This window comes from Ambystoma mexicanum, chromosome 10, assembly GCF_040938575.1.
Source record: "Ambystoma mexicanum isolate Mex_15411 chromosome 10, UKY_AmexF1_1, whole genome shotgun sequence".
In the NCBI taxonomy this organism is placed as follows: domain Eukaryota; kingdom Metazoa; phylum Chordata; class Amphibia; order Caudata; family Ambystomatidae; genus Ambystoma; species Ambystoma mexicanum.
In genome coordinates this window covers 1,095,730,706-1,095,802,794 of record NC_090932.1, presented here as the reverse complement: position 1 = coordinate 1,095,802,794, position 72,089 = coordinate 1,095,730,706, and positions in this window count along the sequence as shown.

Here is a 72,089-nt window from a genome sequence, read left to right as displayed (position 1 = left end):
AGCAATTAATGAGGTTTGCAGGCCTATAAATCTCAGTGAGGCCTAACGGAGAAGTCTATAGAACTATTATGTTCTTACTAAAATTTAAAAAATGGGCTGCAAAGAGGGGATGGTGATTCTGCCTGCGATGGTTTTATGGAATTGGCTGAACTTGCTAGGAGCACATCGCTATGTGAGGAAGAGGCTTTCCGCATATACAGTACTGGGACACGTCTGAGTGTACTGTGCTGAGGGGCGCTGTATTGCCAGCATTCTGGAGGACTGTGGACCATTCATTCCTTTCCGTATTTTGAGGGTCCAATAGCTGTAAATTGTGGATTCAATATGGCGTCTGGTAACAGTCCTTATTCGTCTTGATTGGAGTCCAGTATTCACTAATATTTGTGTTGCTGGTACTCGCAGGCAGTGATTTGTGCATTTAGTACTCCCTTTTGATGACTTGCTGATGGTCTGCATCATCAAGCCTAGGGTGTTTTTCCCCAAGAGGCCTGGTGCTGTACCACATGGATTCAGTCTTGGTGTCTTATGTTGAGAGTAAAAATGAAGCAGCCTTCTTGGGCATTTATGCGCATAAAGGTGAAGTGAGGGGACGGAACACATTTCCTCCTCCAGCACCTCGTGCATGATTCCACGAGGGCCTCTCTCTGCTTTTGGCTGCCCTATTGATTGTGACACGTCGTTGCCCAAATGGTGAAGGCGTTTGGAGGCTGTGAGCGCCGGCCTTCTCTTCCTCGCTGTGCAAAGTGAAGATAGATGTCCTACCACTCTCCCAGTTGTAGTGTAAAGGGGTGATCTGGTATGACTATGCCACTGCTTTTAATCTTTTGTCGGCCAGGGTCTGAGTACTCGGCTTGTGAGTAGTTTTGATCATACCCTTCGCGTCTTAGCTTCTCTATCATAGGCGCACCCATGTTGTTGACATGCTGAAACTCTGTGTCATGCACCAGACTTAGCTTGCGGGATTGTTAATATGGTGGCTTGTGCCTGCAGAACTATTAAGCTCGTAGGTTGATCATGTGCTCGCTGGAATGGCCTACTTCAGCATATATGTTCCACAGATATCCATTTAATATATGAACAGGCAGAATTTCTCAAAGTTGGCAGGTATCTTGTTTTTTTAAATTATTTTTTATTTTTTTTATTTGAAACTTCAGCCCGAATAGGCCCAATGTAAACACTGGGACTTCAAGCTTTTGTTACAACTTGTAGTTCATCATTTCATTAATCACACGGGTCCTTATACATAAAAAAGGGTCTAGTGCCCACATAAGCTCACAGTTCTTTAGACAATCAGCACTTTTTCATCAAGCCTTAATGAATCCATAAAGTCTACTACTGCACAACTCAATTTAATGCAGTGCCCAGCACTCGCATAGGACCACCAGTCTCGATTGCTTGCTGCCGCAGGAATAAAGTCACCTAAGTGCTTCGTCCGTTTTGATACGATGTGCTTGCATTTTGTTAGGAGATGTTCAGTTGTTTCTGTTTCGCTGTTGCAAAAGCGACACATGTTATCATTTCCTTCGCTTATATGTCGATGCCACAGCATTTCTTTTGTTTTTAAGGCATTTAGGCGAAGTCTCAGAAATTGGTCCCGATGATGACGAGAGGGGCAGTTTGTTAGGTATAAACATGGCACATTTAGCTTGTGGGCTCCAATTCCTGAATCGAGAGTGGTCGACATTGGTAGACGATGGAAAATGTTCTGGGTCCAGCACCAAAGTTCAAATTTCTTTTTTGTCACTTGTGGACGCATAATTAGGTTGTTCAAATTTAGATTGATGGTAGCTAGAGTTGAAATCATCCTCTGCTTCGACTCCTCTAGGAGCGTCGATGATCCCAGACCTGGGCATGAATGAAAAATTTGAAATGCTGGTGCTACAGGGGTCAAACTCATCTTGCGTAGTGCCATTAATGATTTCCACAGGACGCAAATGTAGAGTGAGTTTAAAGACAGTTCGTATCTTAACTGGATCATCGAGATGTATGGAGGGAGCCTCAAAACTCGACGCCAAAAGATCCCTTCCAGCTTCTGCCAGAAAGAGATGTCAATGTTCCACCCGGATTCTGACCCAAAGGTGATTGCTGGGACAACCTTTAATGCGTAGAAGTTTAGAACAGGAACAAGAGTAAATTTGCCATAGTTTTTGTTTAACAGCTGAGCTTGAATAGTGAATTGTATCATTCGATTTTCTATTTCAAGTTTCCAGTGTTGTTCATGTAGGGACTTGGTGAACGTAATCCCCAAGTATCTGATGGAGTTGACCACCCGAGGTTTTTCCCATCAACTCTCCACGTAAAGGCTTTCCGTTTTTTGGATTCTCGGTGACCAATTATGACAATCTTTGTCTTCTCAATATTTAGGGCCAGGTCATGGATGTTCAGATACTCTTGTAGATTCGCTAACTGCCGTTGGAGACCTATTTGGGTACGATCGGGAAGAACAACGTCGTCGACATATATAATGCATCCGAGTTCGTTGTGATTTAATTTTGGTGGAAAACATTGTACATTTCTTCGATACTCTGGTAGGTCAGAAATGAATAATTTAAATAGTTCGGCTGCCAGCGGACACCCTTGTTTTACTCCTTTGCACGTAGGTACTTGCCCGGATAAAGCACCTTGGTCGTTTAGCCTAATGCGAACGACAGTTTGTGAATGTAAAGCTATTCTTGGTTCGATTAAATTGCGGGGACAATTCCAATTGCTTAATTTTTGCCACAATTTATCACGATTGATGCAAATCAATAAAAGCCAAGTAGAGATGAGTCTTTGCTTTGAGGGTTTCCAGTTTTAATATGTTTAGTAGTAGTACATTGACTTCCACGCCTACAACTCTGGTAAATCTGGTTTGTCTAATATCAAGAATGTTATTAGCCACAGACCATGCTGCTAACTTTTGGCGCAAAAAAGAGGCAAAGATATTTCCTGTAGTGTCCAACAGGGCTATCGGGCGATAGTTGGTTGGATCAGCCCGATTGCCTTTTTTATATATTGGCACAATGATTGCTTCTCACCAGGAGTCTGGAATCGACATCGATGTAGACCGTCGCCAGAAAAAGGATTCAATAAAAGTTGCCCATTGTGCCTCGTTTTCCTTGAGCATCATCTTCGATATTAAGTCCGGGCCTACAGCATGCGATCTTTTTAAGGCTCGGATTGCTATCTCTATGTCATCTTTGTTGATGCATAGATCCCATGAAGACAGGTCGAATTTCGGAGCTGTCAAGATGTCTGAAAATGAATCACTAAAGATGTTTGAGAAGTGTTGTTCCCATTTTCCAGCGTCAATTACATTCGACATCATAGAAGATTGACGAACATTGCCTGAATTTAGGATTACCCAGGTTTCACAGGTATTCTTTGTTATCAGCTCTTTCATTAAGGCCTCAGCTTTGTCTTGCTCGATTATTATTCCTTGAGATTTTAGCCAGTTACGATATACCTGACGACGCTGGCAAATTTTGTTTTGAATAATCAAGCTATTTTTGGTCTCGTGCCTTGTTTTTTTTAAGGCACGGATGTCACGTCTCATGGCCTTTTTTGCTTGCAGTAACATCATAGATGATATATGTTTATGCTTTATGCCTGATTTACAGTTCAAGGCTTTTGCTGTGACAAAGTCATATAGTAAAGGAGCATAGTTCACCGACAAGGCTGAGTCGTGAAGACATTTTTGACTCATTTGCTCGATCTTGGGTCCGTCAATCCTAAAATGGTTCCCTCCTGCATTGACAGAAATTGAAGTTGTGTGTTGTTTGCAGTTAGTGTGCCATTCCACAGAGCAAGTTAAACGAAGAAGATTGTGATCGCTTGAAGACGTGTCAGTTATTGCCAAGCTCATCTCTCCTTCAAATAGATTGTAAGAAACCCAAAAGTAATCGATTATTGAGTGTGCTTTATGGTTTGACCAGGTTAAATGAGGTGGTTGATCTCCTGGTACTTTTCCATTTACCATCTTATAGTTACGGTTTCCAAGAGCAAGACTCCACTGATGGCTCCGTGTAGATAGCTCATCATCTGGTAACAATTTGTAGTTTCCAGAACTATAGTCGTAGTTGAACCACGTACAATTTAGATCGCCAGCACATATAATTGATAAGTTCTTGTAGTTTAGGAGAGCCTTGTCAATGATTGAAGTGACCGTGTTTATGAAGGTCCTTGTACTTATTTTATTTGGGTTCCAATATCCATTCAAAACAAGCAAATGTTTTCTTGCGGAACAGCTTCCTTTGGCAGTTTGTAGCAAGGTTCCTTGAACAAATGGATTCGGGTTGAATGAATCCACAAGGCGCCACCACAGATTTATTTTAATCAATGTCAATAGGCCAGAAGATGGTCACCCCAAGGCATTTTTGATGGCTGGATTTAGTAGGGATACGTAGCCATCCCTGATAGGTGTGTTACTTAACCATGTCTCCTGGAGTCAGATGATGAATACTTTTTCCAATTGGAGGTCACAGTTGTTGAATAAATGGGTGAATCCCCTGGTGTTCCAAGATATGAATTCCCGTTTACATTCAGATGGAATAACTGATGGCTAGCGCTGAGACGCTGCATCATGGCGATTAACTCCTTTTGGAGCCTGCGTGGAATTTTCTCTTATATTTTTTGGAATTGACATTGCTTTACGCAGGTCTGCACATCTTTGTTCGTGACTTCCTTGGAAGCTACTCCTTGGACTTGATGGTGGCGTGTTGGACCCGGCGCTCAATGGTTTGACAGAAATGTCGAACCCAAAGACTAACAAGTCCTCTGCGGCATTCAGAATGGTGTTCCTCACTGAAGCTGAAGTTATATGTAGAAGGACTTGGTTGCAGCATTTCTCAGTGGCATACTCCACAATTCGAATGTTTTCTGATCTAATAGTACGGAGAGAAGGAATGCAAGTAAAAAGTTTAATCACGTTAAAGCGATTCAAATTTAGATCGCAGTCTTCGTGGTGTACATTTTGTAATCCCAGTTTACAATGTACGTTTCCTGAGCCAATATTTGCAGAGGATTGGGCTTGTGAAGTGAATCGAGGTTGTATGTGTGATTGAAGTCTCGTATGCTTAGGATTCAATAATGCAGGTATTCTAGATCCCTGATCGGGGCCCTTCGATCTGGAATCCGAATTCCTGTCTCGCCGTACTTCAGGTTTAGAATTCGGCAAGGGGTCAACACCAGAAGTTTTGGGAAACATATGAGATTGACCAATTGGTTTGTCGGTGAAAGAGTCATCTGAGTATGTTGAAAGGTCGCCAAGATCGATCTCAGACCCAGACAACTTGCTCGCAAAGCTTTCTTGATCTGATTCAAGGCGTTGTCTTTTTTTTGCAGGAACCACTATTTTTGGATGTTTTGGTTCCAATTTTTCATCAGAGGGAGCACCAATCTGGTCACGAGGAATTGGTAACTCTGATCGAGAGATTAGGCCTGCTTTAGTCGAGGGCATGATATTTCTGATGAATTTTCTTTGCTTTGTTTTCTGTTGGTGATTTTTTGGATCTTTTGTTCTTCCTGATGGTACATCGTGGGACGCCTTTTTAGATGGTATTTCATGAGCTGGCTTAGGGGCGACCTCAATTGATTTTTGCTAGACCATCAAAACTGCCAAAGTTCAATGAAGTAGCACATGGGGCTTTGCATTTTGTTTGTTGCTTTGGAGTAGGATTTGAGATAGCATCAGGAGGATCTACGTCCAGATTTATTGTTCCAATTTGGACAACTAAACCATGGGTGGCTTTATCTGGAGCCTCAATCGCAGAGGAAGTAGAGGATGCTTGTAATTTATTTGATCGATCATGTGGAGTCGTGGAATCTGTGGTGCATCCACTTTACAGCTTCAAGCAGGCCGTCTGATAAAGTGTCATTTTGGCAATGATGTCATGCGGCGAGATCACTCAGCCGCTCTTGCCAACGCATTGTCAGTTCTGTCTCATGAGATAGCTGAGTCTGTAAGAAATGTGTCACAGATTCAAATTTGTCCATCTTTTCTTTCAAGGTGACTATTATAGAGTTCTGATCTTTGAAGGCTTCATGCAGCGATTCATACATCTTTATGAATGGTAGCAGTGCAGTTGAAGAAGCAGCCAAAACGTTATTATAGATTTGCATCGCTGCAGCGGACGAAAGACTGGGTTTAGAATTAGAACCAGGTTTCTCTGCTGTGCTTGACTGTGAATGGTTTGCGGACTCAGAGTGGAAATCACTAAATCCCGAGGTATTCACAGCTGGCGGAGCTACAGTATCACACGATGGCTGAGCAACTTTCGTGCGTGAGCTCGCAATCCTCGGTGTGCTAGAGATGTCTTTAAGATTTAATTGCACACGTAGATTCATGTGAGTTCCATTCATGCTGTGAACAGCAGAGCCTCACTAGTTTTCACCATCAACTAAAGTCGCATCTGTTCGAAATCGATTCACTTTTGCGTTACGTAGGCTGTCACTTACATGAAGAGACAGATTTTCCGGGCCAGCATCATGCAGGTGATTGTTTCGCTGGTCAGTATCCATTAAGAAATTTGAATGAGTACATGACTGAAGAAGTTTTGGCATGCACAGCAAGTTGAGAGCCTCTATGGAAGTCGGCTTTGTTGGAATTGTGACGCTTCTCTGCTTCTGTAATGGCCTTTGACTTGCACAGTCTTCCGGGATTGTGGAGTTAATTGTTTCATTCCCGCCAGGTTGGGCTTTGTCGTGATTCAAATTGTCAATTACTGGAGCACAACTGACTGCAGCTTCGTTTTTGTATAGTTGACAGAAGGTGTGTTTTGACCTGGGGTGTCCACACTCTTGATATTGTCGTCTTCTTGAGAGGCTTCCATCAGCTCTGCATCCGTACATTCAAATGGAGAAAAAAATTAATCTGTTGTTTCTGAGGTAATCAGATTTTACTCTGTTTGTCGGCAGTTGATTAACGGAGACGATCCTAAAGGACTTAAGTTTACGCAGGGTAAGTCAGACAGTGTTAGTAAGCTTCGTGGAGGCGGATTTCAGTGTTCACAGTGGCGTCTTCAGGCAAGATAATCATTTCAAGCTCGGCGGACTCTTCTGAGATGATGTCAACCTCTGTGTGGGCGGGTTGGTTTGAATCTCCGTTTCCCGCTAGTTGAAGGCTGTGAGGTTCCGGGAGCGTAAATGCCTGAGCGAGCAAAGCGTCGTCACTGCCAGGTAAGGGAGCATTATTTCTTTCTCCCCTTTTCCCTTCAGGCAAACATAGTGTGGGTGCGTGTGTGAGTGGAGACGAGTTAACAGTGCTCGTTTCCAAAGATGGAGCAGGTAATGAAGCAGACGATAAGTCAAGCAAGGGTTCTGAAGAGATAGTTGATTCAATTAGCTGACGAGCACGTTTAGCAACGCTTACCTTAGAGGCTACTGGAGTAGAGTCGGCTTTTAGGGCAGTCCACGGATTTTGCATCCGACGTTGTTGGATGGTTTTTCTTCGTGTGTGCGGCCCTTTATTTCCTGTTTGCGCAATCATTGTAGCTAGGTCGCTGCCAGTCGCGGACTGACGCAGACTGACTCTGCGCACGACTCCGCGCGTGAGTCAAGGATTTATAGGCCCAGCCCACAAAGTGCCTTAAAGCAGCAGTTCAACAGTTAAAATCCTCAGGGAAAAACACGTCGCTGCAGCTCCTCTCAAGCTAAATTTTGCAATGGACTGACGCAGACTGACTCTGCGCACGACTCCGTAACTTGTTTTTTGCAAGCCAATTAAAGGTATCAGTCGCCCCTTTGATGGCAGCATGTGTGTTAGTTCCACATTTGTTGATTTCCAGCATGTTTAAGTCTCCTCATTAGTATTTTCGGAGCACTTTCCATGTTTAATCATTTCTGCAACAGTCATATGGGGGTGATTTACTAAGCTAACAAAAATGGCTGGAGTAAAAATAAATTAACTAATCTCAAAAAATATCATAATTAGAACTTGAGCCATTTTTGGTCGTACGTTTTATCCTATTTTATTTAGCTTAATACTTACTTCTCGTTTTTTTTTTAGCTTAGTAAATCAGCCCCATATGTCTTTTTGTTTGGTCTTGTATTTTACCAGAAGGTGGAGCTATTTCCATATTTTGAGGCCTTGTGGCAGTCTCTTCGCAAGTTAAATAGTCCTCTATGGTACAGTTTCCCCGGATATCAAAGTGCATCTTTTGAGGAAGACAAGACCAGAGTTGTAGGTCAGTGCTTAATGATTTTTTCCACCGTATGGGGCTTTTTTCCTCAACCCTGTGTGGGGCTGTGTGTTGGGGTGGTTTGTTTATGTGCTGGTGTCCTACTTGTCTGCTTGTCTTTGGTGTCCGCCGATGTGCGTTCACTTTTTCTTTTCAGTATTGTTTTGTGTACAGCCCAGTGCACTCTCCTTTCTTTTTCCAGACAAGTGCTTACTTTCACATCTGTTCACCAAGACCCACTCTGCTCTTCTTTCACCCGGTCCAACATGCAGGTTAATGTCAGCGGGCATCGCTATGACGCTTTGCAGAATCTGCAGACTAAAATGGTTCTTTTCACAAATTGGCCAATAGTCATAGTGAACTTTGCCTTATGGTGCACCAATTGGTAAAACCCGACTGAGAAAAGCAAACACACATGAAAAGCCGCACGACCAGCATCAAAAGGAAATCGTTTGCTTTTAAAACTCGACTTTATCCCGGTCTTCACAGCAATTGACCTGCAAGTCTTGACTGATGGCCGGTAGAGCTAATCCAGAGACCTGCCTTCCAATGTTTTCCTCATTCTTGTTACAAATAAATATAGGCGCCAACCCGATTTCATCCCTCATGTGGGAGCCAAAGTCCAGAATGTGGCAGTGACATGAGCCTGTTGATCGTTTTGCTTGTCCTGAATTGTTCTCCAACCATTTTTTATAGTGGGTCTGTGAGGACCCATGAGGACCCTCGTGCCATGAGATCTCGGGCTGCCGAGATCTCGTGAGACCACACGCACTAAGTGTGCAAAGGAACAGGAAAGCGATGAGACGCGGAGCGGACCGTGAGGGCTACGGTTGTGCCCCAGCGCTCCTCCTGAGGTGAGGCCTGAAGCCTCCATTGAGCAGCTAGACATCCTGATGCTGTTCATCTCATGGCAGAGCGTATTTCCATGGCTACCAGATGGAGCCTCGTGGGAGCTCTTGTAAATAGGTTAAGGCAGAGACTGATACATCAGTGAAGCCAACTGTGCAGACCCATCACAGACTTAACTGAGTACAGCCAGTTCTCTGCATGTTGAAAGGCGCCAAATAAAAAAACTCATCTTCATCCTGGTGTCCTGTCTTCATTGGGCACCACAGGGTACTTATGCCAAGACTCACTACGGGTGCACCTATGTGGACTGGGCTCGCGGAGAGACATTACGCATCTCAGGCTGGGTATTTGGATTTGTATTAACAACTAAAATGTAATTTGAAACAGACACTCTTACACATGCTACATTTTACAATCTCTTTGAGGGGTGCCTTTACAATATACAATGGTTTTTGGGCTGAGAGCCCCCCAGGTGATGGAGGGCTACACAATAGAGACAGAGACTGGTGGCAGGTACACAGGAACAGATATACATAGGATGCACATAAAGGTACAAATGTCATAATCTACATAGTTTGTTTATTTTATTTATTTGCATTTATAAAGCTCACAAACGGCCCTGGGGCATCGTGGCGCTGTTACAGATTGCTTAGCTTGCATAGGGAGTGCGACAGTAATGTATACAATAGAATAAACAGGTATCAGACGATGACAAAGAAGAACGTGTATACTATACTGTTGCTATGGTTACAGTGCAACAACATGAATATGCAGGCTAATTAGGTACATTTAGCAGAACAGTAAGGTTTTTAGCGTTTTGCGGAAGGTGGTGTAGGATTTTTCATTCCTTAGTATTTTTCCTTAGTATAGGAACAATATACATATTTACAATCATGAGTAGGCTCATTAGGAGAGGTGGGCTTTGCTCATTTTTGAAGTGGAAGAGAGGGGGTAGGTGACACCACCAAGCGAACTAGCAAGTAGAGTTTGAACAATTCCATGAATATCATGGTATTCATGACTAGGGCAAAGTTGCCAACATGACCCATTCCAACCCGTGGGTGGGTATACAGTCCTGTTTTTTTCTTGACCTTCTGGATTTGTAGTTCCACTTTTCCCATTTTAATACTCGTACTACAAGTCCCAAAATGCAAAGAAAAAAAACAGGACTGGATAAGCACCTCTCTAGATAAGATCTCACTCTATCAACCCTCGAGATATTTTCGCTTCTCTAATCAGTTTTTGTTGAAAGTGCCCTGCTTCTGTCGCTGTCATGCATGGGGCAGATCCTTCTCCATACTGGCCCCTTCTTTGTGGGCTGCTCTCCCCTTTCACATTAGGAGCACTTAAGCTTTGTCTGTTTTTTCGAAAGCAGCTGAAAACATTTGTTTTAAATGGTGGCTGCCCCTCTCTCCTCTCTGGTGATGTTCTCTCCGCTAGCGCCTTGATGCCTCCAGGTCTTTGTTTGCACTCTATAAATCCCATTACATTACATTGCATTACACCTACAGATTGAAATGGGTCATATTGGCACCTATGCTAGGGTGAGAGCATTCCAGTGGGGGCGGCAAGTAGAGCAAAGGAGGAGAAACCGTAGGAAGTATTTGGGGCATTGGACAGAAAGTTTGCCGCGAGGAGGATTGCAGCGATTGAAGGGCAAAGTAGAGGGAGATACAGTCAGCAAGGTATTGGGGGGGGGGACAAGACCTTGACGGATTTGAAGATGAAGAGTAGGAACTTAAAGAGAGAGTCATCTTGCATGGTGTCATAGTGCAGAGGTGAGGAAGGATCTGAGTAGGTTGTAGATGGTGTGTGTGGCAGTGTTGAAAGCTTGGTTCAGGCGACACGACCGAGGAGTAGTCCCTAACAGTGGTCCAGTTTTCCCAGCAGGAGGGTAGAGATCAGGGTTATAGCTGACCGGTGGGTGAGATAGGGGTGTTTGAACCTCTTGGTAGTTGACAATTTAACTAAGAAAAACTCCATTCAGGATTTTGGAGTGGTAAGGCACGAGCGATGAGTCTGTGGAAAGAGACCTTGTTAGAGTCGGCAGTGGGTTACTTCAATATGGTAATGACTGTGGCTATTTTACAGCGGGTAGGGGAGATGCCTGTGGAGAGGGATAGATTGAAGAGGGAGGACAAAGGTGCAAACTATTTAATTATGTGTCGTGTGGTCAATTGAAGCACACAGTGGATTAGCTGAGCAGAGGATGGGTATGAGTTCATTGAGGGAGGTGAGAGGGTAGCGTGATAGTGGTTGGAGGGTAGCGGTGTCAGGACATTGAGAGGAGGGTGGGGTGGGAGAAGGGTGCCAATTATTTTTGTGGTCTTGGTGGAGACATAAGAGGCAAAGTCAGCGCCAGAAATGCAGGAGGATGGGGTGTAGGAGGTTTTAGTGCAGGGAGCAAGGCCTGACATGTCATTGAGAGTGTGTGAGGGCGTGGGCCCAAAAGGTACCCTGTATGTCCCAAGTCAGTGAACTGGATTGGTGATCTTTGTGGGTTCCCCCGAATGGTGACGGAAGCAAGGAACCATGGCAAACGTTGGACCTGTAGGGTCAATATTTCTGAAGGTGTTTTCCGTGCCTAAAGTTGGTTTCCCTTTGTGCAAGGAAAGGGATGTTGAAAATAAATGGTTTCGGCTACCTTGGGCTTAGGAAGTCTGATGCCAAGCAGAAAGGGCAAGATCTGGCAGGCATTTGTAAAGGACGTGTGGGAATCAAGGCTGAATCCACATCTTCATTGTGTGTCCAGCAACAAGGCTGTGAAATGTTGAATATGGTGACATCTAATAATTAAGTGGCACCACATGTTTGAAGGGATGTTTGTGATTCAAAGCAATGTTTTCACTCATCTTCCCATATTCCTATCAGATAGGGGAAACGTCACTTAATTGTTGTAATTTATTGGGATGGGTCCGGAAGCACAGAGAAGCAAGTGGAGCCTGAAGGCAACCTGCCAAATCGCTGCTGCAGGAGTCTTCTAAAGGTGGCTCTGATGGTGAAGCGCTGCTTGCACCTGCAGATTTCAGCCCTCTCTACTGGCCAGAGGGAATCATGAGTGATGCTTACTCCCCTCAACCCAACGGGACCTGCAAGGTTGAAATCCTCCAAACTGCCCTGCTCCACAAAGAAGCCTTGATTCTTGGCTTGTGTGACTAAGGCACAAAGAAACAGCACACTGCATGGCCGTGGGTGAGAAACAGGTAAGAGTCGGTGACTTAATGTTACAAAAGACATTCTGCAACTCAGAAAACTTCATCTGATATCCCTGCGACTCAGAGGACTCCCAGGCTAACCCTGGTCTGCATCACTGGACCACCGTCTGTACCCACTAGATACTGGACCTGCATGGACGGCAAACAGGTAGTGCATCATACCCCAGCATCAGGCCACCTTTGCCTCTGGCCATGAAACAGCTCTGGTAGCTTTAAAGACTCCCTTTTAGAGAGGGATTCATACTTGTAATCACCAGAGGCTTGCTTGCTTGACCAGAGACTTCTTTTGACAGCAGGAACTTTTCACCTAAAAAACCATTTTGATGAATCAATGGTGCTTTCCTGTAAGTGTGAAAGTATGCCTACACCGCTGTTTTCACTGCTAACGGAGTGTTTTTTTTTCCCTTTAGACTAAACTTTGACTTTGATGCATCCTATCCATGACTTAGGCAACCATGCTGCCCAAAGGCCCCAGTTGACATTGAACTCTCCCAGTGGCCCTAACTTGGCAGTATCACACTATCAGAACTCTGATGTATTTACCTGTAATAATGCATTTCCATTTCTTTGAACATCAAACCACATAATTATATATTTTGTTGAAAATATTTTGTGGACAGTCACTTATTGTATATTAGTACCCGGCGAGGGTCAATCAGATTGTAACAATCAAACTGATTGGCCCTCGCCTTGGCGTTACCCGACCGGGAATCCCTCTCCCAATTACATTCCATTGTGTCCCCGGCAACGGGGGTTGAGGGGATGGCAGTCACTAAGCCAATGAGGAGGCTCGGAACGGGGTAATCCCCGCTCTGAGCCACCACACGGCTGGAGGCTGCCATCTTCCCCCGCCGGGGATCGAGTTAAGTGTTTTCCCTCCTCCCACACCCCCCAATCCAAACAATCCCCTCTCCACCATCCCATCAACACTTACCTTTTTGGTCAATTTTGGGAGCAGATGCGCTGGGAACACTTCTATCCCCAGCGCGTCCCCTCCTGATCCGCAGCAGGCCGTCATGGAAAGGTAGAACGGACTACAAGTAGTCCCTTCTTCCTTTCCATGGCAGCCATTTTATTTGTTCACATTTTCCTATTTTTTTAATGCCCGCCATGGAAAGGGAGAAGGGACTACATGGTGGCCATTTTGTTTGTTTACCTTTTTCCACTCATCTTGAATGGCCCGTTTCAGGACAGAAAAAAAATGTTCCTAGTACACTGGTCTTGCCGGCTGAGGTACTAATAGCAATACACCCCGAGCAGGGTAAGGCATTCCCACTTCAGGTAATGCCCCTGGCCTTGTAACTACGGGCCCCGGGGCATTACCTAAAGTGGTAATACCCCCCCTGCTCAGGGCCTATTGCTTAATTATATTAAGTGTACTGACCTTTTAGCCTCCCTGATCCCTTCCAAAGAGTTGTACCCTGCCATGAATACCAGTAAAAGAGTCAGGTGGACTTAGGTTCAGCCTATTGCCCAGTTTTGGACTGGCTCCTCCTGTACCTTCAGCCCAAGGGCAGAGAGGACATTTCCAACATGCATTTGAAATGTGAAAATGAGTAAAAACAGAAAACGGGGAGCACTAATTATAGGTATTAAAATATCCACAGTTGTATGTAAAAGGATAAAGCAAGTATCTTCACCCTTCTGTGACCTTATAAAAGCGCCTGACCTGTTGCCATGTTCTTCCATATGGGGATGTAACACTTCAGTGAAATTTGTATCACAAACTTTATAGCCCAGGTTTATAGCAATACTTCTGGAAGGTTTTACATCTAAATCCTTCTTAACCAATACCGGCTTAAAGCAAGGGTGTGTCCGGACCTCTCTCTTGGTAAATTTAATACGTTGCAGACAAGGACGATGCCCTGCAAGCCGCACAAAATTTTCCATCTAAACTTGGCGGCAAGAGAATTTTGTGGCTCTCATACGCAGATGATACTGTCCTAATCATCAAATGCCTCTTGGCTTGCAATGACCCCTGGATGCTCTCTATGATTTTGCGGTTTCAAATAGGTTAAAAACCAATCCGAGGAAGACACAGTTCATGATCATAGGCAAGAGAAAACCATGCCACTCCACTTTTTCCTGGTCAATGGGGGCAAACTGCTTGAGATAGTTGACTGCTACACATACTTGCGTATACCTTTTAAGAATCCCCCACTATGTCCTTGTATGCTGAGACCATGAGGGACCCGTTAGGGAAAAAAGTGCCGGTAAAAACGGTTACCAGCACCTTTTCCAGACCGGGTCACTCTGAGTATGCCGGTAGGGCCTGTGAACTACAGGCAGGCCTGACCTGCCGGTAATTTAGGGCCCTACTGGCAGATTTTTCCCTGAAGCACCAGCACTGTTAATAAAGGTGCCTGTGATTCAGTGTTCCCCTTCCCATGGAGCCTATGTGACTCCACAGGAATGGGAACTTACTGTTCCTACGCTGCCCATAATATCTCATAATCAAGTCTCAGGTCCTAAAAATTTAAGTGGGGGGACTCATCAACAAGCTCAATGGGATGTGACGTTGCCAGAAATTAGCATATCAAGGTGAAATGTGCACATTTCAGTCAATTAGCTTTGTATAACCACCCAAATTGCACAGGATGAATGGCATTTGCCTTTCAGATAATCAAAACACACAACACCAAGAGAGGATATTTTCTTCTAATAGTGTTTTTGAAAACAATAAAAGGTGTGCATGTTTTAAACTCCAAGAACTGATACAAATATTTTCCCTGGGACTTACTGTACCGAAATGGGACATTACACCTTTAGTTGTTTGTTATTTTTCCTCAGGTTATATAGTGCAGTGGTAAAGTGTCCGGCCTCCAAACCTGACAACTGTGGTTCGACCCCAGAGCTTGTCTTTAATTCATAAATTCAAAGAGGACATGCAATGTTTCTCATTTTAGCTGAGTGGGGGGGTCTGTCCACCTGTTTGTACCCTCGGCTTGAGCCCTGCTCATAATGAGGACCCTTGCTTTTAAAAACAACTAGAAAATGGCAAGTCATTAAAAAGTCTCACACGAAGGAAAGGTGGTAGCTTTGTTGAGGTCCTTCTGGAGGTCTTTAAAAGGGTGTTAGTTCAAGCATTTTACATGGTCTTGAGGTTTTACCAGAAAGCTTTGTGAAATGATTGGAAAATATTGAGGGAAAGCTGCTAGGCTAATTGCTAGGTCTAGGTGGAAGCACTGTGACTGGACTCGACTCTCCTCGCTCTGCTCTCTTTGGAGAATCGTTCGAACTGAACACCACGTATCAATGATTTGGGCTGCAAATAAGAAATCTTCATTATTGACACTTTTCTCACAGCACAAGTGTGTCAGGCCTGGAGCTAAAGCCCAATTGGATTTGGCGACGTCGACTGGGAAGCACCTAGAAATAGTTTGGCTGGAGGTTCTTGGAGCTGAAGCATTTCATTTTTATACCAAGCTTAAATCCAAAACCATGGTTTGGGGCCACTCTCTCACTATGGAGACATTAGCGACCAAAAAAAGGCAATCGCTATATGTTACACAGCATTTTTATATTCACATGCCTTGTAGCTATTTAATTAAAATATGCAGCCCCCCATGAGACAATATATTCTATATTTTAAATTGAACGCTCTACCTGTTCTAGAGTATGCTGGAGCATGGAAGGGCAGTCTAAGGGAGAGCTAACTAGGCCGCCTGTGTGGCAGTAACATTGAAACATCGAGACATATTCTGACAAAGTGCTTATATCTGACAGAATTATCACAAGGGATGTGAGAATTTTGTGTCTATACTCGACGACATTGGCAAAGACCAGTTCAGGGCTGAAATGTATTCAGCAGAATCACTGGTTATCCCTGCTCATTTCACATTTGGGAGAGAGCTCGCCAACTGCTTGGAATTTAAAATTCGGCATTGCTTTTACAGAAAGAACTTCATTACAGATGTGTTTTAAAAATGTGTTAGGAATATGGTTTCTTTATGACAATTGTATTAATTTTCTTTGCATTGGTTATTTACACTAAGCTTATGGTTAAACCAATAAGTAACTGTATTTTTGTACTCATTTTATGTGTTAGCGCAAAAGGCTTACATGTTAGCGATAAAGCCTGCACAATAGGGGTTACCCCCCTTACTTGACAAAAAAGGCCATGAAAAGAGCGGATAACAACAATCGAGGGCACTTTTAGAATATCAGAAAATATCAGAAAAAAGCCCTAAACAAGAAGAAAGAAAATTTAGTGTTTGTTAACACCTACAGTAACTTGTCAAACTGTATTAAAAAAGTGTAAATCAAAATTGGAATATCTTGGAAAAGGGGAAGACCCCCATAGAGAGAACTCTAGTAGCGTTCAGAAGGAGCAGAACTATAAAAGATCAGATCATGAGGAACGATATAACGAGGCAGACGAAAGAGCAACCGACACTAACAGAGAGCTGGGGACTAAAAGCGCCTAAACGACATTACCCGTGTGGAAGTTGTACATGCTGCCAACAAACAAACAAAAAGCACTGAGATAGATCTGGGACTCACAAACAAATGGAGACAAGAAACACTCACAAACTGCAATTCAAAACTAGTGGTATATGTGATATGGGGTCCCTGGAAAAAAATATACATGGTCAAAACTGAAAGGAAAGTAAAGACACGCATCACGGAACACAAGAGCTGCATTAAAAACAGGATACATACAGCACCTTTGCTAGGACACTTTGTGGAACTAATACATAAGGTAGAGGAGCTGACCTGGTCAGTAGTATAAAAGATCAAACCAAGCAACGATGCACATCTGGACAAAAAGAAATTCCTAAAGAAAGAGAAGGAATTGATATTCTTAACCAAGAGTATGGAGCGAGGACTAAACGAGAGACCAGATTAATGAAGAGCTGTGGAATAGAGGACCAACAATGTACCATCAACTTGACAAATATCATAAGACCGCGCTGAGACAGGATAGTGCAATAGAAAAATCAAAACATCATGATGAATTTGTGCAATGAGGTTATCTGAACTTTTGAATCGTCCAGATTGAGACAGAGTTACAAGTGGCACAATTACGAGCAAAAACAGAACAGTAGAAACACTCACAGCAATTAGAGAATAGCAAAAACGAAGATAATTTGAGGCAATAGGAAAGAAAGCAAACCTGTTACGTGCAGCGAAGAGATACGAAGGGGACTGCACTTTTATGCCCATATTGACTATAAATCCAGAACCCAGATGAATTTGTGCAATGAGGCCATCTGAACTTTTGAGCCCTCCAGATTGAGACAGAGTTGCAAGTGCCACGTTCACGAGGAAAAACAGAAAAGTAGAAACACTTACAGCAATTAGGGAGTAGTAGAAACTAACAAAATCTGAAGCAATAGGAAAGAAAGTAGACCCGTTAGGTGCAGCGAAGAGATATGAAGTGGACTGCACTTTTATGCCCATCCTGACTATAAATCAGAACTCAGTCATTGCAGGCACGGCACAAAAATACTTGGATAAACAACTGAAGTTGAGTTACCAAGACAACAAGAAGCTAAAGCACTGAGTTCAAAGAAAGGACCTATAACACACGTGATAAAAAACACGCTGACGTGGTGCAAAGTACCACATATTGGATCGGAGCAAATGTTAACACGGAACGAATGACTTATGCAAAAAGCTGAAGCTGAGTTACCAAGACAAGAAACTCGAGCAATGAGTCAGAAGGAACGCTAAAACACGTGACGAAGAACGTGTTGACGTGGTGCCTAGCGCGAAGGGGGATTTGAGTCAAAACAACGCAGTAATGCAAAACCGGAAGTAGGGAGGATAGAAAACCTCAGGAGTTCACATATAGAAGCACACGTCTTGGAGGAAGGACGCCCAGCGAGCTTTGCAGAAAGTGACCAGCCGGTGTGACTATTAACCGAAAAAAACAGGTAAGAGTAAGGGAAGCCACCCACTCTTTTGAATGATACGAGGAGGGCAGAAGATAGAAATGACAGGAACTCATTATAATACAGGGGAATAATGTGAACCCCTACTGTACCGTTTCTTCTCTCTAGTGCGGCACAATTATCTGACCATAGCGAGAGCGCCGTATAGCGAAGACCACTAAGAGAGCTGATCTTGTGATAGGACGGGAGAAATTGCCACAAATAAAACCAGCGATAACAAATGGTAAGGGACATGAAAGGAAGAAGGATTAAGATGAAATGCTAACTGTTCTCCTCCCAATGTGTTTATGTTTTAGTTACCTGTACCGAGGCAGAGGACAGGGAAACTAATAGAACAAAATTGCATTAAAGCCATCAAGAACCGAGCGGCAAAGCTGCAAGACTGAATATCCTCCATACAAGTGAGCAGTGGTTATTTCTAGATGTAAGATCCACGATCAAACATTTGCAAGGGCCTTGTAACTACGGGCCCCGGGGCATTACCTAAAGTGGTAATACCCCCCCTGCTCAGGGCCTATTGCTTAATTATATTAAGTGTACTGACCTTTTAGCCTCCCTGATCCCTTCCAAAGAGTTGTACCCTGCCATGAATACCAGTAAAAGAGTCAGGTGGACTTAGGTTCAGCCTATTGCCCAGTTTTGGACTGGCTCCTCCTGTACCTTCAGCCCAAGGGCAGAGAGGACATTTCCAACATGCATTTGAAATGTCAAAATGAGTAAAAACAGAAAACGGGGAGCACTAATTATAGGTATTAAAATATCCACAGTTGTATGTAAAAGGATAAAGCAAGTATCTTCACCCTTTATTGTGCGCCTAAATATATAGCGCAAGGGTGAGAAACGCAGCGCATGCGTGCGAAATGCACAAGTGCACCCGTTTACCGATTCAAGGAAGGCACTGCGCGTGGCTTATCTGGGCCCTGCGCTGAATCTGCGTGTGGCGCACATATCACAGCAACATCCCGAAAGCTGTGCGCAAGTCGCCCAGTGAAGGCGCACAACTTCCACCGCACACACCTAAAAAGGGGGCGGAACACGCAGAATGGGGAACAACATGCAAAAATGTGGGCATAACGGGGGGAAGTACGGCAGTGAAGCCCTCGCAATGCCCACATGCGCGCTAACAACCCGTATTCATGGAATTGAACAAGACAAACCCGCGCATGCCAAAAGACGCGCAAAGCCGGAAACACGTCCGCCAGGCAAAAGCAGGCGGAAGCGGCCCGGCGCAGCATTAAAGCGCACACAAACAACAAGCAAGCATACACAACTACGATGAATGTCCCATTCCTTGCAGCAGTGATCGTGGGTCACCTCAGGAGGAGCAGGATAGCCAGGCCCAGCATTTTCTTACCCAGGACCAGCCTTTTTGGGATGCCTGATGACCAGCTCTACGGCAGTTATAGGTTTCCACCTCATATCATCCTAGACCTGGTCACTGAGTGGGAGGATGATCTCACATCACCCACCTTGTGCACCCAGGCACTGAGCCCCTTGGAAAAGGTGCACAATGTCCTGCATTTCTTGGCCACTGGGTCATTTCAGCAGACAACTGCCATAGTTGGGGGTGTCTCACAGGCCATGCAGTCACGCTGCCTACACCAGGTGTTGGCAATCATGACTACACGCCCCTAATTCCGCAGGCACATATACATGCCCAGAACACCTGCAGAAAGGCAGGCTGTAGTGCAGGACTTTTACCGGGTGTCACACTTCCCCAGAGTGCTCGGTGCCATTGATTGCACCCATGTGGCCCTACGTCCACCTAGGGCCACTGAGCACATCTGTCGCAACTGCAAGCACTGGCATTCCATCAATGTGCGGGTTGTATGCGATGCCAAGGGAATCATCACCTTTGTCTATGCAAACTATCCCGGGCCCACCCATGACAGTTTAATTTTCAGAATGTCCCCTACACCGGGACCTGGAAGCTGGGAGGCATGGCAGCACATGGCTCATTGGTGAGTACAAATGCCTGTGCACATGCATGCATGTCACACACAGACAAATACACAAACCCAACTAATGACAACCATTATCACCTCCCCAGGGGACAGTGCCCATCCTCTGAGCACCCACATGATGACGCCAATACGGAACCCCACCACACCACCCCAGGTAAGATACAATGCAGCCCATATTGCAACCCAGGGCATAGTGGAGCGCACATTCGGAGTGCTCAAGTCACGTTTCCGCTCCCTTGACCGCTCTGGTGGGCAGCTACTAGATGCACCCCCAGTAGTGTGCAGGATCATTGTGGCAGCATGTGTCCTGCACAAAGTTGCAACCCGGTGGTGCGTACCGGTGGACATGATGGTGCCCCCACATCCCCAACCACACACACGGCCGCTGCGCATGGGAGGGGAAAGGGCATGTGGCGATGCAGCCCGTACCCAGCTTGTGGCTACATTTTTCACCTAAACTCCTCCCCCTGCAGTGTGCACACAGGCCTGGCACATTCCAGGTGACAATCGATGATGACAAAGGGACAGTCAACTGTCACAACCTTAACACCCTGAGAATCTGTCCTTGGAAATGCAGCATTGTGTGCATCCCTAGCCACCTAAACAAACCCAATCCCATGTGACCAAAATGCACACATGCAAGCAACAGATTCCAACCCCCCCCTCCAAAATAGCACATCCAAATGCTGGTATGTCACCTAAACCTCCCTCAACCCCAGGTCACCCACCCCACACACCATGCGATGGCATGCAATGTGAAAACCTCAATAAAAATATCAACACACATGACACGGCTGTCACAAAGCGCACTGTTACAAATGGAAACAGGCCACAGACAAACCCCTCAGACAGGCACTCTGAAGAAAAGAGTGAGCAAAAACATCCAACCTATACAAAAAGTATGTAATTGCATGCCACCAAAGGCTGAAACACCAAAACATCGAACCTTTGGTGGCATGCATTTCAAGGAATCCCAAAAAATAAAAGAAAATGCAGATGCCCCGGGGTTGTCCCCCGCAACACCCCGCTCACTACACCACACAGTACAGTGAGTGGTGTCAGTGGCCTGGAAACCCCTGCAGCTGCATTAAAAAACAAAGTAGAAAAATGAGCCTGCGGCGCCAGATCACAATCACGAAAGTCAATGTGAACATGTGCAACAGGGACACAGCATGTCTCAGAAGGCAAGTAGTATGTGGCTGGGTGGATGTTGGGGTGGGGGTGGGGTTGTGTTGTGTGTGTTGTGGAGGGGTGTTTGCAGGGCGATTCAATGCATGTTACCACGGGAAATGCATGAACACACAGTGTAGCAGACATTTACCATGTTAACCACTCAGTATTGGACACATCTGCAATGGAAACATGTTGCTGATCCTGTGACACATCATAAGCAAAGCCAACACAGGACTATCAATGTACCAGCATAACACATCATGAACACAGGACCCAACAGTGACAATGTCAGACAGTGATTAAACAACATAGCACAAGTGCCTCAATGTGACATTGCCACCACACGCCCCCCAACTATCATGAGAGTGGCCTTGACAGCTAAAGTAGGCATGGGACCGCATACAGCATGAAGTGCATCAACAATGTATACAGTCAAGGCAATACATGAATTAGCAGAATGAAACCATGCGCAATCAACAATATACTCACCAAAATGCTGTCCAACCATGCACTGGAGAAACCATCATGAGTCCCCACTAGGGGTGTATACACAAGTAAGACTTCAGATTGGCCACAGATATGACAGAAGTCCAATGCCTCTGTGTAAGTTACTGTCACACAGTGTCATCCTTGCGAGCCCATGGAAAGGGGTAGCAGGAGTGGCATATGTGTCCGGACCCCAAGCCACAAACACAAACATGAGACAAGCCTGTATGGGCCCAGCCGTAACACACAGTGGATGTCATCGGATGCCACATAGCACCACACTGCAACATAAATGCCCAATAGACAAAAAATAAAAATGGTCATAGTGGACCCAGGCGGACGGGGGGCCACCCGGAAAGGGGGAGGTGCAGGGTGCACCTCAACACCCTCCATGGGCTCATGGTCTTCACGGCATGACCTGAGTGAGAGATAGGTCGCTGTCACCCCCTGGATGTACATCGGGAGGTGTGCGTGGCACAGGTGCCTGACCACACATAGCCCCAGCAAGCCCCTCCATGGCAGCAAGCATGCAGGCCTGGTGAGCCTGGTTCTGAATGAATATGGCACAGAGGTCCACATGCACCACCTCACGTATAACACAGAGTTCTGCAAGGGAGGCCTCACGTGACAGACGGACCTCCTCCCGGCTTGCATGGAGTTCAGCCGAGAGGCTGCGTTCCAGCTGCACCATCCTCTGGTCTGCACGTTCATCCTGGGCCATGATGAGAGCACCCAGAGTACTTCTGAGGGAGGAGTAATCTTCCCTTAGGGCTTCCCTGTTGGCCTGTGCGTCAGCAGCAATAGCTGAGCGCAGAGCCACCAGTTTAGCCCGGCGAGCCCTGTTGGTCACCGCCATGCCCAGCCTGAGTGAGCGGCACATGGACTGCAATGCCTGCTGCTGGAACTCAACCTGCCTATCAGGGGGGAGAATGGAATCAGCCACACGTTGCATGCCTTGAGTCAACACCTCTATTGCTCCCCTCTGTTGCTCTGCAATGGCATACATGGATTGCTCCCACCCACCCAGTGTTACCCGGTGATACACGGCCACCGTGTTGCTGGGCACCACGGTTGCGGTGCCCAAGGAGACGTGGACTTTGATGTGCAGGCAGAGCCTGCGGCTGCAGGACAGCATTCCTCCATCGATCTGCTGATCCAGAAAAAGGAGCAACTGGTGTGGAGTGTGATTCTGCACCCATAACCACCACAGGCTGACATACCAACACTGCATGGCCCCTTGAGGGGTCTACCCCCACTGCAGGTGTGGCGGACAGAACAGAATCCATTGTAGAATCACCCACAGTCGACGGCATGGATTCATGAGCAACCGACTCAACATCAGAGTCAGAGAGATCCTCAGAGCCATACCCAGAGGCAGGCCTGGACAGGATGGCCTGGAGCACCGAGGGATGTTTGTGGCCTACCACCCCACAACCACCACTGGTGCTGGGATGGTGACCTGAACCCTCCACCCTGTCTGGCATCTCCTCCTCCACAGCTTCTGGTGCATCATCACCTGTAAAGAAATTAAAATAAACATTAGTACACATGTCAGCAGCACATAACACACACATATACAACACTATATTGAGGGCCAACACATGAGGCAGCCATGTCACACACGACACAAACTCTGGCATGCATGCAATGGCAATGAAATGGAAGGGGGCCCTGAAAGCAGACATGGATGCGTGTCAAATGCAAAACCCACACATGTACTGCATGTTGCATATCAACTGCATCACACACAACCTTCTGGCAGGCATAAATCTTTGCCAAAATTTACAGATGACAACTAAGAGATGGTAGATAGCATAGCCATGGCAACATTTCCAAATAGGCACAGCAGTATGTCAAATAGAAGTGTCCATGACACATGCAAAATGCATGTCAACATGCACTACAAGAACATTAATATCAATAAAAGCACACGTGTCACAAGATGCAACATCACAAGTGCCTTGAAATACAGTGAAGGCAGGCAAATGGATACATACATGGCAAGTCACTTTGACAACACACCAGTGAATAGACATGTTGAAGGGTGAAACATGGCTCAGAAGTGCGTGGGTGCAGTGCAGCACATGTGTACGTCCTCAACTATCAAGAGAACCCGAAATGTAGGGATGTCAATCTTGTGACATGACGGCACTGTAAGGGCAAGTGCAGTCATCATGTGCAAAGTGTTGGCACTGGGTTGTAGGGATGCACTGCACCACCAACATCCCCCCCAGGGAATGGCAGGGAGCCAGTGCATGGCTCTGAATGGCTGACCACAGTACTGTGAAGTAGCAGACAGTGTATGCAGGTGTCAATTGCATCATCTGAGACAACTGAGCCTAAAGCAGATGAGAGGAGGACAGTAAGCAGGACACATGAGGAACCATCACAAGTTCATCTATGCAGGCAGAAGACACAACACCAGTCGCATGGAAGCAGGGTGGCTGTAACAGAGGGAGGCCTGTGCCTGACACAGGCAAGGGCACCATAAACATGTGCATGATGATGAAGTGACCCTGAGTGAGCATGACATGGATGAGCAAATATCATAAGACGGATAAAATACTGGAGATGTGGTACAATGAGTAGCCTGCCACGGACCCATAGGGTCTTGCAGGGAATGAAATGATCCATGAATGATCACTCATGTGCACTTTGAGACTGTGCCATCTGCACGGTCCAAGTGAGACACCCTGCATCAAAGACAAAGGATGAACCCCACAGCACAGGTATGGCAGGGTTGCACAGGGAAGTGTGCCTGTACACAGCAAAGGGGAACAGCCCATAGCAGTAGTCCAACACGGAAACCCACAGTACCATGGAGACCGTGAACTGCAGGGTGGTGGAGAGGCAAGGATGCATGCCCGTGAGGAGGAGCAGCTTGCAGGGTAACCTCACATAGCCGTCAGTCATGTGACGACATAGGCGGAGTATTAGGTGGAACTACAGCACAGGCTATATGCAAACATGTCAGTGAACTTGAACATGGACAGGAGAGGCCGCTGAGTGACTTGCATGTAGGTAGGGTGCAGGTGTGGTGATGAGGACTGCCCCTGTGTGCAGCACATGTCCTGCATGCAGACTGCATGACGACAATCACATATCAGCAAAGCATTGCATGCATCACACATGTCACCCATCAATACATAGCCTGAACTGGCAGTCAATCACAACACATCACACAAGCAAAGCACACATGGGCTGGACACACACTCATCAACAGTCACCGAACTTTGCGTCATAATCCAGCTTCTCTCCCACTACCTGGATCTGTCCCTGGTCGATGAACTCTGCAGCGATTCCCTCGTGTGGAGTGAATTCATCCTCCTCTGGTGCTGGCCCACCGACCAGTCACCAGAGTCAGGGAGTAATTAGAGGCCTGCTTTTGTTTTGCACAGCGTCAGAGGTCAGTCCAATGCTTGTGGCAATCCTGAGCTGTGCGCCTCTCATATCCCATTGCATTCACACCGTCCGCAATGAACTGCCAGTGGAACTGACGCTGGGCAGACGTTATATGGCACCCTGCGCCCACCAGCATATCGCGGTTGTGTGCCAACACGTAGTCCACAAGGAAGTCCAGCTCCTCTTTATTGAAAGGCCTCTTCCTTGCCGTGCCGGAGGCCAATGCTGTGTCTAGGTTCACAGCCTCATGCGCAGAAGCACACTTCCTCCTCTTGGCCGGTTGTGCGGACCCTGAGAGGCAAATGCCCCTCAGGTCAGTTGGGGCAGCGGCGATGGTGGACTGGCCAATGGGAGTTGGAATTGGTATGAGGACGGAAGGCCTAGATTGTGTGATTGGCTGCTGAGTGCTGTTGCCAGGACCCAGCAGCACAACTGCCTCAGTGCCAAGGGCTGTGACCGACACAGTCCTGGCTGGCAGACTCACTGCTGGGGTGGTGTTGGCTTTATCTGCCCATGCAGTTCCCACCACCTGGCTGCTTGGGGCAGCAGATGTCAAAACTGCCCCAGGAACATGTGCCTTGGTCACAGCGACCTTGGACACACGTGGCTTGGCCTTCCTGCCCTGAAAATCTGCATGGGAGTCTTTTGGACTTGCGCTGGCTGACCCCAAGCCTGGGTGGTGGTTGCCACAGCTGCACCCGCAGCTTCCACCACCTGGTGGCCCGTGCCAGCAGATGACATTGCCTGAGGGGTGAGATGTGCGCTGGGGATGACAGCAGCAGCAGCATCTCCCTGAGACGCTGGAGGTGGTGGCATGGCTGTTCCAGCAAGTTGCTGGACATGTTGCCCCGGTGGTACACCCTTGCCACGTCCCCCTCCACGTCCACCTTGGCTTCCCTGGACTCCCTGGACTCCCTGGCCACCCCGGCCACGTGTCCCACCACGCCCAGCCTTGGGAGGTTGCCCAGCTTTGCCACCCTTCCCTTTTGGTGTCCTCCCAACCATGGCAGAGATGGTATGTTGCCAATGGGAGCTGCACATAACAATTGTCCTGGGCAATTGGGGTGAAGGGGGCAGGGTACGTGATGTTAGACACACCCCTGTGCTCCTGCAAGGCTGTCTGTGACGCCTGGTGATAAAAGACGGGTCACGCAATGCTCCGGCACCCCAAAAAATGATAATAAACGTGCATACAACCCCCGGTAGCCCATATGCGTGGAATAAATCTCCCGCAGTATAATGTTGCACCCAGGGACACAAAATATATTGTACGCATGGAACACGCGTGCTACTCTGACCTTGAAAATGGGTGTGCGACACACAGGGGCAACCACAGTGGGGAAAATAAGCATGCACGTCTCACCGTCTGCCTTGCGTGGAAAGGAAAAACACACACGTGTGTGCGTGTAAACAACTCCCCCGCCAAAACAAGAAGTACAAACTTTAAGCGCTGTGAAGTAATCGCGTGTGAACCCACAAGAAGAAGAAACTCACGTGGTCGGTCTCCACAAAAAGCACGTACAGCGAACTACTTACCCGTGCAGACCTTTAACCCCTGGCAAAGGCAGCACCCGCTCGCGTCACGTCACTTACGCGCTAAGGGCCTTTCCTCGAATTACACACTCACGTGCTGTTTTATCACGTGCGGACTCACTCTGCATCAAGCTGGCCACGTGACAACACACGGAAGACCACGCTCCTGCCCAGAAGGCCATTTTCCTGACCTCCAGAGCCCTGAGCAGCCTCCTGTGAGCCATCTGCTGCTGCCAGCCTGCCTGCTGCCAATGTGCCCTGCTTTTTAGTGCCTGCACAGAAGCCATTGCCAGGGATCCTGTTCCTGAGACCACCTCTGCTCACCCAGAAGACTCCTGACTGGTGTACCATCGCTCCACAGCCCAGCCCCACGATCCAGTTGCCCACCCACACCTGCCTCAGGGATTGCCATGTCGGACCATACACCATCCGGGGTCAGTGGCAACCGCCCGGAAGACAGGCAGAGGGCTGTCAGCTTCACTGCAAATGAAGTTGGCATCCTGGTGGAGGCAGTCCTGGGGGATTATGATGCCCTCTTCTCACCAACATCGCCCCTCGACAAGGAAGGACAGAGGATCTGGTTGGACATACATTGTGGATGCCATCAACGTGGAGGGGGTAGCATCCCGCGACTACCATCGGTCCTGAAGTGCTGGGAGGACACACAGCAAGGCCCAGCACCACATAGGAGCTCATGGAGAAGTGGGGCACCAGGACCAGTTGTCCAACATCCAGATGCGGGTCCTGGAGTGCACACGCCCAGTGCTTCACCACCAGGTCCTCGAGCTACAGACCCGGCAATCGAGGGTCGTTGTTGGGTGGACCCCTGGGGTGTGGGCTGCCTGCGGGGCATGGTCAAGGGTGATGGGCTGCCTGCGGGGCATGGTCAAGGGTGATGGGCTGCCTGCGGGGCATGGTCAGGGGTGTAGGGGTGACCCCTGTGGTGGGGGCTGCCTGCGGGCCATGGTCAGGCAGCCCACGCCACAGTGGACACCCCATCACCCGTGACCATGCCCGCAGGCAGCCCATCACCCGTGACCATGCCACGCAGGCAGCCAATCACCCCTGACCATGCCACGCAGGCAGCCCACACCACAGGGGACCAGCCAACACCCCTGACCATGCCACGCAGGCAGCCCACACCACAGGGGGGCAGCACACACCACAGGGGACACCCCATCACCCCTGACCATGCCCCACAGGCAGCCCATCACCCATGACCATGCCCCCAGGCAGCCCATCACCAGTGACCATGCCCCGCAGGCAGCCCACACCACAGGGGGGACACACCGACACCTGTCACCAGACGCACAGCATTTTCCATGAAATTTGGCTGGCGCAGGCGGGGTATGCATATTGAAGGGGGTGCATGAGGAGATTTTCACGCAATGTTGCTGCCCGTGCAGGGTACGCGTATTCGCAGGGTTATGGTAGTCCTTTTTCACGGGATTTGGAAGGCGCAAGCAGGGTATGCGCATTCAAGGGGGTGCGCAAGTAGATTTTCACGCATTTTGGGTGCTGCAAGTGGGGTAGGCGTATTCAAGGGTGTGCATGGGGAGATTTTCACACGTTTTTGGTGGTGCGAGCGGGGTACGCGTAGTTTTTCATGCGGTTACGGTGTACGGGGACTGTAAGCTGGTCCTGGTTTAGCGCGGTCCTTTGTGCCGTATTGCGGATTTCTATGGCTTTCTCTGGCGCAAGGGGCGTTCTTGGGGGCGTAACTGGGGCTGCTGGATGTTCACTGCGCCACTGCTGCAAATGGCTTGGAAAATCCATGAATACGCAGGGCGCCTAAATGCTGTTTGGAACATGCGGCTGGCGCACGCTCCCTCTCTGCACCAGCCACATGCACTGCCTCTGAGCCTGATTCCATGAATTACCTCCTTGATTGTATTGATGAGATATAGGCCCCCAGATTTAGAAAGGAAGGTTGTACAAAGAAGGGTCCAAGTCACTTCTAGCAATCAGAATGTTACGATGCAGGCCCGGATAATTACCATTTAATAAAACGTAATGGAAACTTACTGTGAAACAAAAGAGTCAGGCTCACAGTTGACTAGTTTTAAAAATTGAAGGCTGTCACCTCACAAGTAACCAAAACCTAGAGAGAGAGATAAGACAAGGTAATGGAAGGAGCTAGTACTTCCCATTCCCTGTGAATAAGACACAGATTGCTATGTTGTAATTTAAATACAATCAGGCTGGTTAAAACTAAACCAATTCCTCTTTTCACTTGCTTTTTTCCGGCAGACACCTGCACTGGCACGGAAGTAAAAAAGAAGGGAGTGAGGAACAGGACCCACCACCGCACTACAGGAAACTGTCTAGCAAAGAAACAGAACCTGTACAATCAAATGTTTTTTACGCACACCCCTGATGAATTTCCTGAATAAAATGAATTATTAAGTATGAATGAGGAACGCAACATGAAACATGTCGGGCTATGGGAGGTGTGTTGATAAATTGGATGAATGAGTAGGTTCACGATTGATATTGAAGAGTAAGGACTGTACTGCGTCCTTCCGGACTCTGAGGTTGAACAGTAGAGAAGATCGAGGAATTTAGCTCAAGTTTGATGTAAGAAGAAGTTTTGTGCAGACCATCGAGATTGATTGTATTGACTTTTTAATCGTATAATGCATATGTTGAAGAAATCCCCTTAAAAACAAAAATATTACAATATCGATACTGTGACAAGGAACGCGTATGATTTTATATTGATTTAATAAAGATATATATTTCTTGTATGAATTGGCCAGGATCCAATCATAACTGTTGGTGGAAGCACTTGTTTTGAAGAAAACTTGTGTAATTCTGTTGCTATGGAGAGAACTAGAAGTTTTCCAGTTTACATGAGCTATTAAGGTGTTAGCTTAAAAAAGCAAGGCACACTCTAAACAGAGTTTTTGTCCGTTTTTGTGTTAAACCTAGAGGGCAGTTTACAGTGGTCCGGATAAATATTCCCTCAAGTCTCCCAAGTGTGTGTGAATTTACAGAAAGAACTTCATAACAGATGTTTTTTTTTTTAAATCTGTTAGGAATATTTTTTTTAATGACAATTGTATTAATTTGTTTGCATTGGTTATTTATACTAAGCTTATAGTTAAACCAATAAGTAACTGTATTTTTGTACTCATTTTATGTGTTAGTGCAAAAGGCTTACAGGTTAGCGATCAACCAGTTAAAAAAAATGATCGAAACAATGAAGACACTAAATTATCTCCATTAGGAGTGTGCTGGTGCGGTAATAATGTGCCAGTATTACTGCATACCGGTATGTTACCGCACCAGCACACTCTAAGTTTGCCGGTATGGTGGTGGATTTATTGCCATTTCTCAGCTGGAGCTATATCTGCCAAACTACCAGCAAAAAACTGCGGGTATTACCGGTGCCAGTAATACCGGCGAAACCCCCAATGGAGTCCTACGGGATTCCATGGAATGGGGATTTACCAGCATTTCCGCCACTTGGAATCTGCCAATAATTCCGGCATACCAAGTGGCGGAAACGGTATTTCAGTTTACTGGTATACCGGCAAACATGTCATGAGGCCCATTGTCTTGTAATTTGCTTCTCACACTTGGAAGTTCCAACTTCCATGGCAGGCAGTGGACACTTCACACTTATTGCCAATATCACACAAAGATGGGAATGAAAAATTAACTGTCATGGATTTCTGAATAATAATTTGCGTTCTTTTATTGTGCTTTAAGCTTGATTCCTTCCTCTTGTAAGCACTATAATAACCAGTGTCATTATTATCCCATAATATGGTACTTCATTTATGGTCCTCAGAAGGATAAAAGGTTAGTTTGGCCCTGCGACAGGATTTGAACTTGCAAGGTGCAGGGTGCTCTCATGTGACAGTGCACTATCCACTAAGAAAGTCACTGCTATCACTGGTCTCAAAAGGCCAACAATTAAAGCCTAGCTCTCCAAACTCTCCTCCGTTATGACTCCATCATGACAGGCCCAGTGTCTCCTCTGCCACCTCTTCACCCGTTGAAGAGCACATATCGGGCATAGTTGTGTTTAAAGGCAACACCTGCAATCAGCATTCCAGATGTACCCAATAATCAGAGTCCACACCTCATACCTGTTCTGTATTATAAACACGCATTTCTGTGTTAGCAATTACTGATTGTGCTCGTTCAGGTGATCCCACTGGAAAATTGAACACTGAAAATGACACTGCTATCGGGGTGTGAAGTCTTGGATCATTTGGCCTCTGACTTTCGCATAGTTGTAGTTGCCTGCCCATAGTTGCTTAGTTCAGATCTTCCTTGTTATGTTCATCCACATGGCCTTGGTTTTGTGGCTCCATCAGGGGCCATTTGGAGTAGATCTCTCGGCTACTTACATTCCTGTACATGGTAGCGGCACCTAAGAAAGCAATCAGTGTGGTTGTCACCATTCCATCAAAGCACCTGCCACATCTAGATACAAATGTGTTATTGCTACCCAAAGTATGTTCAGAGGATGGGCGCAAACTCACTATTGGAGCTGAAAGATGTTTAGGGGACCTTAGGTAGACAACTGGCGAATGAATCCCTGTCATCTGCCCAGCTCAGCCATTTACTCCTCTGACCATTGTTTGAAGGTGCTGCTGCTGTCTACTACTAGAGATGTGGTATTCTTTCCTGTCTGTCCCATTCCTCAAGGAGGAGATATATGTACTGGTCCAAGGGATAGGCCTGTGGAGCCATGTTTTGCATGAGACATGTACCACATACATTTGTGTTAGTCCCCAGTTTGTGCGAAATAGAGTGGGGCTGGCACTAATGGATACGCGGCTGGGAAGCATGGATATGCGGCTGGAAAGCTCGGTGGCTGCAAGAGTGAGACATCAAGCTGTACAGACCTAGAGCAGGGCTGGCACTAATGGATACGTGGCTGGGAAGCTCGGTGGCTGCAAGAGTGAGACATCAAGCTGTACAGACCTAATGTGGGGCTGGCACTAATGGATAAGCGACTGGGAAGCTAGGTGGCTGCAAGAGTGGGGCATCAAGCTGTACAGACTTAGAGTGGGGCTGGCACTAATGGATACACGACTGGGAAGCTTGGTGGCTGCAAGAGTGAGACATCAAGCTGTACAGACCTAGAGTGGGGCTGGCACTAATGGATAAGCGATAGGGAAGCTCGGTGGCTGCTAGAGTGCGACATCAAGCTGTACAGATGTAGAGTGGGGCTGGCACTAATAGATACGCGACTGGGAAGCTCTGTGGCTGCAAGAGTGGGACATCAAGCTGTACAGACGTAGAGTGGGGCTGGCACTAATGGATACGCGGCTGGGAAGCTCGGTGACTGCAAGAGTGAGACATCAAGCTGTACAGACCTAGAGCGGGGCTGGCACTAATGGATACGCGGCTGGGAAGCTCGGTGCCTGCAAGAGTGAGACATCAAGCTGTACAGACCTAGTGCGGGGCTGGCACTAATGGATAAGTGACTGGGAAGCTCGGTGGCTGCAAGAGTGGGACATCAAGCTGTACAGACTTAGACTGGGGCTGGCACTAATGGATACACGACTGGGAAGCTTGGTGGCTGCAAGAGTGAGACATCAAGCTGTACAGACCTAGAGTGGGGCTGGCACTAATGGATACGCGATAGGGAAGCTCGGTGGCTGCTAGAGTGCAACATCAAGCTGTACAGACGTAGAGTGGGGCTGGCACTAATAGATACGCGACTGGGAAGCTCGGTGGCTGCAAGAGTGGGACATCAAGCTGTACAGACGTAGAGTGGGGCTGGCACTAATGGATACGCGACTGGGAAGCTCATGGCTGCAAGAGTGAGACATCAAGCTGTACAGACCTAGAGTGGGGCTGGCACTAATGGCTACGCGACTGGGAAGTTCGGTGACTGCAAGAGTGAGACATCAAGCTGTACAGACCTAGAGCGGGGCTGGCACTAATGGATACGCGACTGGGAAGCTCGGTGGCTGCAAGAGTGAGACATCAAGCTGTACAGACCTAGAGCGGGGCTGGCACTAATGGATACGCGACTGGGAAGCTCGGTGGCTGCAAGAGTGAGACATCAAGCTGTACAGACCTAGAGCGGGGCTGGCACTAATGGATACGCGACTGGGAAGCTCAGGGGCTGCAAGAGTTAGACATCAAGCTGTACAGACCTAGAGTGGGGCTGGCACTAATGGAAACGCGACTGGGAAGCTCGGTGGCTGCAAGAGTGAGACATCAAGCTGTACAGACTTGGATCTATAACACTAAGGCTAACCTTAAGGGAGTATCAGTCCTTGATCTGCCTGTCCATTCAAGCCCTGAGGCGGGCATTCAAGGTGTCAGCAGCAACGTGCCCAATGAACTGCCCAAGTTATAAAGAGCAGTAACATAATAGAAATACAATTGACAACTAAGATGTATGTGGTAAGTAGCAGAATGGATGAACAGAATGGATTTCAGTTTCAGTTTTTGTGTCAAATTATGACAGGTGGGGATGATCGATACAGACCACCAGAACCATCCGTTCTAGCTATTTCCTCACTTGTTGCAAGAGCATAGAGCCTGCTCACAAACACATTCCCCATTCATAACAGGCCTCCTTCATGACGACTGCTTTCCCTATATCACAAAGTAATTACATTGTACTTAACTCGCACAGCATTTAGATAGGGCTTGTATCCAAAGCACTGTGCATGTATTTACCAGTATAAAAAATTGATCAATGACAAAACTATGAACTGTAAATAACTCGTATGATAAGCAGAAACAGAGATTTCGCTCGAGGAAAAGCAAGATGCAAAAATGAATTGTGAGCTGTTTTCTTAAACTGACTTAGATTTGAACAAGAGCGAATATCCAAAGGAAGAGAGTTCCATAACTCAGATGCCAAGTGAACGGAAATGATGGGACATATAAGGAAAAGGAGGGACAGAAAGAAGGAACAGAGATGACCAGAGCCAAGGCATGGGCGTAGGACATCGTGGGGGGGATACAATCTGAAGTGGGGGGGGATACAATGGCCTTTATCCCCCCCAGTTTGTGTGTCCTGTGTGTGCCATCATGTGCACTGATGCGTGCAAACTTCAGACTCTGTCTGAAGTTTGCACGCAGCAGGCGCGGGCCGTGGATTCGATTCCATGGCATGATTCACACAACAACAGTGGGGGAGGGGGAGGAGAAGGACGCAGGACCACGAGCAAGAGTTGTTGACAACAACTCTTGCTCGTGCGTTGGCCTCCTCCCCCACCCCCTGGAATATAGCACGTGCCAGCCCAGGCTGGGCCTCGAGTGCACGGTGCACTGCTGCGCAGCTTGCCAGTGTCTTCCTCACCTTCCGAAGCCAGCAGGCAGTGACACATTCTGCTAGGCTTCTGAGAGTCAGTGTGAGCCTGACTCAGTGTCGACTGTGAGACTAGAAGACTGCTGCTCTCAGGTACGTATATATTCTTCCTTTCTGTCCCTACTCACTGAACCGCCTCGTGTTGCAACCACTCGCTTCCCTGCTCTCTGGTTTAGACGCTAGTGATCCTATGTCCTTTCCCCTCCTCTCACCTGCCTTCTCTCTTCCCGCTGCCTTCTTCCTTCATGTTATCGCGTTTTGGTAAATAATTGTGCATGGTTTCTAACAACTCTACCTGACCTGTCCCTGCTCACTGACTGAACCGCCTCGTGCTGCAACCACTTGCTTCCCTGCTCTCTGGTTTAGACGCTAGTGATCCTGTGTCCTTTCCCTTCCTCTCACCTGCCTTCTCTCTTCCCGCTGCCTTCTTCCTTCATGTCATCGCGTTTTGGTAAATAATTCTGGAAGGTTTCTAACAACTCTACCTGATCTGTCCCTGCTCACTTACTGAACCACCTCGTGTTGCAACCACTCGCTTCCCTGCTCTCTGGTTTAGATGCTAGTGATACTGTGTCCTTTCCCTTCCCCTCACCTGCCTTCTCTCTTCCTGCTGCCTTCTCTCTTCCTGCTGCCTTCTTCCTTCATGTCATTGCGGTTTGGTAAATAATTCTGGAAGGTTTCTAACAACTCTTCCCGACCTGACCCTGCTCACTGACTGAACCGCCTTGCGTTGCAACCACTCGCTTCCCTGCTCTCTGGTTAGACTCTACTACTCCCTTGTAGTTTTCAGGCTGGATTTTGTATGATGACATTTTCAATGCATTTTGATTGTAACGTGTATGTGTTTTTCGGAGCTAGTTTGTCCCTCTCTCCTCCTATGCATCTAAAGGCTAGTTTTTCACTGATGACTTTGAATGCATTTTGAGCACTAGGTCTTGCTCTGGAGCTGCCCCCCCATCCCCAACTGAATCTTTCAATACGTCTTGATCCTGCCTTGTGTTTAGAGGCTGGATCTTGAATGATGACATTTTCAAAGCATTTTGAGAATTTATGTTTGTTTTGGAGCTAGGTTTTCCGGTGGTCAGTCAAAATCTCGATTTTTTTTTTAAATTATATATTTATTTTGGGGTCCGGGATTAAAAAAAAAATGGTTAAAAAAATAATAAAATAAAAAAAGGGGGTTGGGGGAACCCCCCCCATTTCGAATAAAAAACGTCATTAAAAAAAATTCGACCTTTTTTTCGGCCTTTTTGTTTCAAGATTTATTTTTTCGAGATTTTTAGATTGGGTATTATGACCATAAACCAGGTTTTCCTCGTTGAACCTTTCAACACGAACTGGTTTTTACTTCCGTTGAAACTGAATACATTTTGACTAAAAAACAATAAATAAAAAAAAAGAAAGTCCCAAGGTGTCCCCTTTCCCCCCCATATTTTATGGGTCGCCTACGTCCCTGAGCCAAGGCATGAACACATTTCAAAACCAGACAAAGAAAATGAGACTCAAATGTTCAATTGAAAGGAAGTCAATGTAAACCAGGCAACTAGGATGCAATACTGGAGTAAAAGTGCAGCGCAAGCAGGATTCCAACATCAGAGTGCAAAGTGAAGAGAGGCTTGCTCTGCACTGGCTCAGAGTAGAAGAGCGTATCAAGTTCAAAGCCCTCTGCCTGGTACACAAGTGCCTTTATGGCACAGCGCCTGCCTACTTGAAAACTCACATAGTGCCCTACAACCCCAGCAGAAACCTACGCTCGGGTGGAAAATGCCTCCTACACGTGCCCAAGTTTAAGCTAAAAACAGGGCTGGGCAGATCCTTTCTTGTGCTGGCTCCTAAACTGTGGAACAGCGTCCCCGAATCTCTTAGGTCTGAAGTCGATCACTCTGCTTTTAGGAAGATGCTGAAGACACACCTTTTTAGATGAGATCTTGGGCGCAGGACTTCTCTTGAGACCTCGTTACGCAATAGTATCTGTATCCATCGTCTGTCTCTCACGTGTTGTCCGTCTTGTAGTACCAGTGTTTTATGTACAAGCGCCCTGATGCCCCCGGGCTACCGGCGCTATATAAAAAATTAAATACATACATACATACAAAGTAGAATGAGGAGCAAAACAGTCATATTTAGGGAGACCCATGTAAAGACAACAATATAAAAACGTTATAAATAACCAATAACAACAACACTAATTACATATGAAAGAACCAACATTTGTAACCCCATTTTAGAAGAAGCAAAAGTTAACAAATAAAACATTGTCTCAATATTAAAGAAATAAAAGCAAGAAGATTGAACCAGAAAAGCAATCTGAGTATGCAGAGAAAAAGAAAAAGAAAAAAAAGACAGTTTTCCAGATTGTTACCCAAAGGGAAGTTGAAGATGAGGAAAATAAATCAAGAGAGGAGGCTAAATAGATGGAGAAGCAGGTAAAACATAACATTTCAGATTTTTTAGGGTTAAGGCAAAGAAAGCAAGTAGGCATCCATGAATTGATGTGCACCAAACAATAATATAAATAATGATGAATAGAGTAATTAAAATATGAAAAAGAGAGAAACATCTGAGTACCATCGCTATATAAATGAGCCTGAAACCAATAACAAGAAATCAAAGCAGCTAGAGGGGAGGTATATAAAAAAAATAAAAGAGGACTCAAAACAGAACCCTTTGGAACACCATACAAAAGAGGGTAAGAACAGGAGGAGAAATCTTTCCAACACACAATAAAAGAACTATTAGACAGACGGGAAAAGAACCATTGCAGGACTGAGCCAGAAACCCCCAAAACGATAGTTTAGTGAACCAAGTCGGGTTATCCACTATGTCGAAGGCGGCACTAAGGCACAGAACCAAAATAGATGATAAGCTAAGGTGACACCAGTGAAGTATAGAATTAGAAACCGATAAAAAGCAATCTCAGTGGAGTGACCTGGGTGAAAACCGGATTGATAGGAAGGAGAAAAGTTAAGCAGCTTAAGATAACGAGTGTGCTGCGAATAAACAATGGGCCTGATCACGAGTTGGGCAGTATCCTGATGGAATACCACCCAACTATATTAGCATTAGCACCCACCGAATCACGGGTTGGGCGCTAACTGTTAATCCCCATTCCCCATTGGGTCCATTTGACCAAATGGGGAATTTTCAGCACAATTACTGCATCGTAATACCGCCTGCGGTAATTGCACCAAAAATTGGCATTTTCTCTGCGTGTTTACCCCCAGCGCTCAGCTGGGGGTAAACACGCCAGACTCGTGATAGGGCCAGCCCTTAAATGTGGTGGTAATTCCATTACCACCGTATTTAAGGGCTACCCCCAACTCGTGATGAGGGCCAATATCTTCTAAGAGTTTAGAAAAAAAAGGTAGAAGAGAGGGCCAACGAAAGTTCTGAAGGATCAAGGGAAGGTCCCAATGATTAAAGGACAGTGTTAGCAACTTTAAATGAAAATAGAAAATAATCCCAATATAAAGAGATATTAAAGAGTAGTAATAACAGAGACAACTGAAGGTAGAAATGATTTAATTAAATGGACAGGAAATTGGCAAGATGGGACTGCACTGGGATGCGAACGGGCAATAACAGACCTAGCATCAATCAAAGGAAGACAAAGAATAATCATACCTTAGAGAACCACAGCCATTAGATGCAGAAACCAAAGAATCTGAATGACTGTCGAATATTTTGACCCTTTGCCAAGAAATACTTTATAAAATCATCAGAAACAAATGAGGACAAGGCAGGATAAAGACAGGGTGGGGTAATCATTTATTTAAGAATAAGATTGAATAAGGGACTGAAAGTAGTTAGAGTTAGCTTGTTTGAGAGAGCAGGTATAAGACTGCAGATGTTATGTTGATTTATACCATACAACGTTACCACCCAGGGGAGGTCTCCAGCTGCTCAAATGTAGAAAAGGACTGATAATTAACAACAATATTATCCTTTGACCTTATACGCTCAGCCCTGCAAAGCAGAAGCGGAGAGAATTTTGAAGAATAAGTAAACCATGGATGTGCTTGTTTTCCTTTTAGATGAAAAAGATGATATGGGGCAAACAGAATCCAAAGATGAGTGGATAGTGCAATAAAAAGTATCAGCAAGAGAATCAATAGAAGTTTTAGAAAAGTCAGAGTAAGAGACAGTTCTAATGATTTTGCATCAATAAATAAGAGTAGTGGGGGCAAGATTACGAATATTACAAGGAAAGAAAATAGAAGTAGAGGAAGAACCAGAATGAGAAGAAACAAAAGACAAAGAAAAATAAGTATTAATCAAACAAATGTCTGCAGAAGGAAAACCATTAGTCTGGATTGGCTCTAGATCTGCAGTTCCACCTTTAACCTGGGTGGGCAGGAGGGAAGTAATGTAACATAACTGTTCAAGACTGCATGCATCATCTACAAAGCAGTCCCGAGTAGCACACCAGCTCCACATATCTGGTGGCACATGCTCCTCGTGCAGCAAATCGACCAACTGGCTTGAATCACAACTTGTCCGCAAACAGAGGACCTGTAAACAATCAGTGGAGTAACTTTGCAGAAAATGTTGGGGGGAAATGACAACTGAAAGAAAGGGGTGTGCAGGGTGGAGGAAGGGCGGACAGAGGCTCTGAAAGTTAACACTAAACTACTACACCACAAGAGTTAATTGCCGACGATCTGTTACAACTTTCATAAAACTGGTGACATATAATTAAAATTCAATTCTAAAGACATGCCAGTCTTCTGAAACTTATAACACCACAGTTGGTCTTTAGAATCCACTGCATTGACAACAGTAAAAAAGCCTGCGATCCCTCCACCTAAAGAGGGCCTGCAAGCATCCTGAAGGGAGCTGGTGTTTGATTATTGCCACCAGGGCACTGACTCAAACAAGCATATAGACATAATACTAAATGGATGCCTGCAAGACCTGAAAACAGCACATACGGTGGCTTATTCAGATTTCATTAATTACTTGCAACATTCTGACTCACAAATGACCCCAACCAGTAGTGTACCGAGCGGGAGTCCAGACCGGGACACTTGTCAGTGGGACATCACTGCCGTTCGGCACCTCAAAGAGGGTGCCCAATGGGAAAGGTGTCCCACTGGCAGGACAATGTGTGCCAAGCAATTTCTGCTCAGCACGCTTATTATCCTGGAAGCAGGACACCTTACCCTTTACGAATGGTAGAGGTGTCCTGCTGCCAGGACAATGTCCCAAGGTGCTCCGGGAAGCAGAGGGTCCTCACATCCTCACATTGCTCTGTGTTAACAAAGCATTACACTGTGAGCCATTAGATACTGATGGGAGGGAGGGGCTGACCATTTGTATGGACATTTGTCCTGTTAGAAATGTTTATGGGAGGGAGTGATTAGAAGTGAGAAGGGTGCATAACGTTGCATGCTTTATGAAATAATGGATTTAAAACCCAAGGGAGATTTGTTAGGCTCATGTTAATCTGCATGATACTATTGTGACTTTGCATGCAGGATGGGGAGAATAAAACTAGAGCCATCCTCTCATTCCTCAACACATTTCTATGACAATGTAGATAGTGTACAGTTAGGTTACTATGAAATGCTAACTTTTTTTGTAATGTGGTTTGCTTCCAAGGCATTGCCAGAAATAATTATTTAAGCACATGAAATGTAAATCAAAGCCTTAATAAATCTATATATATATATTTATATATTTATATATATATATATATATATATATATATATATATATATATATATATATATCAACTAAACCTGGGAGATGTACACAGTTGCTTAAATTGTCCACATTACAAATAGACGAAAATTGTCCACATCCCAGTTTCACCATTTAACCAAAGTGTGTGATCCTGGGCAATTAATTTAATCACATTTGGCCTAATCACAAGACCGGCGGTAACCAAGCGGGTAAAACTGGCAAGCTGCCACCGGACTTGCACATTTTTTGCCGGCGCCTGGCTTGCCGGAAACACTGGGGATTACAACCCCGGCGTTCTGAGAAGTCAGGCGCCTGTAATTTTAAATCCCCATTCCCATTTGAGTCCAATAGGACTCAATGGGAATGGGGACCATGGAAGCACCAGCACTGTTAATAACGGTGCCGGTGCTTCTGTGAAACTGTGCGGGTGGGTGCCATTCTGCCCTCAGAGTCGTACTGTGCCGGACCAGTAACAACAGTGCTGGTGAAGCTCTGTACGTGATTCTGACTCACTTCTAAGCTTATGTTAATGTATCATGCTATTATACTAAAAAAGCCTAATGACTATAAAGTTCCTCCATCTATAACAATAGTGCAATGTAAGTATTTTGCACCACAAAGTTATTTTCCACTTGGCTTACTTATGGCAACTTATTCTAAAGACACTTCCAAGGTGCCTCCAAGTATCAAAGACCGACGAGGCTCCTTGCAATGTCCTTTTCTGTGAAGTCACTTCTGTTGGTGCAATCCATATGCAAATTAGGAGATCTGCATGTATTTTGTCCCAGAGGGCATGGACAGAGCTCTAATACATGTGTTTCCTGCATCTTGTAACACTCACCTGACTCCCACGGGGGCTCTGGCCTGGTTCGCGCTGCTGTGACCTCGTCTAAGGTGATGCGCAGGGTTCGGAAGACGGACTGGACCGGGCCCCAGATCTGGCTTGTCTGACTCGCAGAAGTATCCTTCTGTAGGTGAGAATAGGGGGTTAACTGTCTGCGGGGTAATGCAATCGGCCTCCCACTTACCCCTCTCACCCTCCTCAAAACCCTTCTGTGCTTCCCCGTAGCATCTCACCTTAGGGTCTGGAAGGACGAGCTCTCCATCCTGCTTCTGATGCAGGGGCGCGTTGGTATCCATTTACGTCACTGGATTTTCGGATGGGTGAGAACCAAACTTGCTTGGCTTCCAGGTAAGTTTTTCTGTAAGTGGTTCCCCTTGTGTCCATGCATTAATGTTCTAATGCTAGTGTCTTTTTCCCCATAGGGGCCGGGGTACGGAATGCCGGGGAACAGGCACCGACCCGAGGTGAGCGGTGAAATCCTTGTGGAAATCAGGTAAGTCTTTAATGAGTGTTTTGGTAATGTCTTTTCATTCACTCATTAATGCTGATGTCTTTTTCCCCTTAGGGGCCGGGGTCCGAAAATGCCTGGATGCAGCGCGGACCCGAAATGAAAAGGGAATGACCCAACAGGTAAGTCTTGACATGGAGTTTTAGCTTCCCTTTTCCCTTCTTTCTCTCACCTTTGTTCTTGTCTTTTTCTCCCTAGGCGCGGGGGTGCGACTGCGAATCCGGATGGTCGCTGCTGAACATGGAGGCGCCCTGTAAAGGTGAGTAGAATGCGGCGCTGCAGCAATCGATGCGATGTGCTTTTAAAAATAAATGTCTTCCTTTTCAGGATTGTCGGCGAAATGTCTCTGGCATGCAGATTTAGCAGGGGAAGCCTTTTCCTTCTTCTGTTCTCTTGTTCCCTTCCTTTGCAGGAGATTCAGGATGCTGGCAGGTGTGGCAGAAGTCAAGATGCAGGAGCAGACACGGTGAGCGTCCAGCTGCTAGATGCAGAACAACGCGAAGCACGTGTGGCTGATCGGGTGTGGTTTAAATAGCCTTGGAAGAAGTTCCTAGAATGTGTCCTTCCTCCAATCAGGTATGTATACTTCCCCGAACACGCCCGGGCGGTAAATGAGTCCCACAGGTAAAGTAGTTCCTTTCAGGCCTCAAGGAGGCCGGGGTTCTGCAGCATGGTCTGCATCAGGTAAGTGCACCCAAACACTTTCATAATGAGCCTGGCGCCTATGGCGCCAGGACTGACGTTTTCTATGAGCCTGGCGCCATAGGCGCCAGGACGCTGTCCAAAGGGCCCCTATAAGGGGTTGCTGGGACCTTCCCCGGGGACTTGATGTCCACTTTCGGGGACGCAGGGCCTGAGCCGGCTCCCCGGGAGCAGGCATCGTGACAGCATTCCCCCCCAAGGCCCCTTCCAAGGTTGTTCCCTCTGGGGGTTTTGGTTTGTTTGGGAAGAGTCGGTGGAATTTCCTGACTAATCGAGGTGCATGCACATGGTCACTGGGTTCCCACGACCTCTCCTGAGGTCCGTACCCCTTCCAATCAATTAGGTAGAAAAGCTTTGACCTAAACATTTTTGAATCTAAAATGTTCTTCACTTCGAATTCGGGTTCCCCATCTATTTGAATAGGTTCTGGAGGTTTGAGTAGTCGGGTTCCGGGTACCACTGGTTTCAGAAGTGACACATGAAAAACAGGGTGAATTTGCATATTAGCTGGTAAATCAAGTTTAACCGCTACTGGGTTAATTATTGCCGTAATAGAATAAGGTCCCAGATATTTTGGGTTAAAAGTTCGAGGCCCTTTGAGCGGTAAATGTCTGGTAGCTAACCACACTTGATCCCCAATCTGATACGGAGGTGCTTCACTCCGATGTAGGTCAGCATTCTCCTTGTATTTTCTCTTGGCTTGTTGTAAATGCGTGGTTGCCTCTTTGAAGGCTCGGGTAATGGTAGAATGCAGATGTTCTACTGCGGGCACTCCGAGGTTCTGAGGTGTGTCGAGGTTTGAGGTTCGAGGGTGATGTCCAAACAAGGTATAAAAAGGACTATGGCAAGTTCCAGAGTGTACCAAATTATTATATGCGTATTCGGATATCCAAAGAATGTCTTTCCAGTTGCTTTCAGATTGCTGTAGCATACACCGTAAGTACTGCTCAAGGGTCTGATTTGTCCTCTCGGTCTGACCATCGGTCTGAGGGTGGTGACTGGTCGATAATCTTACGTCGATTTGTGCCATTTGACAACATTTGCGCCAGAAGTGGGAAATAAATTGGCTTCCCCGGTCAGAGATTAGTATAGATGGGAATCCATGTAGCCGAACAAAATTTTCGAGGAATTCTTTGGCTAGGACAGAAGCTGAAGGTAAACCTTTCAAAGGAATGAAGTGGGCCATTTTGGAAAACAAATCCACAATTACCAGAATGGTATTGTATCCCGAACAAGGAGGCAAGTCCGTAATAAAATCCATTGATAGGGTGTGCCAGGGTGCTGGCGGTATGTCTAGAGGTTGAAGGAGACCGGCTGGTCTTTTCTTTTGACCTTTATTTTGGGCGCAAACACCACAGGACATCACAAAAGATTTAACATCTTTTCGCCAAGAGGGCCACCAGAATTGTCGTTTCACCTTTTCCATTGTCTTGGCAATACCGGGGTGTCCCTCTATTAATGTATCATGATAACCTGAAATAACTAGTTCGTGTAAATCCTTGTGCGGCAGGAATAAGTGTCCTTGGTAATAAGGTAAACCATTATCTATGGTAAAGTCTGATCCCTTTTGTATCCAATCCTGTAGGACTGTAGGGTCCAGGAGTTGTTTCACTCTGACTTGAATGTCTTCAAGCGTCTGTAACGAAGTCATGCCTAGAATTCTCTGTTCGGGAATTATTGGTACTGGTTCTGAGTTTGTATCAGATTCTCCCATTCCAATTCGTGATAAGGCATCTGCTTTGCCGTTCTTGCAGCCAGGTCGATAGGTAATCACGAAATCAAATTCAGCGAAAAACAAAGCCCATCGGAGCTGCCGTGATGACTGAGCCTTGGCGGTTTTCAAATACTGTAAATTCCGGTGATCAGTGATCACCGTGATGGTATGACGAGCGCCAAGCAGGTAATGCCGCCAGACTTTAAAAGCGGACTTTATGGCTAACAGTTCTTTGTCAGTGATTGCGTAATTAATCTCTGGTGCCGAGAATTTTCTGGACCAAAATGCTACGGGATGCAGTTGGTTGGTTTCAGGATCTCTTTGAGACAGAACTGCTCCCATGGCTAGGCTGGATGCATCAGTTTCGACGACATACGGGAGATCTGGACATGGGTGTTTCAATATAGGTGCGGAGGTAAACTTAGCTTTTAAATCCTGGAAGGCCTGCTCAGCTTCTTCAGACCATTCAAAACGTTTATTTTTCCTCAAGAGTGCAGTAATGGGTTGTACTATGCGTGAAAATTCTGGGATAAACCTGCGATAGAAATTGGCAAAGCCGAGCATGCTTTGAACCCCTTTTACAGAGCTAGGTGATGGCCATTTGAGGATGGCATCCACTTTTCTTGAGTCCATTCAGACTCCTTTGGGTGTCAGGATGAAACCGAGAAACTCAACTTCTGTGGTATGGAAAACACATTTCTCCAGTTTAGCAAATAGTTTGTGTTGGCGCAGTTTTTCCAGAACTGCCCTAACGTGTTTTCTGTGATCAGATTCCGAAGAGGAGTACACTAGAATGTCATCGATATAGACGACAACACAAACATCGATGAGTTCCCGAAGGACATCATTCATGAAGAATTGGAAGGCAGCAGGCGCATTGCACAACCCGAAAGGCATTACCTGGTATTCGAATAATCCAGATTTTGTACGGAAGGCTGTTTTCCATTCGTCGCCTTCTTTTACTCGCACCAGATGTTATGCCCCCCGGAGATCTAACTTGGTGTATATGCAAGCGTCCTTCACCTGGTCAAGGAGTTCAGGAATCAGAGGCAGAGGATAACGTTTTTAACCGTTATCTGGTTCAATGCGCGGTAATCGATACAAGTTCTAAGGTCGCCTTCTTTTTTAGGCACGAAGAACAAAGCCGAGGATGATGGGGACTTTGACGGGCAAATAAAACCATTGGCGAGGTATTGATCCAAATATTATCTCAAATGCAGGTTCTCAGGTTCGGTAAGGGCATAAATCCTGCTACAAGGGGGTTGTGCACCGGGCACCAGATCGATTTGGCAATCGTACGATCGGTGAGGAGGTAACGTGTTGGCCTGTTTCTTTTGGAAGACGTCCTGAAAGTCCTGGTATTCCGGAGGTAATTGCATGGAGGCAGAGGTTACAGATGCTAGATTAATCTTCAGGTTTTCTGGGTAGCAGGTTTGTGCACAATCCGGTAAGGTTATTCTCTTAGCTCGCCAATCAATTCAAGGATTATGTGTCTCTAACCAAGGAATTCCAAGAATAACCTGAAACTGTGGAGCCTTGATTACATCAAACACAACTGCCTCCTGATGGCCGTCAGGACCAATAAGAGTCACCTCAGTAGTGGAATGTGTTACCGGTCCAGAGGCAATTTCAGTTCCATCGACTGTGGTGATGACATCTTTGCTGGTTTTAGGACGGAGAGGGAGCTTAATCCTAGAGACCAATTCACGATCCACATAGTTTCCAATAGCCCCACTATCGATGTATGCCTTTATTGCATGCAACCGCTTAGGCTTTTCAGGATCTACGAGAACCATTGGCACAATGAAATGCGAGGTCTGAGAGTTAGTTTTCAAGCTCGGCAAGCGGACCCTTACGCTTGTCGGGCTGAGTCGTTTCCCGAAACAGAGTCTTCATGGTTTTTATCAACGGCTCCTACCGCTTTTCGGGGCGGTTTTGCCGGGCAATCTCGTAGAAAGTGTCCAGAGTTCCCACAATAAAGACATAATTTTAACTGCCGCCTCCTTTCACGTTCCTTTTGAGTTAAGGGTTCTTTAACCTCTCCAATTTGCATAGGCTCAGAGACATCAACTCCCTTGGGGTTAGCGTGGGTCTTGACCAACACCCGGGTCTCAAACATGGACCGATCTGTTTTTCTGTTTTGAAGTCTGTGATCCAATTGGACCACTAAGTCTATATATTCTGTGCATTCTTGGGGCGGATTTACAACTTGGGCCAAGACATCTTTAAGTTCTCCGCGTAGACCTCGATAAAATAACGTGACTCTTTTATCCTCTGGCCATCCCGTTTCCACAATTAGTCTATTAAAGGTTGCAATATAGGATAGGAGGTCCTGATTGCCCTGTCGCAGGGATAGAAGTTTGTCATCCAGAGCCTGCCCCTGAGAGTGTCGAGCAAATAACCTTTCCATGCTTGCTTGAAATCCTTGAAAATCACGGAGAATCGGGTCATCTTGAGTAACCAGTGGAACTGACCAATCGGCAGCGCAGCCGCTGAGATATGACAATACAAAGGCTACTTTGGTCTGAGCATTAGGGAAGGCCCCAGGTCTGCATAGGAAGTGCAAACGACACTGATTCATGAATACGGCGAATCGTTTGGGGTCCCCAGCAAAGCGTTCAGGTGGGGCCAGCGGCATGTTTCCAGGTAGATTAATCTGCACAGGGTTACTGGGAACCACAGGAGCAGGGTTCCCTCCGGAACAGGGTAGAGGAGTTTGTCCAGCTTGACCTTGCAAAAGCTGTCTGGCCAGGTCATCAGTTCTTTCCTTTGATATTATTAATTCCCTCTTGAGGGCATTAGTCTCTTGACGAGCGGCATGTACTTCGGCCCGTAATTCCCCCAGTAATTGGGCCAACTGATCAGTCTCAGAAGTTTCCATAGCGCCTGGGTGGGAATTTGTAGGAAGGCTTCGCATTCTGTAACGCTCACCTGACTCCCACGGGGGCGCTGGCCTGGTTCGCGCTGCTGTGACCTCGTCTAAGGTGATGCACAGGGTTCAGAAGACGGACTGGACCGGGCCCCAGATCTGGCTTGTCTGACTCGCAGAAGTATCTTTCTGTAGGTGAGAATAGGGGGTTAACTGTCTGCGGGGTAATGCAATCGGCCTCCCACTTACCCCTCTCACCCTCCTCAAAACCCTTCTGTACTTCCCCGTAGCGTCTCACCTTAGGGTCTGGAAGGACGAGCTCTCCATCCTGCTTCTGATGCAGGGGCGCGTTGGTATCCAGTTACGTCACTGGATTTTCGGATGGGTGAGAACCAAACTTGCTTGGCTTCCAGGTAAGTTTTTCTATAAGTGGTTCCCCTTGTGTCCATGCATTAATGTTCTAATGCTAGTGTCTTTTTCCCCATAGGGGCCGGGGTACGGAATGCCGGGGGAACAGGCACCGACCCAAGGTGAGCGGTGAAATCCTTGTGGAAATCAGGTAAGTCTTTAATGAGTGTTTTGGTAATGTCTTTTCATTCACTCATTAACGTTGATGTCTTTTTCCCCTTAGGGGCCGGGGTCCGAAAATGCCTGGATGCGGCACGGACCCGAAATGAAAAGGGAATGACCCAACAGGTAAGTCTTGACATGGAGTTTTAGCTTTCCTTTTCCCTTCTTTCTCTCACCTTTGTTCTTGTCTTTTTCTCCCTAGGCGCGGGGGCGCGACTGCGAATCCGGATGGTCGCTGCTGAACATGGAGGCGCCCTGTAAAGGTGAGTAGAATGCGGCGCTGCAGCGATCGATGCGATGTGCTTTTAAAAATAAATGTCTTCCTTTTCAGGATTGTCGGCGAAATGTCTCTGGGATGCAGATTTAGCAGGTGAAGCCTTTTCTTTCTTCTGTTCTCTTGTTCCCTTCCTTTGCAGGTGATTCAGGATGCTGGCAGGTGTGGCAGAAGTCAAGATGCAGGAGCAGACACGGTGAGCGTCCAGCTGCTAGATGCAGAACAACGCGAAGCACGTGTGGCTGATCGGGTGTGGTTTAAATAGCCTTGGAAGAAGTTCCTAGAATGTGTCCTTCCTCCAATCAGGTATGTATCCTTCCCCGACCACGCCCGGGTGGTAAATGAGTCCCACAGGTAAAGTAGTTCCTTTCAGGCCTCAAGGAGGCCGGGGTTCTGCAGCATGGTCTGCATCAGGTAAGTGCACCCAAACACTTTCATAATGAGCCTGGCGCCTATGGCGCCAGGACTGACGTTTTCTATGAGCCTGGCGCCATAGGCGCCAGGACGCTGTCCAAAGGGCCCCTATAAGGGGTTGCTGGGACCTTCCCCGGGGACTTGATGTCCGCTTTCGGGGACGCAGGGCCTGAACCGGCTCCCCGGGAGCGGGCATCGTGACACATCTGCAATGATCCTTCAGTTTTATTTTTTGTATGTGTAAAAATGCCATATGCCACTAATGTTACCAAAAATGTAGATTGGGGCAGGGGTGGGCAGTTTGGGTGTGTGAATGAGACTATTACACACACACTGCATTTCGTGGCTCACCTCACCCCCCCACTCTTGCAATGCTGAATACTCCCCTGATCCCACATGTGATTGTCCATATGTGAACCCTCACTAGAGTCAGCCCGTAGCCAAGCCCTCCAACAAACATACACACATCTGAGCTCAGCTCGGCATTAATTAATGAAACAGCGCAGGCCTGGCAGAGCACCTCAGCCAGGCTTGTACTGTCCAATTACATGATCAATGAATGCAGCGCCCACATTGCGGCCCACCAGCCCACCCAGCAAAAGATGGAGGGGACAGAAAGGTATGCCACAAAAGTTGAGGGGGACTTGTTACCCCATGCCCCCTATAATTACGCCCATGCAAACAATCCTTCTCTTGTCATACACCCACCCTCTGGAACTCGATGCCGGTGTCAGCTCCGAATACCCCTACAGTTCTCCAATTTAGCAAATCTCTGAAAACATAGCTTTTTCAACAACACCTGACCAAGGACTAATTCCAATGGACGCACACATTTGTACACATTCCATGTGTGCACACATTTCATGGCATGGCGAGCTAGGTCTGAGCTTTAAACAATAAAATAAACAAATAAAACTACAGTGGTTGATGTTCCCGAATGACCATTGGGGATTTTCAAATAATAATAATTTCGCATTTATATAGCGCTACGAACCCTCAGGTATCTGAGCGCTGCTTATTATTACCCATGGTGCGTGGTGCTCATTTATCAACCTCGGAAGGATGAAGGGCTGAGTTTGGCCCCACCGGGATTCGAACCTGCGTTAGCAAGCTCTGCACAGATGTCAAAAGTGAGCGCTCTACTCGCTGTGCCACTTAATATATAGGCAGTATATTAAGAGCATTTCCCCCCTTCATGATCGAGACCACACTACAGTCCGGAAGTCCTGCGGTGGGAGGAAGGGTTTGATTTTTCAACTGTTTTAGGATCGATAAACTGCAAAACCAAGGACAGTAAGAGTTCCAAGGACTCTTCACTTTATTTCTCAATCGTATACTTACAATCGTATACTTACCAGACACCCATGACTTGCAGAAATGTTAAAAAATCTGTTGAATGTAGTTCAGACAGTCCTATAGGAAGGATACATAGATGATGATATCACCCAATCATGAGTGGATACACATTTTTGGAACATTTTGAACCCAGATATCTGAAAAAGTGTCAGAGCATTGCATGAAGCAAAGGTCACTACACAATGTTAAATGGCCGCCTAATTTCTAACCTTATTGACCGGTCATATACATTTGTATGTCTTCAAAGCATCTTACATATTTTGGTGTATCACTGATATAATACCACATAATTTTGTTCTTATTATCAATAATATGAAAAGTAGGTCGATGAAAATCAACGCAACAGACACAACCGTTAAGCCAAAACAATTAAATTAAAGACAATTATTAGTTAAGGTGCAGAACCAGTGGTTTCCAGAACCTGGAATAAAACAATGGCTAACAAGGCTTTATTTTAATTTGACTCAAATCAAGATCATGTACACAGGGTCATGTGTCCAGTGTCTTCATCCACACCAAAAAGAAACAATGCCCGTGGAGGGGGTTCAGACGGAACACTAAGTCCTTTTTGTGCATTTTCTCTGTAAATACTCCTTTGGAATCTCCTTTTCAGGAAAAGTGCATCTTGTTTCAAAAGCAAACATAAGCTTGCCTTGGTTTCAATTGTGCAGTCATATCCTCAATGAGGCGCCAGAGTATGCACAACAGGCAGCTACAATTCTTTTTTTTTTTTAAACTCATGATAATAGTGTGAGAATGGTTAAGGAACTATCAATAAGTAATGGTGATGTTGAGATCAACTCACCAGTCTTTCACTCCTTAACTTCCGGAATCCAATACGTATAATTTGCCATGGAATTGGCTTTGCCAATAGATGACTGCGTCATTACAGACTAAGGGCCTCATCACAAGTGTGGCGGTATCCCGGTGTTAAAACCGCTGGGATACCGCCAATGCAAATAGCGTTACCGCTACTCAGTCCAGCGCTATTAGCGCCGGATCATGCGTCACGGTTGCCCGGTTATTGGCATTTTCCTGGCATGTTTACCCCAAGCTCTGAGCTGGGAGTAAACATGCCGGACTCGAGATTGGTCAGAGCAGTAAATGCTGCATTTAAGGGCTACCGCCCAACTCGTGATGAGGCCCTTTTACATCCAGCCTTTTGCTCGCGGTAAAACTCCAACTTACCGCCCAACCCATCATAGGGCCAGCCCTTAAATGCAGCCGTAATAGCGTTACTGCCACATTTAAGGGCTGCCACACAACTCGTGATAAGAAGTTCAATTAATAGGTGTCAGGTCAAAATATCAAGTGGAAAATAGAGCAGGTCAAAATAAAGAGCGCACAATATCTACTATGTCAAACAGCAAAGTCCAGCAATAAAGTCAGCAGAAATATAGTATTTATTTGGATAGTGTTTGTAGGGCTGAGAAAGGGAAGTGAAGGTCAAGTTTCAGCTTCAGACAAATGGGATACAGAAGGGAGGGTTGCTTCCCCCTTTTATTCTCCACCAACTGAGTTATTTGTGAAAAAAAATATATTTGGCCAAATGTAAAAGTAGATACGTTACATATAAAACACCATTTAATGAATAGTGATTCCATATTTTACACCATGTGCAATATAATTAATTCAATGTTATATTTTTAAATATTTTGAGGTGAATATTAAGGGAAACTTATATACACAATATAGCGATATAGAACCCAATTAATATCGGGTTATGCCTGTCTAATCGTGGGATTCCAAACATCAAGGGACAATTGGGAGATGAAAGTAACCCAAAAATCATGATATTGAAGACAACCCTCCCTACCACACTGGCCTTGTTTCACTATGTATGAGCTCAAGAGACAATTTACGCCTGGGGTTTTGGGTGACCACAGTAACGCCAAACTGCTTTTACAACTTTTGAATTGTATACATTCCTTTGGGGCCAGCCTCCAACAAGTCAACAGCCACATGCATTTTTAACAAAAGAAAAATATCACCTTCAATGTTTCCAGACTACCTATACCTATAACACCATCACAGTTAAGGCCACATGACAGTCTAGATGTATTTATGTGCAGGAACCCCGTGAATGATAATTACAACTGCAGTTAGTATTCCTGAAAATCCCCCCAATAATGGCTTTACCGCTGCTCATTGTGATGGGTCAGAAATGAGAGGCAAACACAAAGTTGTAATGGTTTCATTATCAGACATCTTTATTAAAATAAAAGGGGTTGTATAAAGGTCTCTCTGTCCCTAACCTAAAGAGAGTTTCCCTGCCTAGGAAACTAAAACTAAAGATCTGTCTGGATCAAGTCGTCAAAATTATATAAACTGTCCTTGTGTCCAAAACATACTTATCTGACCCTCATACTGAAAGTGAATATCTAAGTGTGCAAGGACATGTCTCTGAGTTATGTTTAGCAAAAAGTGTTCACAATTAAAACAAGTAGATACATCCAACAAACATGGTATTTTCCAAGGAGAAACCCTTGGATCCAGAGGGTGGTTCCCTTCCCCTGGATATTTAGGTAGGATGGCAAAAGTGTCTTTCAAACAACAGTTCCTTTGGTTCTTTATGCCAGATTCAGCAGGTTCCTGTGAAAACAATATGTCTCATATACCATTTAGCTCTTGTTCAAATAAGATGCTCCACATAAGATTCTCTTTAGCCATTTTGGGTATCTAGGTGGATTCACCGGATGTACCTATCCATAAGAAATCCTCCCATGAGTACTTCAGGTCTCTGGGTATACCCCTCTGCCAGGTTTTTTGGTCTCAACATAAAAAGGTCTTTGTTTAACTTCACAACTTCAAATGCCCTGAAGAGGGAAAAATCGAGATCAAACCCCTGCCCCTTCACCCCAGGCGCATACACAGAAAGAACAGCAGCAAGAATAAGGAGCGCACCTATCATTTGAACCAGGCCCCAGCGCACCCATGGGTGACAAATATGCTGAAAGACACCCACTTCGCCAACATTGCAACCTACATGATACATTAGCCTCAATGCAGCAGTAGCAGAATCTATAAAACACAATAATCCGTTTAAGGGCTTGCAGATGCCTATATGAATTAACCTGATCTAATTGCACAGTGTAAAGCCATGTTTTAGGAAAATTACAGCCAAGTGCATTTGCCTCACTAAACACCAGTCGCAGTGGGGATTCGTGCTGACTTCAGCAATGCGCCTCACAAATCCAGCAGCAGCCAAGGTGTTACAGTAAGATAAGGTTCCTTTCTTTGAACAACAGTGAACTCTGGCAGACAGAACATCCAGAGCCCAGTGTATTTTCCCTGGGAACGAAAGACATTTTCACAAGACCCACACATCATTTGAAACATAATTGTAACAAGAATGGCTCAGCTGTGGCCAATGAACGCTGAGGGCCCAGGGGCGAAAAGCCTGTTTCAGCTAAAACTGATGGGAACAAATTCATAATGCAACAAGTTTAGAATTAGGTAATGGGGGTGGCGCAGCTAAACCAACCCACTTCCGCAAAAGTCCTAATGTCCAATGATCAGGCTTTTCATAAGGGCTACATAGGTAACCTGTCACTTAGTAGCCAATTGCAGGATGAGATAGGTTTCTGGGAGCTGGTCCAATTCTGTGAGGTCAGCCTGCAGTGTGTTACAAAGCTGGCTTGAAAGCCAGCCCCGGGGGAGGCGGTGCCTGGATTTTCGCTGTGCACGAAGCTCTCTGTGTATTTTTTTGCTGCCCAGAAATAAACGCAGTTTGGAACATGTTGCTGCCTGCTTGGGACTCTTTCTTTGGGCAAATTGGGAGGTATTGGGGTCAAAATGGGAGGTATTGGGGTCTCCCATAGCTGGTGCCCCCAGAAGCCCAACTTCTGGGGGTCCAACTTCTCCCCAACAAGTTGGTGCCCTCTGTGAGGCTCATTGCTATTTGTAAGAATGGACACTGCCTGCTCAAGCCCTGCATTGAGCTGCCCTCTCTGCCACCGACCCAAGAAGCTGTGGGACCCTCGCCTGCACCTGAAGACCACCGGAAGACGCATTTACCGGGTAAAGGCCTGGGGGGCCACTTGGAAATACCCCGCTTAAGGGCAGGTGAGAGCCCTGCAGAAGAAGGGGTCCGGTGAAGCACCCTTATGGGGAGTCCGGTAGCAGAGCAAGTGCCAGTGCAGCATAGGAAATGTAAGTACAAGTTCAAGCAACCAGCAACATGGGCTTTGAGGGGAGGGTGTTATTGTGTGGGGGTAACAATGGACAAATGTTTTAAGTATTAGGAAGTATTGTGAACAGTATGTTGTAGAAATGTTAAATTGTATTGTCTGGGTAGGGACAGGAGCTTTTGTGTGTAGGGAGTGTTCGGTCTTCGAACTAAAAGGTTCTGGTGAATAACCAGGACTATAGACTTGACAGACTTGGACTGCAGAAGTATGTAAATAGAGGTTTACCTGTGAGTCGAGCGTTGTAGTCTGGATCATGGATGATGTATTCCCGTAGTGGTTGGTTAGCTGGAGCTATCCTAGATTGCGGAAGGTGTTTGACTGGTTAAGTTTCCTGGAGAGAGGCGTTTCATCTGTGAGGCGACGCCACAGGTGCAGTTTAAAACAAACACAAGGGAATAAATAGAATGCCCCACCCTGGGGTGTGGGAAGACAGCTGTGGGGGGAGGTATTGTAAATAGGGTGGTGGGTGATTGTACATTGTCGCAAAATTCAGCATATTGGTGGTGATCGGCACGTGAATTGTAGTTGGGACTGGAGCGGTAGCAGCGGTCCCTTCTTGTGTTTATGAGGCTATTGGGTGGGGTAGTGACTCCCACATATCGGACGGAGTGCCGCGCTGGTTGGTCTGCATGGCGATTACATATACGGGGGTATGGCTTTCCTATGAATTGATGTTGTAGATCAATGAGTAGATGAGGTTCCCTGCTGATTAAGCGTTGTAGTTCAGTGAGTGGATGATGTTTCCCCGCAGGAGGTAGCTAGATTGTTCCCGAGTGCGGAAGATAATTGGCTGGTTAAGCTCCCCTGGTGAGGGGCATATCACACGCGAGGCGACACAGCGTGCGCAGTATGATTATAAGAGTTTATTGTGGATTACCTTGCTCCGGTTGAAGCGGGAAGACAGCTGTGGGGATTGTGGGTTTTTATTTTGGGATCTTTGTGGGGTTGGAAGAAATAGGTTATTGTTCTGTCTATGCACATTTCTATGTTAATTTGTACTGTGTTTTTAGTTGGTGACATCAACTTTAGATTGATGCATAGGAGACACAGATTTTTGATGGTGAGGAGCTAGTGGTGTGGTTTTGGAGAGGAAGGAGAGGTGACCCAGAGGCGGTGTGTGGAAGGCACATGCGCAAGATTGTGGGGGTGTGCCGGAGAAGCAATGGTTTGGTGAAGATCAGCTGCACATGGAGTGGGATCATTGGGATCTTTGTGGGGTTGGAAGAAATGGGTTATTGATCTGTGTATGCACATTTCTATGTTAATTTGTACTGTGTTTTTAGTTGGTGACGTCAACTTTAGATTGATGCATAGGACACAGATTTTTGATGGTGAGGAGCTAGTGGTGTGGTTTTGGAGAGGAAGGAGAGGTGACCCAGAGGCGGTGTGTGGAAGGCACATGCGCAAGATTGTGGGGGTGTGCCGGGGAAGCAATGGTTTGGTGAAGATCGGCTGCACATGGAGTGCACGGGCTAAGGTGCAGAGCCAAGAAGGCTCATAGAAACTGAAAACATTTTCAATTATCTTCTAACTTTTTCTCCCTGAACAGCGGACGATCGAAATCTTCAACTTGAGGCGAGGTAAAAGGTATCACACACTAGAGAAATGACTCCCCTTCAACTGTTATGCAGTACTCAGCCCCATGCCAAGATAATTTAGTAAAAAATATAGTGTGCAAAGATTCAAAAGTACTGAAGGCAAATAAATAAGACCATGGCTGCCCATAAGCGGCTTCTCCAGAGGCGTGCAGCAATTGCTACTGACACACATACACAGCACCTACACGGGAAGAGGCTGAAAAGCACCAGGCTACAGTTGAACTGTGGCGCATGAAGGAAAGGAAAGTGGCGAGGCATCAGCAGATGCTGAACCAGCACAAGCAGAGGGAAGAGGGGACTCATCCTTCTGCACCTCCGGGAGTGTAATATTTGATGACACAGATGGTAAGCAAGGAATGCATTCCATGAGAGAAATGAAAGCAGCAGCAAGGACAGACCCCATGGATCATTTCAGCAGACACCACAAGCACCAACGCAGGCACTGTCACCATTACAGTTGCAGACACAGACACAACAAATGACAGCACCACTACCCCAGGACTTACAAGCATCACAACCCAGAGGCACTGCACAGCAGTCAGGACCCATACAGAACACTGACACAATAGCAACAGTACCAGTTACATGACTGGGAGGGGTCATCTTGGTGGGGAACTGCCCTTTTAAAGGAAATGGATTGACATTCTACTCCTAATAAGACAGCCCCCAGACAAACTTGATGTGTCTCACTCTGCCACACACACTCACGCACACTCAATACTGCGGAGGACAATTGCATAGGGGTGGTGATGGGTAACAAAACATTTTCTTTTCTGGGTGGCAGTGGGGGGACGAGGCCATGCATTAGGTAAAAGACATTTGTGACATCATGCGCAAAATGGATATGACCACCTTATTAACAGACAAAGCCATAACTTGTTTAACACCAAGCATACACATGCTAAAACTAAGGAACATTGTGTAGGTATGTTGGGAGTGTACGGTACAGAGGGGGGGTGCGCAAAGATAGTGCTTTTAAAGAGAATAAATTAGGCTACATTATGAGCACACATCTTTCAGCGAGGAGACTGGGCTCATGCATAAACAAATAAAACAGAGCCATTAAATGAGACACACAAGGTGGAGAAAGGTGCACTTGAGGGGGGGCGTGCATTTCATTGACGGTTCACCATGGGAGGAGAGAAATAGGGTTAAAGGGTGGATGATACATGTTCCCAACAGACACCATTTGGCGACAAAATAACACAGTCCAAGTAGTAATGGCACTAGCGCTTTTGAAAACAGCACTGGCGCAAATGCATTAGCAAACACACATAGGGAAAGAGGTCATTGCTGCACGACTTGGAGAATAATGGTTGTATTAAAATTTGGGAGTAGATAATGGGGGGAGAAATATATTGTTTACCTGCAACAGTAATGAAAGTATTGGAGTAATAAAATAATAAACTTAAATGAGTAATTAACAGAGTAGGGTTTAAAAGGTGGAAATGGGGTGGGATAGAGAGAATAGGAGTAAATTGTGATGGTTAGGATTGATAAAGAAGAAAAAAAAGGAAAAAAGAGATAAAAAAGGAGGGGGGGACGTAGCAAATACTTGGTAGCAACTTTCATTAGTACCAGCTTAAAGTGCCTGCAGTTCACTGCGGGGCACGCCCTGAGAAGTTGTGGGAGGAGCCATAGAAAAAAGATTTTAAAACCCTGTGATTATCTTAACTAAGGAACATGATCCTCTTAATTTAGACACACAGCCACCCTATATGAAAGATTTACCACCCTGATGTTTCCCTGTTTAGCTTGTCAGTGCCTTATGCTCACGGGACAAAGGCGCACACTATAAATAGCTTAAAGCAAAAGTACAGTAAACATAAAGACTCAAAGGCCCATTTGTACACTAGCACCTAAATTACGTGTATATGATCCAAGTGTGTCATGAATATCTTCACCTAAATTAAGTGCAGATGATCCAGATGTGTTAAGGAAACAGCTACAGGACAGTGGTTGGCTACCCATTTTCCAGGTACATTTCGAATTGTGCAACAAGATAGGGTCCGACCGCCATTGAACGCCAACCAGGTGGTGACAGGATGGTGCATAAAGGTACCATTGTCTCCTCCCACTAGGACACTGAATAGTGTGAGAGTAATGTAGAGAGGTTAGGTCAAGAAATTAAAGAATATGTCAATTATCAGGTCTCAAGCACTTCTTTTTCATTTCTCGCCAGATACAAAGGACCCAGGGCAGGCCTGAGGACAATGGGCAATTAAAATCCAATGGCTAGGGACTAGAGTGGGACATTTTGCCCTGCTGGCAGACTTTGTTAGATGTGTAAGGTGTCAAGCCCTACAAAGCGGTGGCCACCCTGGCAACGAGGCAGCAACGATCAACAAGGCCAACGCAAAGGATTTTCATGAACTGCAAGACACCACGAACACCTTAGAGTTAGGTAAACATGGCCATCCTATGGTCCAACGCACACAAGCAGCTAGAATAGGGACCAGCATCCCAGTGTGCATAGCATGCTGAAACAGGATTTAAATGATATTTTGTGCACCCGACAGCTGTAACACTTTTTGTTCTTTCTCTTTTCATCGCACATGCAGGTTGTTGCGTATGTATGCTGTTAGAATTGTGTAGTAAATTTCCTTAATGTTATCTCCCATTAATCACCCTGAGGCCTACTCATTAAACCATTTTGAAGCCTTTCCCACTCAATTGCCCACTCTGTCAGGAACCTCAGACCCTTTAGAGCACGTTTCCCTGAAGTATATTTCCTTGCTTCCATTGAATACAAAGCCCAAACTTTTCTACAACTTGAATACAGGGCATATACTGTCCGAGACACATTGAGAAACCCTCAACAAGAAAGGTCCGGGGGGAAGTTTCATTTTTGTCCTTAGTGATTGTTTAGTTCGCAGAGCTTGAGATTACTAACAGGTACTAACGTATTAACGCCTTTCTTGCGATTTTCAGGCGGGCAACTTTATCATCTCATCAGCTGAAAGGACCCAGCAGCGTAAGTGGTTATGGGCAAGCAAATAAGGACTTTTATCCTCACGATAGGGCTGTTAATGATGAACGGAATAATGGGGGGTGGTCATTTAAAAATGATATGTAATAGTGAGCATTACCATTGTACCCCCTACTAACATTCCCTTACCTAAGCAGGAAGATTTACGGTGTCAGTGGGTGAGGAAAAAAACTGCTGCCAAAGTAAGGAGAGGTAAGCGCAGGCACAAAGGGAAGAAACCATACACATCACACACATAGCAGAAGTAACAAACAACATGCACACATGTACAAAATTGGTAGGGACACCACTGGGGAGAGCGGTCCTGACTGCTCTTTAATACCCTTTGCCTTGCGAGAATTGATTACAACATAAATTACTACAGCAGAGCACGACGCCCAGGTATCTCAAAGTGTTCCAACCGTGAAGAAAGTTGCAAGGGAAGACAGCAACATTGGGATGGATGTAAAAAGAGGCAATCCCCTATGAAAGAAGATTACATCAAGACACTGCCCATGATGAACAACTACTGGCAGCTTATTGATAAACAACTGTATGTAGCAAGTGGCCAGAGAGAAAAAAAAAAAAAAGCAAATGCACCAGTGATCAAGCTGCAAGAAAAAAAATAGAAAAAAAGGAGAAAGTTAAAAAAAAAAGAGAGAAGAAAAAATAAAAAGAGAAAAATATGATAAGGGCCTAACAGAGTCGCACAAAAGTGCGAAGATGGTGACTTGGGTGGAGAATGAAAAAGGACCTATACTGTGAAGGCACCAGTCTTATGTTACCAGCACAAAGTGAAAAGAAGTGGACATTTATGCTGGATGCAAGAAGGTTGAGACAAATAGGGAGATAAGAGCAGGAACATCAGTGCTTATGGACTACTATTGAGCATATGCATCTAAAGCTCAAGAGAGACTACCACCGAATTGGGGAGGAGACTGTTTGTTGGTGCGCATCAGCATGCCCTTGTTGGTGATGCCCAAGGAAGATGTGAAGAATGACACATTCCCCAAGATGGAAAACAACGGAAGGAAGAAGTGACTGAACAAAGAACCAAAAGGACAAACAACAGAAGAAGAGAAACAGACAGAAGTGTGAAAAGAGGGGGGAATTACTTTCGAGCGAGACAGAAGCAACATTGGATGAAGTACCAGCACACTAAAGACTGCTCAGCAGAAAACACATGTGAACAGAGAAAGACAAGAACTGGCTAGTGTTTTCATGGTAATGGATACCTTCATGACTGGCTGGTTGATTGAAAAGATAACGGAAGCACTAGTACCGAGCGCAGCATCATTGTACAAGATCAAGATACATTGCGGTTTGCGAGAGAACAGCAGAAGAAGAGATTGGAATGCAAATAATAGACAAGGTGAAAGGAAGAGCCGGACTAAGGGAGAAGATAGCGGTGTGCGACATGGTTCCAACAGTAATAAAGGTGGACACTCCCTGGGATCCGAGGAAGTACGAAGGGAAGTGAGTGTGGTGGAATGCAGAAAGAGAACACTCCTACATGTACTGTTCATCGACAACAATGTGAACAATTATGGACACTTCAAAGAATTGCAGACTGGAAGGAGGTGAATGTTGCTTGATGGTGTGGTCGACAAGTCGACCAGAGGGGGAACTGAAAAGGGAAAATCGAGATCAAACCCCTGCCCCCTCACCCCAGACGCATAAAGAGAAAGAACAGCAGTAAGAATAAGGAGCACACCTATCATTTGAACCAGCCCCAGCGCACCCATGGGTGAGAAATATGCTGAAAGACATCCACTTCACCAACATTGCAACCTACATGCTACATTAGCCTCAATGAAGCATTACCAGAATCTACAAAACACAAGAATCCCTGTTTAAAGGCTTGCAGATGCCTATATGAATTAACCTGATCTAATTGCACAGTGTAAAGCCATGTTTCAATACAATTACAGCCAAGTGCATTTGCCTCACTGAACACCAGCCGCAGTGGGGATTCGTGCTGACTTCAGCAATGCGCCTCGCAAATCCAGCAGCAGCCAAGGTCTTACAGTAAGATAAGATTCCTTTCTTTGAACGACAGTGAACTCTGGCAGACAGAAAATCCAGAGCCCAGTGTTTTATCCCTGGGAACGAAAGACATTTTCGCAAGACCCACACATCATTTGAAACATAATTGTAACAGGAATGGCTCCGCTCTGGCCAATGAACGCTGAGGGCCCAGGGGAGAAAATCCTGTTTCAGCTAAAACTGATGGAAACAAGTTCATAATGCAACAAGTTTAGAATTAGGTAATGGGGGTGGCACAGCTAAACCAACACACTGACGCAAAAGTCCTAATGTCCAATGATCAGGTATTCCATAAGGGCTACATAGGTAACCTATCAATTAGTAGCTAATCGCAGGATGAGATAGGTTTCTGGGAGCTGGTCCAATTCTGTGATGTCAGCCTGCGCAGTGTGTTACAAAGCTGGCTTGCAAGCCAGCCCCTGTGGAGACGGTGCCTGGATTTTCGCTGTGCACGAAGCTCTCTCTGTGTTTTTTGCTGCCCAGAAATAAACACAGTTTGGAACATGTTGCTGCCTGCTTGGGACTCTGCTGCATTTCTTTGGGCATAATGGGAGGTGTTGGGGTCTCCCGTAGCTGGTGCCCCCAGAAGCCCTGGTGGCGGTCCAACTTCTCCCCAACAGCCTACCTTCCTAGAGTCTCTGGTATACTTTTGTACCATGTGTTCTGCAAAGTAATTACGTTTCTTCCTATGATTTAGTGGACCTCCTGGTATACTCCACTACCAGGGATCCTTAGTAGGTTCTATAGATCCCCTGGCATACTCTCCTGCCAGGTATCGTCATACAATTGTAAAGTTCTTAATTATCTTCAAAGTGCCTGGTGTTCTAATTACGAAGACTTTCTTTCATCAACCTCTTAGATCTCCTGGTATTCTCCCCTGTCAGGTATCTAGCCACAAGCTTACACTTCTATATACTTTGAGGGGATTGCCTGGTATAATCCCCTGCCTGGAATTCCTTTTGGGGGTTTTGAAGATCCCCTGATATACTTCTTTGCCAGGTATCTCTCCCCCAAATACTCACTTCCTTATATAAGGGTAGGCATGGTATCAAAAGCACGACAGACACAAGTGAGTCAAATTTCAAGGGTGTTTATTCGAACAATCAGGGTTGGAAAAACGCCTAACTAGCCCTATATCTAAGAATGGGAGCACGCTCAACCAACAAATAATAAATAAAACAGTCCAAGTAGTGTCCATCAAAACAAGATGGCCTAAACTAACAAAAACCTATTGCCTGTCTTTACACTAGTACAATAAATGTGTGCGGGAAAACATGTGTCTTGAAAGCAATAGTGTTCAAAAGGTAATGGGTAAGAATGACTGAGTTCTCGGGTTCCCTTCCCCACGTTTTCAGCACGGGACAAGGGTACACTCGTCCTCTATAATACACTCTGGCTTCTGGGGCACGAAGATGCAGTTCAGGACACAGGCCAGGGCCTTCCACAAGCAAGTCTCTTTCTCATGTTTGCAGGGTGTCTTGGGTGTGGACGAAACAAAGTTCTTTTCACAGTTCAACACAAATGAACGTTCCTTCTCTCCAGGATGAAACGTTCACCATAGGTCAACCTCGATCAGGCTCGGACCTTTCATAAACAAGTTTGCACCACTTCACAGATCTCCCTCAGCCAGGCTCGGACCTGCTAGTTGCTCACTGTTCAGCGTGGGTCTCCCTCAGCTGGACTCAGACCCCTTTTATCACACATTCACAAATCTTTCTCAGTCAGGCTCGCACATGCTGTAACAACTTTCCCTTCCTTCAACTCAGTTTCTTAATCTGTCCCAGGTCTCCCTCAGTCAGACTCGGACCTTTCGATCACAAGTTCCTTAATCCAAACCAATCTCCCTCAGTCGTGCTCGGATCGGTTATTATTAACAAGTTATGAAATTGAAGACTTTCGACTGTGCGAGGGGTTTAACTAGACCTTTCGCATGACGACTTCTATTATTTCACTTCTGTGGTACACAATTCTCATTCTGCAGATATGGCAAGCCTCAGACAGAGACCTTTGACTGGGCACTTGCAATATGCCTGACCACTCTGTCACTCCACAATACTCGCTGTTTATCGAAGGTCATTAATCACAGATCATTTCAGTTCGTACTTCTATTTTCACTTCTGTCGAATCTATGCAGCCTGGCCTTGCACAAGTTTACTTCAACTCACCGGCTGCATTTGCAGCTTTTATCAGGGATCCATGGTCGACACCACAACGTCTGCTCCTCCTCCCCGACTCTTGCTCTAGTGCATGAGGACGGCGGGTATCTTGCATACAAAAGTATGGTTTCACCAGTTTGCTCCACCTCTTCTGGTCTCCCTCAGCTGGGCTCGGACCCCTCTGTGACTCACACGGATCTCCCTCTGGATTTGTAAAGTTTAAAAGTCTTTGGACTTCATGTCCCAGAATGCACCACTCTCATTTTGCCCCCACTTTACCAGCTCCCCAAAATGGCATTCCAGGGCTTTGGGAATTGTGAGGTCAAGGTCTCACCGCCTGCCCCTCTGAAGCCTGGACTCTTCTGGTTTGTCCAGGGGAGGAGATCTGGTGTGGGTACCACCAGGCAACCCCAGCTGCCCCTGGTTTGGCTCTCTGGAGGTACAGCTGCCACTCCACACTGCAGCATCCCCTGTACTCACAGGTCCAGTGCCTGGGCAGTCCTTCTTCCTCCAGGCCTCAAAGAGTCGCTGCAACTCGAATTCACCTCTGGCTTCTCTGCACCCTCCAGCTCGCTCAGAATGTGCCGGTGGGCCCAGCCTTTTATACTGACTGGGAAGCTAAATAGCTTTCAGGTGGGAATGATTGTAAAGGGAGGCCTGACCTTGTGTGGCCTCATTAGTGGGACAAAATGGAGACTGCCCATAGTAACTCATAGCACATGGTTCATATGTGTAAACTCCATGGCTCTGGTTTACCTCTTCCTCGTCCCAGTGGTTTTAGGGAAAAACTGTGTGGAGGGATTATGGGAGTTGTAGTTTTCCCAAAGGATTTTGGAAAAGCCATGTGGGTTTTTGTCAGGGTGAAGGGGGCAACTATAGTGTGTACAAATGGGTTTTTGACAAATGTATCCCATAATGACAGAGGTGACATCGAGTAGGGATGTAATGGAAAGTGGAGAATACCGTGTCTCGCCCTAGGGTGTACCTCCCACAGTCTCCCAGGGTCCCCTTCCCAGGTGATCCTCCCTTGCTTGTCCAACCGCAGGGTTGGGATCCAAGAGCGATAGCCCTTCCCTTGCCACCTGAGTCAGGGATCCCCGGGAATAGCATGTGAGAAATGCCTTAGGGTTCTCACACTAATGTGCTCCTTTCACCAGGATGTCTTTGTGGTTTCACTGTCAACATAGCACAGTTGTATTACTTCCCTGTGCTTTCATTGCATTGGTTTGAAGTACTACTTGTTCCAACTTTCCCCACATTGACATCTCATACATGGGGATTTGTTCAATGTCTGCCTTTTAAAATGATCTTCAGTATGTCTGCGGTTTGTTTAAGTTCTGTCTTTGTACTCTACTTTGTCTTTATTCAAATATTGTCATTTGCTTACATGCCTGTCGGTACTCCCCCAGGGTCTCCAATGGCTCTGGACAGGCTCACCGGTGTCTTGCAGCATTCTCTAGCCATGGCACGTTGTTGCGACAAAGCTTCCTCTCTGGGACAGCTTCCCACGAACTGCAGACCTTCCTCCAACACTCCTGGCCACTCTACGTTCACCCACTGGCAAACCTAATGCTTCTTGGCACGACCGTGGCTCCGGTAGATTTGCTGCTGCTGCCGGTTCCCTGACAGTCCTCCTCTGGTGCCTGCAGTATCTCTCCTGGCCTCGCACCATGCAGTTATGTCATTGCAAGCGGCAGCCTGGAAATGCCTGCCTTCTCCAGCACAGTCCTTTTCCGTACTACTTCCATCACCGGTTCTGCTTATCTCTCCGGGTCTCTAATCGTCTTGACTGCAGACACCATTTTTAAATGTCCACGCACTCGTGCTGCATCAAAACAGATAGGCCACCTGGATAACTTTGTGTTTCTTTCAGTCTGTATTAACTCCTTCTTGCTCGTCTCAGTACTTGAGGCTTTATTCGAGTTGGAGTGTATAGAGTTTCTAGGATTCCCAAATTGATATTGTTTAGGATTTTTATTTAGAAAACATCAGAGATAGGAGATGTTAATTGTGTATTATGTGTGCAGGAAGTGTGAATGGACTTCTGTCTGCAGTGATTTGTAGGAATGGACTTCTGTATTCTAAAAGGGAAGGAATTTGTATGACGACAACAAGCCATCAAGGAATTTGGAATGAAGAAATCTTCTTCCCCAGAAAGGGAAGAATACTATTTCTCTCATGATGCGGTCACCACTTTTCACCAACAGCCATCTCCACCCATGTGCTCCTGCCTCATGGTCCCACCCCCAGGGTTGGTATCAGGTAGCGGCTGCCGTCCCGTGGCCACATTGGAGGAGTTCCTTAGCTGGGAATCAGTGATGACTCCACAGGATTGATCACATCATGTAGTAACAGTAGTGTTATTGTTGGAATATTGCCAGAGGTATTTCAAAAATACCACTTGTGTTTCTTTTAATGGTCTATCAATTGCCACCCTAATTATGATGTTGGAAATGGATACTCTATAGTATTGGTTCACACCACTACCGCTCTATTTTTTTTAAGGCACAAAAAGACAAATCAAACTCTTCTTATGCCTTGCACGAGAAATGTGGTGAGAGGGTGGGCATCAGGGATCACACAGAAGGCATGACTCCTCTGTGAGCAAGTGGATGTTTGACCCGGAAGTTGTATGGGGAGGAATTCCTCATCATCTCACCTTGGTCCCTGTCATGTTGAAGGGCACTATCACAGTGTTGTATGCCAGGGCAGTCTAGCCAGCCTAGACTGAACCCAACCCACTGGTTTACCAGAACAGCCAAGTCCGGGCAGCTATGCCCCTACCACAAACCTTTTGTAATCCCTACGGTGTAATGGTAATATCTCCCCCCAACCAGGGGAGCCTGAGTATCATTCTGAGCCAACTCAAAAACTTTTTATCAGGATAAAAGTGTGTTCTCCCTTTAAGACCTAGGGTTTCTGTGCACTCTTCAACAATAGTGGGCATATAAATACTATTACAATGCTCCTTGAAATATGACATAACTCTTTGATTGAGGTCTGCAGACTCGCTGTTAACTCAGCAGAACTATGGATGCAATGTTGTGGATTTGAGACTTTCTTAATGCTGAGAATTCAGTGCCATCAGAAAAGTGTCAGCTGCCTTGTTCCTAAGCATGCCACCTTCATGCCAGAGATGCAGTGTCACCTCATCCCTGCATGCGCAATAGAACAGAATGCTCAAAAGCGTACACCGCATAATTCTGCCTCTAAAATCACTTGTTAGGGACATTGAGAAGCTCGGTACAGCATAGACAGTAACTGAGAGGTTCAGAGGTGAAACGTTAAAATGCAAGTTGATAGAAAGGCCAACTATACCTTCAGCCCAGCACCTTGGGCCCTTTCGGGTCTACCCTGTGCTCAAGAGGGACAACCAATCCCAGCCTACATCAAATTGCCAGCCATAGGTGCAGACCCTCACTAGAATACCCATCTAGGGGGAGGAAGAAACACACTATAAAATCACTCTGCTCCAGTCAGATAGTGTGGGTCTGGTGGTGCACGGGGCTCATGTTTGGAGAAGGCTGGAAACTGGAGCGTGGTGGAAGAATCAGAGGCTGAAGAGATGTAGGAGAGGGGCAGCAGTAGAGCAGGTGAGGTGAGAGTTGCTAAGGTAACAACATGAGCTTGTAACTTCAGAAGGTGGGAGTGTGCAGAAGGAGGTTGTGAGGTTGGGAAGGTTAAGAGGGCAGTGTGATGAATTGGATGATGTCATCACTCCTTTCCCAGAGGTAGCCTTTCCTCATGTGGCCAGGGGACAGCAGCCGCTACATGAGCCTGACCCTGGGGGTGGCTATATGTGGGAGGAGCACAGAGGGCGAGGCAACCATCAGGGGGAAGGACAGGCATCATCAGATGAGACATGGCATTCCAACTTTCCTTTTAGGGATACCCCCTACATACCTCATTCCTTAATGGTATATTGTGACAAACATCCTCCACACTCTACAAAATCTGCTGAGAGAACTCATGAACATTTAACATCTTTTGACACAACATTTACTGAGGCGAGGAAAAGAGATGCAATGAGCAAGAGTATGACCCATAATGTGCAGTCTAGTGTTTGGGATCATGTGATTGGTCCAGGACACCTTCCAGCCTGGATGCAGGAGTTTAAATCCGCTACTGTGAGAAGATGGAAGGACCTTCCTTCTCGAAGCATCAGCTTTGACACTGGCGAGAGACGTGCCATGCAGTGCAGAGCAGGCAGTGTCCTAATCTGGAGGTGAACCCCGAAAGCAGGCGAGTGGAGGTGGTGAGAGAGGGAGCCAACCCCAGCACTCCACGCTGGTTGGGCAGACCAAGAGGCAGGCAGAACGGGGAGCCATGGCTGCAGAGCGCTGCCAGTGGGAGAAGAAGTGAAGAGGCAAGCTGCGGACTGGGTGTATGATCCAGCGTTGCCAGTTAACCAGAGAAGCGCCCGAAGAAGAACAAAGTTGCAGCAGGAACTGAAAGCCAGGACAGTCTTTGTTCCAATGTGAGAAGTTAGAACGATTTGTGCCGCTGATTGGGGAAAGACGCTCGTGACCGGCAGACAGTGAGGCAAGTACCTGAACGAATGCGAGTGGCTTGAGAGAACACAGAAGTTGTTGGCAAGCCCAGAGTGGAGAAGAGGACACCACAGCTGAGGCTAAGAGACCATGGCCCTCATTACGACCCTGGCGGAGAACCATGGTGCAATTTGCACCATGGTCCATGGCGCTAAGCTGCCAACTCCGCCATGGTGGTTGGCGGATTTACCGCCCCATTCCGACCTTGGCGGGGTGGTAAGTCCCCAATCCCCATTTACCCTTCCCCATTCCCATTTTTGCCCCATAGGGTATAATGGGAGTGGGGAAGGCGTTAATTACGCCACCGTAAATTACGGTGGCGTAATTAACAACAAGTCCCGTAGCGCCATGGATTTTTCCGCCTGCAAAAAGCATGGCATGCATTACGCCGGCGTAAACCCCTTTCCGCCAGGGTCGTAATGAGGGCCCATGAAAGAGTGAATTGGATGACAGGTGTGGGGATGGGGGAAACAAGTAATCCTCATTGGAATCAGTGTCATCTTCATCGTCACAGAACTTTGCCATAAAGTAACTAGGGGAAGACCCATGGCCCCTGGCGCTGAATGTGAAAGAGACATTGTGTTATAAAGTCCTGGGTTGGAGAGTATACCAGGTGAAGAGTGGATCTGAGAGTCACACCCATAATGAATTGTGAAAAAGAACCTGGCAGAGCAGTATACCAGGTGTTTTGTGAGTCTGGGACTCGCACCCAAGTTGTGTTATCTTGGAAGGAGCATCATAAAGATCCCGGAGGATAGCTCAGCTGCAACATGCTCGCCTTGGAAGCAGGACTGCACGAAGCTACACAGGTTCGATCCCCGGGTCCACGCTTAGAAACCTCTGGGTGTTTAAGCGTGTTATAAATACACAACTAAGACAAAGAAAAAAAAACAATTAAGCAACTGAAAAAAAAAAAATGAAACAATTTCTGGAACAGCGCCTTGATGCCTGCGGGCTGTGTGAGCGCTTTAAAAATGTAAATAAATAAAGAAGACTCAGACCCTTAAGAATGGAATTGTATTGAACTTGGAATCCTGGGGAAGGCAGTCATTTCCCCTGGAGTGAGTTGCAACACAAGAGGAGTGAATTATCCTCTTGAGCTATATAGAACTTGGTTATTTCTTTGAACTTTTTGTTTTGAGTAAGTAAATCCTGGGGTAGGGAGCCATCCCCTTTGGAATTGTGAACATTGATCATTGGAAACCTTCGTTAGAGCTATTCCTTTTGTTGAACTTGAACATTTGTGCACTTGCTGAACAAAAGACAATACCCTTTCACACCTTAGAGTTAGTTTTAGAATGTGAGGGCTAGGATAGGATTTCATACACAGGCAATTTTTGATTTGGAAATCGTGCCACTTGAAAGACCCTTAGATTGTTGAGGTAGGGAAACACCACCTAGATTAGGGGCAGTGAGGCATTTTCCAACCCCTTTATAATTTCAATACAAGTCTACAACAACCACCTTGAATCCTCTGTGTCCGAGTCTCATTCCTGGCTCTTCACAGAAGTCTTAACATCAGAGGTGGATAGGGAAAAGCAGGATGTGGTGGGTGACAAATAGGTGAATGAGGAGGTGGTGACATCAACGTGAGAGCAGACAGGCAGAGGTAATCATTTGAGAAGATGTAGTGAGGGGGAAGAGAGATGGAGGTGGTGGTGAGAATTAAGGGAGAATAATAGGAGGCTGTCACATCAGAAAAAGGACAAAAGGGGCTTGTAAGAGCCCAGGTGCAGGACGAGGTGGTGAGACCCAAGGAGAAGTAGAGGTGGCAACATCAGAGACGGGGAATGGCACAGAGGAGGTAACCTCAGAGAAAGAGACAGGCACTAAAGAGGTTGGAGAGAGAGAAGCACAAGGAGATGTTGGTGATGGTATTAAAGGTGGTAAGGACATAGACGGGACCAGATCGTGTGAGGAGGTATGAGCTGGTGACAGGGACCTTATGGTGGGTTTAGAAAGGTGGAGAAAGAAAGACCAGAAGAAAGTTCAGAGATGCCGTAGGGACCCCTCTCCAGCTCTCACTGCTGGCTATGATATCCACTAGCACACCTGTCTACAAGAATCTACAATAAAGTGAGATGTGCGGTATTGGCCCCAGAAAGAAACTAAATTAGAGCAGGAAAAAGGGGTTGGGTCACCCTTAAGCCTAGAACACCAGGGAGGAGCAAGCCCTCTTGGGACTGATGGAAATCAGATATTGGGAGGGCCTTGTTAGCCACATCATACGGATGAGACATTGGGCAAGGAGAGATTCCTCCAGAAGGAGGAACCTAAGGCTATCAAGGAGAGATACCCAACTTGTAGCAAACATTTTATAAAAAACCTGGCATCTGGTCTGGGTGTCCTTCTTGATGCCAGGTAGAACAATGAGACGGTTCCCATTTAAGAAGTGTTTTCCTTAAATTGAAGGAAAGCGTTTCGGCTGTACAGAAAATAAATGTAAAAAAAACCTCTACAGACTTTTTTCGATTTTTACTTCTACCCCTAGAGTGGAGATACACATTGATTTAGTATCAGGTTAAAATTCACAGTGTAATAACATGGCATATACCATTAGCTGTATATATTTCATTTTTACAATGTTCTTATTATTTCTTTTTTTATATAGCGTCACACGCCTATGGGCCTCAGAGTGCACAATTAACAGTAAAAGACAGACAATACAAAAAAGGCGCAGTCAATAGGTCAGTGAGGGGTAAGCTGCAGGAACAAGTTCTCATTGACCTGGTTTGAGGTTGAACAGGTAGCTTTTCAGAGCTCTCTTGAATTCTGCCAGGGATTGGGAAGCTCTTAGCGCTAAATATTCACATCTCAAAAGACAAACTAACAATGGTAACCAAGGAACAGAGTACACGAGCTATGAAAGGCGCTATGATAAGAATGACTTATTGGCCCTCATTACGACCCTGGCGGAAATCGAAAAACGATGGCGGAAATGCAATACCGCCATCGAATAGCGCTCGGTGCGACTATGACCCGTCACCGCAAAGTACGAAGCCATTAGCGACACCGTAGTGAACGCCAACGCTAACTGCACCAAGCACGCGCGCGCGCGCCATGCCAAACCGCAAACACCACCATGGTGCAACGGTACGCCAATTCCGACCCTAGCGGACATGCACCTAACGCCATCAGGCATGGCGTAATGTACCATTCCGCCATGGCGAGAAGTACGGCATCGCGAATCAACCGTAAACGGCCCCACTGAGTGCCTGTACACCGCTCCCTGCCCACAAAGTACAACTCCCCGTAGGTGCAATGAAGCCACAATGCAACCATTGAAATGTACAAGTCACCCATGCATGCCAGCGAACAAAAGAAACACAACAGGGGCCAATGGGAGCTGCAGGGCACAGATGGCACGAATACAGAAGCCATCCCAATGGACATGACCACAGTCCCCCACCAAGAAACGCACGCAAACACAGGCACCTGTGACCAGCAATATTCCGAAAATCACATCATTCCACCAGTCCACCTGGCTGACCGGCATCTGTTACACAAAACCCAATCCCCCGCCCCTGAGCATGACAACATTCAAACTGTCATATTGGCAGCCCCCATCCCTGACCTCACTGGGCTTCGTAGGCAAACACGGCCAGTACAGTACCACGCAACTAAACCCCGAAGCCGGAACCCGATGCAGATCTCCTCACAATACATCGCCCCCCAAATTGGCATATGCCACATCACTTGCAAAGAAAAACGCTACACGGGCCAAATCCGAATAGAAATTTAATGCACATCAAAATCACCAAGCCCATACAGCCATCAGGCCATGAACTCCAAAACACCAATCACCATTGTGGGCTGCTTCCGCAAGAAATGACCAGCCACTACCTGTGTGTCGCCCTGTTCCCCCATGGTACACAGAGCCACAATCACGTACGAAAAGGCAACATGGAAGCGCACAGAACCGCAGGCCCGTCCCAATGGGGAGGCACTAGTCCAGCTGAAAGGCCGAAATGTTGCTCCGAGCCACCAGTACTGCGTAAGGGCATGTGGCCCATTGGCGATCGTCCCATAAGATCATAATGCTGCTCCACTGATTAACACGAAGCAGCAGGTGTCGGGAGTAAAATCCATCTGCAGGAGTGGCATACAGATGGCAGTGGCAAAAGGGGAGGAGATACCTGTCAACCAAAAGAAAAGAAAAAGAACAGAATGGCCATCAGAACTACATTCCAACTACTCACTTCAATGATCACACGAAATCCACAGCCATATGCATGCTAGCCCAACCAAAAGGATCATCACCACCCCAAAACCACTTGCGACTCATAACCATCTATATCGAGGTGCAAACACCATCACAAACGAGTGTACCTGTGCATGCGTCTGTCAAAACAGATTCCATCAGATGGGAATGTTAACGTGCATGGACACAAGTGTCTGAGGGCGCCTCGAGACAGGGAGGGCTCAACAAGGCCAGATGGACGATGGTCCCACAATGGCAGCCCTGCATCACATAGCGTAGGGGAGGCGGATAGATCCCAAGAAGCCCTGTACATGGCAAACTCTGTATCAAATCACCTGCCCATGCATCCATCCATCATTCCCTCATCCCGGGATCAAAATGCCTGAATAATTACTCACATAACATTAGAAACATCCATTGAGTCCGTGCGTTATGCAGCCTGCTAAATCCACAGTGCCCCAGCCCGTAATTCCAGTGTTGTGAAGTAACATGTTTTTGGGAACGGACGGCCTCATCGCCCACGTAGCTATTGCGCATCCCAAACTATTCATATCAATCATTGCTCCCTCGCCATGGGCCCTGTCTCAAGGACATAGAACAATAGAACGTTACATTTGCAGTCAGACCTGTGGGCATCTCCTCGCCGCTAGCTGGAAACCGAAAGCGCCGCCCCTCGAATTCCTCATTTGCAACATCACGTCGAAAAGGCATCTGTGGCCGTTTGAAATCACTAATTATTCCATCGAGTGCGGCTGTGTGTGAAAATGGCAACTGCCTTCACCCACGAATGGGACGCCCCGCCCGTCGTTGAACCTCGGTGCAGTGATGCATGAGGGTCCACCGTTACTCGAGTACTACGTTCCACTGACCCCTCACAAGTCAGTTCGCGACTGCACAGATAGTATGTGAAACAATGGGACCACAGCAGAATGAACATATCAACCAATCTTACACGGCCATCGGGTACAAATACATGATTGCAATAGCAAGATACAATTCCCCGAATTGCAGCGTTGTGCGCGGGACGTGCTCGGCCAAAGGGGAGAGCAGTTTGCACAGGTGGAATCAATCACCACAGGTGGAGGCCATACAGCCTGAAAACACATAAATTGCACAGCCAGTCTCCTCCCACAACCACACCGAAATGCTACCGGCAGGACTCGCGATGTTGGCCCTGGGGGACCTGATAGCACTGCAAGCGCTCCGACTCCAAGAAGAAGACGAACACCAACTACAACCAGCCGCACGGAGGAGACGCAGGAGGAGGAGGAGGCCAAGGCAGGGCCAGCAAGGGCTGCCAGCACAGCCACTACCACCACGCAGGCAGCCCGCAATCCCACGCCTCCGAGCACATCCGTTCAACCTCACTGATGAGCAGATCCACACCCTCTACCGTCTGGACCGGGACACCATAACCGCCATTGTGGACATGACACAGGCTGACCTTGTCAGCATGATAGATAGCCCAACCGCCA